Genomic DNA, 72,089 nt, shown 5'->3' with positions numbered 1-72,089 from the left:
ACTGCTATGACTGCTGACTGCAGTCAGGATACACCTCTGAACAAGTCCCTCTTTGGACTCTTGGAAGCGGAATAAAAAAGAAAGCCCTGCAAAGGGTGATGAAAACCACCCAACACATCATTGGTGCCCAACTTCCAGCCATCAAACATTTCTACCACACTAGATGTCTGCGTAGAGCACGCAACATCATCAGGGACACCTCACATCCCAGTCACAAACTGTTCCAGGAGGAGATACTGGAACATTTGCACCAGAACCAGCAGGCTCAGGGCCAGTTTCTTCTCCACTACCATTACCCTGCTGAACTAGCCACTAATTAGGCCACTAATGTTTTACTGCCTGTAATCATCCTGCAGTGCTATTCTGTACTGTATATTCTGTATTATCTTTACATAATTGTAGATTCATAGTATATACCGTGGGGTATCTCTACAGTCCCCTCCGAAACTATCGGAAGGGCGAGGCCAATTCATTTGTTTGTGCTATACACCAAAGGGTTTGAGATCAAAAGATGGATATGAGACGAGAGTTTAGGATTTCAGCTTTTATTTCCTGGTATTTACATCTAGAGGTGTTAAACAACATAAAACATAGAACCTTTTGTATCAGACCACCCAATGTAATATGAGCAAAAGTATAGGAACAGATGAGTCTTGAAGTAAAGTAAATAACATTTAATATTTGGTTAAATATCCCTTACTTGCAATAACTGCATCAAGCCTGTGACACACCGACATCACCAAACTGTTGGTTTCTTCTTTTGTGTTGCTTCTCCAGGTTTTTACTGCAGCCTCTTTCAGTTGATATTTGTTTCAGGGGGGCTTCTCCCTCAGTCTCCTCTTCAGGAGGTGAAATGCTGCTCAACTGGGTTAAGGTCTGGTGATTGACTTGAAGAGTCTAAAACCTTTCACTTTTTCCCCCTGATAAAGTCTTTTGAAGACAAAATGTTCATGTAAACTACTGAATTCATTCTGCTGCTACCATCATGAGTTACATCATCAATAAAGATTAGTGAGTATGTTCCAGAAGCAGCCATGCAAGCCCAAGCCATGACACTACCTCCACCATGCTTGACTGATGAGCTTGTATGTTTTTTGGATCATGAGGCAGATCTTTTCTTTCTGCACACTTTTGCCTTTCAGTCACTTCGGTAGAGGTTAATCTTGGTGCCAGATCTTCTGTGGCTCGTCTCTGTAGTTCTTTGCTAATTCCATTCTGTTCATCTGATTCTTACAGCTGATGAGTGGTTTGCATCTTGTGGCATGGCCCCTATATTTCTGCACTTGAAGTCTTCTTCGAATGGTGGATTGTGGTACCTTCACTCCTGCCCTGTGAAGGTTGTCAGTGATGTCACTAAGTTGTTTTCGGATTTTTCTTCACAGCTCTCATAATGTTTCTGTCATCAACTGCTGTTGTTTTCCTTGGCCGACCTGTTCAATGTCTGGTTGTTAGTACACCAGCGGTTTCTTTACAAATTGTTGTACTGGATATGCCCAATGCTTATGCAATGGCTCTGACCGAGTTTCCCTCTTTCTCAACTTCAAAATGGCTTGCTTTTCTCCCATAGACAGCTCTCTGGTCTTCATGTTGGTTTATCCTTTTTAACAACAAATGCAGTCTTTACAGGCAAAACCTATGTCTGAGTAGACATTCAGTGCTATTAATTCAATCAATTTAACAGGGCACACCTGGGCGACAAGAAACACCTATCAGTCACATGTTCCAATATTTTGATTACTTGAAAAAAATGGGTGGGTTCAAACAAAAGGTTCTATGTTTTATGCTGTTTAACACATCTAGATGACAATATCAATGAAATGAAAGCTGAAATTCTGATCTATTGTCTCATATTCATCTTTTGATCTCAAACCCAACTGTCTTCAATGCATAGTGAAAAGAGTAGATTTGGTCTTGCTGTTCCAAGTTTCCGAGGGGATTGTTTATTATCTGTATATACTTACATACTCATCCATGCATAATCTACTGTGTACATATCTCTTACATATATTTATGACTAATACTTGCATATTATATATATATATATATATATATATATATATATATATATATATATATATATATATATATATATATATATACCTATTAGAGTGTCTCTATTATAACAGTGCAATTTATCATACTGTTATTTACTCAATAGCTACTGCACATTTCCACTTCCCAAAGCCTTGTTATTTACTGTTTATATATATATATATATATATATATATATATATATATATATATATATATATTACACACACACACACACACACACACATATACACATACACACACACACACACATATTCTGGTAGATGCTAAACGGCATTTCATTGCTGAATACCTGTACTGTGCAATGACAGTAAAGTTCTTCCTTTCTTTCTTTCCATCATTCCATCCATCCATCCATCTATCTTACCTTCCTGATGAAGGCCCGACGAATAGTCTTGTCCTCCCAGTTGGCAAACTCCTCATTGTCATAATATGAAGGAGGCCCATCTCCACCATGATACCCGGGACTGCCCACGGCAGCTGCCAAAGTAAAGAGTGAGTAAAGAGTTGAACTTTAGTTCATTTTTGGACAGCTGTGTGACAACCTATCATGAAAACATTGCAGGTAAATTGACTGAAATGATGTTATCAAAAAACGTAAAACCGTTTATCATTAAGAGTATCTCCAGTAAGAGAGATTAAATACTCAGGTGCACAGTAATATCAACCACAAAACTGCTATGATGTCTAATGTGAGAGAATCAAAAAAAAGAAAAAACACAGAAAGCTGTAACATTAAATGAAACTGGGAAACACTTCCTAATTGCTGCAACACTGAATGTAAGTGATGATTGAAAAATCATAGGTTAGTGACTATCAATTACAAACTAGTCAAATACCATGCAAATGACATCAGAAATGAACGGAAATCCATTCTGGCTAAATAGTCTAGTAGCAATGTGTGAAGTGAAATTAAAAATAAATAAGTAAATAAATTTTTAAAAAGTATGACATGCAAAAGGTAGGCACCCTAAATAAGGATACTGGTTCATAGATCTACACGAAGGGATGTATTTACAATTCTTAGTAGCTAAATATGGAGTCTAAAACAGGATTGCATTCTTACTTCAGTGCTAGTGCTGATGCTAGCAGGCTAATAGGTTCAGCAGCACAAAGGAAAGTTGGAAAGTTTTGTAGCATACATTTAGGGGGGGGTTATTATTCAATCGTTTGGTCCATACATATTTGGACATTGATACAGTGGTTGTTACTTTAGCTGTCTACCACAGTATATTGGGACTGCATTAAAATAAAGAATATGAGCTCAAAGTGTGGACTTTCAGCATTAATTTGACGGTATTTACATCCCGACTGAGTGAACAGTGTAGGAATCACATCACTGTTTTATGTAGTCACCCCATTTAAGGGACCAAAATTAATATTACAACTGGCTGCTCAGGTGTTCCATGGCCAGATGTGTGCTATACCCTCATGATTTCACTTTCAAGTAAGTAGATAAAAGGTCTAGAGTTGATTTCAAGTGTGACATTTGCGTTTGAAATCTGTTGCTGTTAACTCTCAATATGAAATCCAAAGAGCTTCAATTAGGCTGAAAAATCAAAACAAACCCATCAGAGACATAACAAAAACATTAGGTGTGGCCAAATCAACTATTTGGTACATTCTTAAAAAGACAGAAGGCACTCAGCAACACCAAAAGGCCTAAAGATCACAGAAAACAACTGTGGTTGTTTATTCTTTAAATAATTCTATAACTACTAACCCTAAAGGTTCACATACTTTTGCCACTCATTGGTATGTAATATTGGATCATTTTCCTTAATAAATAAATGAACAGGTTTAATATTTTTGTCTCATTTGTTTAACTGGGTTCTCTTTATCTACTTTTAGGACTGATGATGATGTTGTCTGATGTCGTTTTAGGTCATATTTATGCAGATATATAGACAATTCTAAAGGGTTTACAAACTATCAAGCACCACTGTATTGTCACATAGAATATGTTTTAACACAAATGAGACCAAAACTGCCACACTGTACCACCCTGTAAAACATCAATGATATGCCAACAATACTGTAGAAGATACAAACTACATCTATGGTATATTTTTGCAGTACCTTTCTCCATGTTTCCACTATTGTATAAAATAAAGAATGAACGGAAAACCCTACATGTTACCCAAAACATCTGTATCTGAAAATTTCTTGTAGACCATTTTAGTACAACTTACTCACCATTGGGCCCTTCATCAAAAGCAGGCTGTCCTGGCCCTTGGTAGGGGCCCTGAGTGTATGGCCCTTGAGGATATGGCCCCTGTGGATATGGGCCTTGAGGGTATGGCATTTGTGGGAAGGGCACCTGAGGGTATGGTCCAGGAGCAAACCCTGGTGCCCCCTGGGGAAAACCTGGCTGGCCATACGGTCCTGGTGCTGGGTAAGAAAGTCCACCTGGAGCCTGGCTGTAGTTGGGTGGAGGCATCCCAAACGCATCAGGCTGAGTTGGGCCGTATACATTATTGTGAAGGGGTTTGTCCTCCCCCATTACAGGGTAGCCAGTCTTCTCTTGTGACATGTCTCCTTTCCTAACTCTGACCTTGCTGCAGGAAATGAACAACAAATAAAAGACAGTGTAAATAAGTTAAATGAGTATTGCAACGTCATAGTGTTTTAAGCTCTAACAGATGAACCCTCTGGAGTAAAGAATCAGCAGTGACCAAATTCTATCATTTCTATTGACATAAGGCCAGCTGGCTGTCTATAATAAACTTTTTCAACTATGGCATAAATCCCAAAGGTCCATTGGCAACTTTGGTCATTTAACTGTGCTTCCCGTGAATCCATAATTAAGGCAAACAAGTAAATAACCTATGATCTGCTACTGCTACCATTAATAAACATCAGAAAGAAGGAATACATTAGCAGGGAAGCTACTTGAGGGTATTAGGTTAAGTTATTTTAGGGGACATGTGCAATCTCCTCACAACAGTAATTTAAATAGGGATTTACACACAGCTTACAGGCAAAACCTGACTTTAGTTGTACAACCTTAAAGCTGTAGTATATAACCTTTTCTAGATTTTTAAAAGTATCATTAATAGAGGAAAAATTCTCTAAACCATTCTACTGTATGTCAGACTCCTGTGCAAAATATAATGCTGTTACTGAAACGTATTAATTCATATATGATATTTATATTGTCCACACAGCATAATCTAGAACGGCAGCAGAAGATGCACAGTGGGAGTAAGTAATCATAAAAAGCACTCACAAGCTGGTCCAGAAAAAGTTCTACATATTTAGAATTTTTTTTTTTTTTTTTTTTAAATAGTCGTATAATCCAGACAGCAAGTCTTTCCACACAATTTTATTAATATTAATGTGATCCCACCCACTACGACTGGTGCTTCCCCGAGGGTTTAGTGATATTAGGCAGGAATACTTCTACCTCTAACGAACTAGGAGCACGATTTTTTGTTTGCATAGAATCCATGAGAAAAACGTGGCTCCTAAATCCTCTCATTCCAGTAAACAGAAGACAAAGTCTTTCAGTTGTCATTTGCACAGTTGGAAAATTTGACAAAACGAGACACGGAAAACTGCACACTGAAATGGTAGCTCCATTGACAAATATTGGACATATATAATATATAATAATATGCAAGATCTACTAAACAAAATATGCACATTTAAATGCAATACCAAGTATATCCAGGGCAAAAAAATAAAGAATATTTTTTCAGGATGCAGAAAATCCACAGAAATACATACGAGATGCACAAAATATACACCCATATAAATATGGGTGGATAATGTACATACTAAATGTACAATGTACAAAGTGGTATGCAGAAAAGATGCAAATTATGTTGTCACTGACTGGTTAAGGGTCTGATGGCTTAGGGAAAGCAACTTTTTTAGTCTATTTGGGTGCCCCGGTAGTGCCTTGCAGATGAAAGCAATGGAAAGATCAAGCATGACTGCTGTCCTTGATGATCTTTTTGGCATACTCATGCACCGTTTCAAGTGAATGTCCTGCAGAGAGGGCAATTTCCTGCTGATGTTGTGCTCAGCTGATTTCATCACTCTCTGTAGGTCCCCGTGGTCACCCAAGGAACAGCTGCCATACCAGGCTGTGATGCAGCCACTGAGAATGTTCTCAATGGTGCAACGATGTGAGGAAGTACAGATGCTGCCGGGCTGTTCGCATCACTGTGTGAATGTGTGTGGACCATTTGAAGTCGTTGGAAATGTGGACGGCAAGGAATTTAAAACTGCCTCCTAAAAACCTCCTCAAACAATCCACTTCTGTTCTGTTGATGTGGATAAGGGCGTGCTCAACCACCTGTCTCTTCCTGTAGTCCACAATGATCTCACAATGTTTTACTGATGTTCAGGGAGAGGTTGTTGTCCGGGCAGCAAGAAGCCAGGGGTCTTTGACCTCTTTTCTGTATTCCATTTCATCAGCATCCGAGATAAGACCTACAATGGTGGTGCCCGTCTGCAAATTTAAGGATGCGATTTGAAGTGTGCTGTGCTACACAGTCATATATAAAAAAGGAGGACAGAAGGGGGCTGAGCATCCAGCCTTGCGGAGCTCCTGTACTGAGGGTGAGAGAGGAGGATGTGAGGCTGCCAATTTGGACCATCTGTGGCCTACCCGTCAGAAGGTTCAGGATCCAGGTGCACAGATGGCTGTCCAGACCCAGGTCCTGTAGCTTAGTGACAATCTTGGTGGGAATTTTGGTACAACAATAGAGGTTATTTCCATGTGGCTGTAACTTCTCAGGGACCAGCACAATGGTGGCCTTCTTAAAGCAAGTGGGGATCACATACAGACCGAGTGACATGCTGAGTACATCTGTATAACTCTGCTAAATGGTCAGCACATGATTTTAGGACACTGCCGTGAATGCCGTGAAGGAGAAGAAAATCTCGATAGAAAAATATCCTGTGAAACTGCAAGGGCACCGATTCCTTTTTAATCCATGGTGCCATGCTGTGACTTGTGTAAACATAGCCAGAGTACAGCAACTAAAGGTGAAAAAGACTGAATGGTTTCTCTATAGTCTGTGACATGCTGATATCTTCAAGTGCAATATTAGACTGCTGATAGGCTAGGCATTTTTGTGTCCTGACCACCAGCAAGTTGCCTCTAATGGCAAAGGAGGACAAAAGACACTTTAGGTACAAGTATTGCTTTCTTAGAAATTCGGGTTTTGAGACGAATGGAGAGGGGAAGAAAGGTAGCCATGGACACCGTGAACTCAGCGACTGAATGCAGTGTGACACTTTACTTGGGCCTTCGGTACAAACTGAAGGAAACTACATTTACAGTTAGGTTTCGAAAGAACACAAACTGTACTGCTTAGTCCCTTAGTCCTGTACTGCTGTGTTTGGGGAAAATCAATTTATCATGCATTTTCAGAAATAGTCACTTTCTTTGTTACATTATGTAAATGATGAAAAGCAGTATTAGGCGACACTGCTCCAATTCCACTGAACGCCAAATCCCATGTGGATTACTTCACTTTCATCCAGAACTGTGTACAGTGACTGGTTGTTTTCAGTCTCCTGCTTTCTAATCTCTCCATTCAAATTCACATGACGCACTGAAATTCCACTGTGATTCTCACATCCAAATAACAGACCAAATTTTAAACAAGAAAAAGTAGATCATTATATTTACGGCTTTATTTATTTAACACCAAATTAGTGTTAAGAGAGTCCTCAAACAGTAGAAATTAGATTTGGTTGATTATTTTTCATCAGCGTCAGACATCAAACAAATCAATTCCAGTTTTAGACCGTACCTTGTTGGGAATATGATTTATGACTTATGCAAAATGCTAATCTGACTTCATGTTTGCATACTTTTTCACATTCATGTCAGAAGTGAATCTTCTACAGAGTTCAACCTCGGCTAGACTTGTGTGGTCCAATGAATATAGTTTTCTCAGAAATCTTAAGTACTACCAGTGTCGTTTTCTTACTGCTTTGCTATGGATGCAAACATGCTAAATAAGGAACAGAAATGAGTTTTCGTTGCGGATAAACAAGGTTATCTGTGGTCGCCATCATGAGCCGACAGCCTTTTCAGAACGCTGACGGCGCAAGCTTTCTACACCGTTACCTCTCTTCCACCCTGTCACACACTCACATACACACACACAGAACTATGTGGATAAGGCCCTATCTGTACTCCTTCAGCTTGATATCAGCTCTGAGGAAAAACAGACCTCAGCTGTGTGACCGATTGGTGCTCAGATTTTTTTAATCATCTAATCATTCTATAACTGTCTAATGATAAGAAGATTCACTAATATGTTACTACAGAATCAATATTTTGCCACACCACAGTCAAGTCAACCTAGAAGAGTCGCTCACTGACTGACTGCTTATGCTGAAACATAACTGTCATACATAACTATCATAACATCTGTATAGTAGTTGGTGGTAAACACTGAAGCCTATGATTTCCCAACTGTAGAGAACACAGATGGAATAATGGATTTGCGAAAACGGAGATGTGCGGTTCCCTGGAATTGGCTCCAAAGTTGGAAGAACACAATTGTATAGGATGTCTTTGTATGCTGTAGCTTTAAAAGTTGTTCAAACCTGTTCCAGGATGACAATACCCCTGTGCACAGAGTGAGCTCCATGTTAGGGCTGCACGATTATGGCCAAAATTTTAATCACGATTATTTTGATCGATATTGAGATCTCGAACATTTATCACGATTTTAGGGATGACGTATTTTTATTGCACTCACACATTTAAATAAACAGACCGCTGCTTTCACCTCCATGTTGTGCTACATTCCTGCTAATGTACAAATCTTTGCATCAAGTTAGACTGATCCTTAAAGTGCATCATCTCGTAGAAGGAAAATATCAATAAAATTGTACCCAAAATATAGGATAAGTAAAAATAAAAATACCATCAACCAAATGAAAATATGCATCAAATATAACAATATTCAACCAAATGAAAACAATTCAGGCGAATGCAGAAAAGGCGATAACAGTGTTTACAGGAGGAGAGACGCAAGACAATTTCTTTGATAATAATTACAAAAATTTAGGAGCACCGTTGAAGTTTTTTATTTATTTATTTATTTATGTTTAGAGATGGTAACAATAATGTGCCACAATATAACACACAGGTAGGCATGAGAAAACTTGAGCTTGTCAGTTATGACAGAATTTAGGAACATAGTGTGCGCCATGACACATTAATTTACCTTGCGATAAACTAAATGTAATATTTTCAGTTAATTTTACAGACTGTATGCAAAAAAACAACCGTTAACCTGTTCCACCTTGTAAACAAATACAATAAACATCAATGTTCAGTGTTTGAAGTCTGCTCCTCTTAAATATATTTAAAGCTACACTATTAGACATTTTCCACTGTCATGGTTCTGGGCTGGAGTCAGTTCTCGAACCGCTCTGTGTATATTGTGTAGATATCTGAGTAATCTTATATAGGATGTGATTGGGTGAGTTCACTTACCCGTCAGATGCAAAGCGCTTTAGTTTAATGGTGTTCATTAGGGATGCTCTGATCAGGATTTTTACGACCGAAACCAATCCAAATACCAATCTCTTTTTTGTTTAAGCTTTAATCAGGAGGTCAGTCATAAACAGTGTGAGGGAAATTACTCATTTTTACTTTGTAATAGTTTTGTTCTTGTTCCGTTTCATTCTTATCAGAGGATAACGCCTAAGAAGGCCATGTCATGTCACGTCACTGAGATCAGCACAGAATGTTTATCTGCTTACAGAGACACAAACATGTTCTTCTGTTCAAGGTTCGTCTAAACATCTTCCAAGACCCTAAAACAAAGCCTGTTTGAACTGCCTCAAACTGCTTCTTATCGGTACACAGAATTATGTCATGCTCTGCGTTTCATATATATAGTAGTGGTTTAGTACAAGGGCTTCAGATCGCTCTCATTATTCTATCCTGTATTATCCATCTTTCTGTAATAAACCTTTTTACCTTCAGAGGACGAGGCTTCGAGTGTTGTCTAACTTCCACGACAATTTGGCGTCTCCTGGCTGGGCTGCGTGAGTCTTTATAGCTTTTCTGGACAACAAGCAAACCGGAGGACGTTCATGGAAAAGACTGAAGACTGTGTTGACACGAAAGCGGTTTGCCTTTGCTGTGCAGAGTGAAACACTGGTGCAGCCTTACCACTGACTGGTAGAAATCTTCAGGAATTTAGAATTAGAATTTTATGAAGTCATTGTGTATTGCTGTCTGTATGGAAGGGAGTCAATGATATAAGAAATGCGCGTATTACATTGAGAGAAGAATTACATGGAGCGATTTCTTATAAGACGTTCCAGGAACTTCGCCTCTGCGACGGCAGAGATATCGGTGTTTCTTAGATCACAGCTTCAAAACGAAGGCATATACTGATGGGTATATATATAGAGAGAGATAACGGTAAAAATATTTGCTAACGGAAAGAGTCCGGTTCAAGCAATGAATAAGTAAAGAGAGTACTTATTAAGAAGTACAAGAGGCGCAGTATTTTTACGGTGGATTATTATCAAATGGCAATTAATAATAAAATTTTTTTTTTTTTTTTAAGAACGGAAGAGAAAACTGTAAGTCCTACCAAATTGTTGTATGTGGACTCGCCCTCACAGGTAAACTCTTACATTCTTAAGGTTTGCTCTATTGAACCTATAGGTTATACGATTAATTGAATATCTAGAGATTTGGCACACATTTTTAACCTTTTCTGTCTGTGCACGAGAATGCATATTCACTTGATTTTCATAGCACGCTAAATTGATTAAAACTTTGAAAGTTATAGAAGTTGTAACAATAAAAATAAAATAAAATAAAATATTGGAAAAACATATAGCAAAGCACATCCTGTGACAGGGTGCTCGTATGTTGATCCTAATATCATGTTTATGCGTGTGAATTATGGGGAAGGATGTTTGAATCAATATGATGTATGGGATAAAGAATATGCTTTTCCAGAAAAAGGTAGTTTTAGCCTCGGACAGTTAGAACAACTGAAACATAATTTGGAGACAAAGGAGAGAGAGAGAGAGAGAGAGAGAGAGAGAGAGAGAGAGAGAGAGAGAGAGAGAGAGAGAGAGAGAGAGAGACCCCTAAAACAAAGAGCGAAGTGCAGTTTTTGGCTGACTGGAAGGCATTTGCCGAATGGCAGAGCAAGGCACATAAAAGAGAGAAAAAAATGTCAGGCGGGGCCCTCATCTGTTTCTCAGTGTGCTAAATTGCAGAAAGCCGATCCCGACCTGGACTCCGCCCCACCGCGACGCCCACAGCCAGTAAGGAGTGAGGAACCTGCAGTTTCAGAGGCACCTCCTCACGATGAAGTAGCCCAGCCTACGCCACTCTATCTGAACCTGTCAGAACTAAGCCAACAACCCCCACCGAACTATGCGCCAGCCGTACTATCTTCATCGGTGGCGTTACACACGAGATCCCAAGTGAAGGACCAACAACACTGCTGCCTGAGGGCTTCAGACCAACAAAATCAGACAGAGAAGGGACAGTGCACGCCGTGGTAAATGCCCCAATGCTAGAGGCCTCTAGTGGCGGGAGAAGGAGCCCCTATGCTAATTCACAGACCCTGGACTTTGGAAGACATCAGGGGCAGCATGACATGTCTGCCTTCTCTCCGCGAAGTAGGAGGACGAAAGTTTGGGAATGAACTTCAGATATTCTGCAGAGAATTCACACGCACCACTCATGATCTACGACGACTGCTCCTGGCGAACCTTGGACTGGGTCAAGGTTTCACGTGAATTCCCAGAGAATGATGCCCACCTGATCAATCCACAGTTGGATTATGAAGTCAACGCAAGGTACAGAGTACAAATCACGGCGCTCCAGCAGAGACTGACGAACACCTTTCCTGTGCGTCTGGACATGACAGCGATGTGTAAACAACAAGACTCAGAGACTATTTCACAGTACCTGTCCCGGCTCACTGAGATCCATGACGCAAACTCAGGCTTGAAGAAACCCGACGCGCTGGCAGATGGGCAGGCGGCCGTCACAGCATGGGAGGCACATCTCAGAAACAGAATTATGAAACCAGAAATTGCCGCTATAGTCAAACAACAATGTATCGCCTGGGACACCAGAAACCTCACACAAGTGGAAAGGTATGCAATCCACACGGAGAAGCTCCTACGAGAGGCAAAGGAAAGAAAGATGGAGAGGAGAGGAAGACCAAAAGCATGCAGACGAGGAAGACCCGGCCGCCAGGGCTATGGACCAGGATTAAACTTTTACAACTGTGGAAAAGTTGGACATTTTGCAGGAGACTCTCCAGAGCAGAAGCGAACTGACGGGCGGAGCTAAGGGAAGGGTGAGCGACCTGGGAACACAAGAGGTGACATTAGACACCCAAACTATCAGTTAGCTCACAAAGAACAGGAATATATGCACACACCTACAGTCAGTCAGACTGACAATTCACAAATGTCTGAACCAGTCATGACCCTTAACCTTCTAAAGTATAATGCCTCTCCTTTTACACAGTTACACAAAGTGTCACATTTTTGGTAGATTCAGGAGCAATGTATTCAGTAATAAAACCCTGCGAATTAAAAGAATCCCCAAAAATGAGTTCATGGTCACTGCACTCCATGGGTGTAACAGGACATTCAGTCCATCCATCCATCTTCTATACCGCTTATCCTTTTCAGGGTCACGGCGAACCTGGAGACTATCCCAGGGAGCATCAGCCACAAGCTGGGGTACATCCTGGACACGGTGCCCATCCATCACATCCAGCAGGGCACAATCACATACACATTCACACACCCGTTCATACACTACGGACACTTTGGAAATGCCAATCAGCCTACCATGCATATCTGTGGACTGGGGGAGGAAACCGGAGTACCCGGAGGAAACCCCCACAGTCTACTGGGCAGGGACTTAATGTGTGTTTCACACTTAAATTTGATGTCCTCCCCTCAGGGAGTAACAATACTCATCTTTGGGAACTCCATTTGCCATGCCGATCTACACCTGGCGGAAACATGCAAAGCAACTGACCGTGCCCAATGACCCAATTTTTTACAAATATTTGCATGACTTAGAAACATGACACAGTACATTCACTTCAAGCAGTCGTTTACATGCCATTACATCATCTGTGGACCAGGCATCTCATTTATATAAAGCTAAAGCATATATATATAAATGGGTAAGATATATAATGAACTTATGAGTGATCAGTCCTCACAGAACTACCATTCATACACAAGATAACAGCAACACTGTGTAATAACCAGTGCACAGAAGTTCTCATCCTTGTCCAATGACTGCGATTTATACCACAACACTGCGGAGTCCTTTTTTCTGATTAGTCAGAAGGTGTTGATAGATTTTCTATAACAGCACAGCTGTGACAGTAGTTCTGGCCACAAGACAAATCACGAGTTTATCTTGAAGTGCCTTGAAATGTGCAGCTTTATTCGATGCACCGATGTAATTCCGACTGAAACAAGAAGTCGGAACGGGACATATCGAGGGGCTTCTCCGTTTTTTTATTACAGCCAATAGTGTCTAGCTTACCTCACAGCCCGGGCTAAACCGTACTTGACAGTTAGTACCATGGATTTTTATAATATTGGGGGTGGGACACACATTGGACAGAAAATCTGATGAGAACCTGAAGTGATGTCCAGAATGATGTCATAGAAATTGTTGAACCGTACTGGTGGTAGAAAAAGACTAAGGTTTGAAAGCATGTATCTTCTAAATGCGAGGTTTGCCATAGGTTTGAAGCACACTAGCTTCCAGATAACCTTAAGACTAACATAGCCATACTAAAACTTCCACGATTCCACTTCCAAGCCATGAATTCATGGGGACGTCATTGTTTCTATAGTTACATGTCATAACACAGTGACTTGACAGATGACTCCATATGTTGAAATTGCTGATATGGTGAAGCTTTTTCAGAGTAGAAATCTATTGAGCAATTTGGGGAGGAGTCTTCAGTGCTGTGTAACAGTTAGCAGTAAAGCTGTCATCGTCAGGTTTCCCAGCACAGGAAGTTCTGTGGGTTCCTAAGAACATGACAAGCTGAATTTATTTATTTTTGGTCTTATTAATATTGAGGGGCAAAAAAGAGACTGCTTTGACGTAGGTGATAACCGGAATAACTGGTTGCGTGGACGTCTCACAACAATACATCTAACTAAAAATGAATCAAAAATGATGCTGCGTAATCCGTTAATAAATAAAATGGTTAGCATTGGCAAATAAAACACTCTGAGGTGTGCGGTTATAGGAAAGTAATCAATTTAGAGGTCTCACAGCATCACTGATTAATGTCCTGTCTTGTTTCCCTCCTCACACAGCAGTTATTTCAAATTATGGTCAATTTCTTCAATGTCACCAACATTTTAGCCTTTCACCCAATCACCATCCCACCCACAAACACACACACACACACACACATTAAGATAATTCACTCATTCCCACAAATACACTCTCTTGGAGAACCGCACTGATACACCAAGCATAACTTTAATGCTTTGAGGTCACATTAAGAAAATGAAGCAAGACAAACAGGTCTTGTTTTAGTTCCTGGCAGCGCAAATGAACTGGAGTATGATGCAGCAGAATGTGCCAGAACGTAGGGGATGATTTGATGAGCTGGCCCAAACAATGACGAGCGAGGTAGGTAGATGAAGGTGGTGTTGGGGAAAAACCCAGTATATATTGATCATTTATCAATGATCTCAATACTCATTGAGCAGGACTGGCCTCAACCGAAGCCATACATGACTAGACCTATCATACTGGAGTATTTAGCTGATAAATAAATCAGAAGTGTCTAATGACCAGGATTAATGATTGATCATTACTGGATGTCAGCAGTAAAGTAATTGATAGCTGTGTTGCACATTTATACCTTCAGGTAAGTGGACACAGAAGTACAGTAGGTTGGAGATGAAGCCATAATAAAGCGCACTAGAAGTTTGACCAGTGGAATTCAGTGTTTATTCAACACTCCGTTTCGAGCTTGTTTCATTTACAAACATATTGAGGTTAATGTCAGTAATGCCTGTCTGTTCATTATGGCGGTTGTTGTGGCGTTAGACTAAAGTCGCAGAGAAGAATATAATCTCCTAAAAGCTTGGCCTGCTGTCGTTAGGGTTTAAAACGAAGCCCCAAATAACCCTCTACTGCCTACACACGTGCACTACATATCGGTGTAAAGCAAGGGAGTCTATACGCCACTTTTTAGTGCACTACATATCTGACATGGTGCCATTTGGGATGCTACCTTAGCGCGCGCATTAACATCCTCCTCCTCATCCTCTACATCCAGCTGAGCGCGTGAGTAACGCAGAGGCTCGAGATGGCCGCGTGCCATCCCACCGTGACACGACGTTTAGCGTGCGGTAACAAACACCGCGTCAAACCCTCAGAAGTCCAACTCAAAACGGCTCGGTTTTGCTTTAGTGCGTGCTGTCTAAACACCACTGCGTAGCTGAAACCCCGACACTAACGGCGAACGTTATTTTATTGTTTTCTTCACGTGTCTGATAAATACAAACAAACAAAGAGACTTACCTTGTTTACTGTGACGCGCAGGAATGGTTTTATTGATAAAATGACAATAATACGGCTGCTGTGGAAGTCCGTGCGCGGCTAGGTTTGTACACTGGGGGTCTGTAGCTGATGTCTCCTCCCCTTCACTTACTCCTCCTCCTCCCTCAACTGTGGCGAAGCTAGAGCCTCTGACGTCATGCCGAGGGTCACGTGGCATTACAGCGCCTCTTCAGAGCGCTATATTAATATATGAAGACTGGGCGATACTGCAAAATTTGCTATCTATCCGATACCAAGTAGGTATCCCCGATACCGATACTTTTTTTTACTTTTAAAAACATGCACTTGAACTTACATGTACTTTCCTGTAGGGGAGAGCAGTGTGTCATGATTTATGAAGTGAATGCATCGTTAAATATGCTAAACTGTATACATTTTCATGACCGCTAAAAGTTTTTGGGATTTGTGCTCTCGACCCACCTCTAATTAGTCATGTGTATGTTAAAAACCAGAACAGATTTTAAGCACTTTTAAGCAACATTTTTTAAAAATATATATTATTTTTTTATTAAGTAAGTAAATATTATGTTTCTTAATATTTAATATTATATTAAATGTTAATATTTAATGTTTTTATCTAAATAAATAAAATCACTGGAAAAGAAAACACCTTTATGTGAGGATCAATCTTTTCGATGCAACATCAGTATCGCAAGTACCGTTACTTCAGGATCGATCCGCCCCACCCTATTTGTCCCCATCTCAGAACATTTAATGATTACTGCATCGTCGTGCACACTATTATCCCACATCTTTCCTTGTTAAATAAATAAATTAATATAAAGTTAATGATCAAGTGTTAACCCCTCCAACACACACACACACACACACACACACACAAACATTTGCTGTGACCCTCAGTCTCTCTCTTTTTTTTTTTTGCTGTATAAAGAATGAAAACACAACATGTTGTTATAGGAAAATAATCAGCAACTGAATGTCATGATACGAATTTGCCAACACTTACAAAAGAACAACATATCGATGATTACACATTTGGAAAAAATCTGTTTATCAGAGGCAGATTTAGTGATTTGGGGGCCCTAGGTAAAATATAGGAAAGGCCCTATTCAATTGCACACATTTACCCCGATTATCTACATACCTCTACTATAACTCGAACCATCACACTGACAAGCCTTTGCACTTTAAAGCATCTACACAATCGAGATGTTTACAAATTACATTTATTGCAAGAAGTTTACTTTTCCGTACAAGGTTCAATCTGACAGTGACATCTCACATCATCCTACATGCAGCAGATAGAGGTGTAGGTCTCCTTTCATATAAATGTATTTACATATTCAATCCAACAGTCTAAAGCTGCTGGCGACCCCTAAGCAGGCTGTTCAGCTCTGTTCTGTTGATGGGTCCATAGGCCTGAGAGTAGCTGCCCAGTCTGGCTTGAGGGTCTCCGGCACAAGAAACGTTTGAGTTGTTCTGGAAGACTTTCTTACTAAACCTGAGGGGAGGGTTTGTAGTCCGAGTCTGAGAGGGGGAGCGTGGGTTCTGCATAGCCAGACAATAAGAAATAAGAAAATGAAGAGCATGTTAGGCAAGCAGATATTCACTACTTACTCAGTACTATTCCTGAGATGTGATTTCATAAACATGTTTCTTCATCCTTTATCTATTCAGTAAGTCTCCTATTGAGCTTGCAGCCTTTCAAATATCATGTTTCTAATTTAAACCCAACATGCAAAAAAAAAAAAAAAAAAAAAGATGAAAAAAAGAAACCCCTTTCACATTACAGGGATAAATAATGAGTAGGATAACGAGATATAGACGTAACCAATAACTGAATCAATGAAAGTGTACGAAAGCCTGAGCCTAAAAGAATCACCCACTTTTATTACAAATGATAATACACCATATTGCCCCATACAGACTTGATCAAACTTTTACAAAGCACCAAAGGAGTCCAATAATCACAATAATACACAACATATTTATTTAGATAAGAATAAATCAGTTCAAATACCTAGACAATACACCTACATTTGTAGATTTCTATATTTCTAGTAAATACTGAAAGTGGTGTACTTCTAACATTACTGAACCTTGAGAGTCCCTTATTCATTCATCAACAAGGTGAAGATTACAGAATATACAAATCTGTACTGAACTTCATCAATCAGGACATGGTGATAAAAACAACTGAAAATACTCATATCCAGCGTTAAGGCAGTCATTAAGAAGTTTAAAAACAGCCATCCAGAGCTGTAATGAACCTGTGCAAGTGTATTTTGGCCTTACACACAGCGAGACAGACGGTTGAAGAGTCAAACATGTCTCCAAGTGCTAGAATGCCATTCTTTGGAGGCGAGTTATATGAGACAAAAATGGAGCTTTTTATGCAAGAAACACTCAACTTGGATTTGGTGTAAAAAATAAGTATGGTTATACAGAAAAGAACCAAATCGTGTAATAAATCTGTGATGTTTTTCCTCCAAAATCCCAGTGAATCATGTTAGGATTTATGACATCATGAAGTGAGAGTGATTTTAAATGAAAATCTGCCAAGTCCCTGCCAAGAAGCTATTATTGGGTCAAGGTTTTCTCAAGGATTTCTCTCAAATGAATCACAAATACCTTTTTTTTTTTAAAAAAAACCCGTACTTACCAAGGGTGCCAATAATTCCAGAGCCATATGTGAATATCCCAAAGTCATTAACGTACTAATTGAATAATACAACACCACCACAGTACACCTTTACACAGTACACTTTTCAGCGCTCTCCGAGGACTGGGAGTGTGTAGCAACAGCATCTAATTCAATCAAGAGTGAGACATAAATCAGTTTCAGGCAGCGTCATCTAATCCAATATACAGCACTGTTATGCATCACATGTGTGAAAGCTTAGAGGCATACAGCACTAGTAACAGGTGGCAGCGATGCCTTCCTCTGACGTGTCGCACATTTGTACGGAGTCTCGGCGTGTGAATGCTTTATTCATCTCTCTCAAGCGATCGCTCAACACTGGATCATTGTGTGCGATGTAACAGACCTCTATAATAACAATGCCAAAAAGCTAGCAGGCAAGCTTATCATCAATTCCTCACATCTGGGTTACTCCATTTTCTAGCATCCGACTTCATGGGTGAAATAGTGGACTATCAAAACAAGAATTTCAAGTCACAGAGAGAGTTTCTTCCCCTGTAAACCTGCTCAATAATAGACTAATTATAAGCTTCAAATGATAACTACTAGACCGTACTGTCAATACTATAGTGTTCATCCATCTTCTATACCGCTTAATCCTTTTCAGGGTCACAGGGAGCCTATCCCACCTGGAGCCTATCCCAGGGAGCATCGGGCACAAGGTGGGGTACACCCTGGACAGGGTGCCAGTCCATCGCAGGGCACAATCACATACACACTCACTCACCCATTCAAACACTATGGACGCTTTAGACACGCCAATCAGCCTACCATGCATGTCTTTGGACTGGGGGAGGAAACCAGAGTACCCAGAGGAAACCCCCGCAGCACGGGGAGAACATTCAAACTCCACACACACATGGCCCTGGCGGGACTCGAAACCCGGACCCTGGAGGTGTGAGGCGAACGTGCTAATCACTAAGCCACCGTGCTCCCCTATAGTGTTCATGTTAAATACTGTCATTTTTTTTCTTTACTATTTCTGCTTGTTAAAATGTATCCAATAAAACCCACCCTGCTCCTGTAGCTTCAGTAATACGAGTTATACCTTTTATGTTATTGTAAAATGCAGTGCAGCTCATAAAGTATGCATAGTATAGTATAATGTACAATGGATTTATGATATTGCATCTGTAGCTGACATAAAATGAAATACAACATAAGACACTGATTTTCAAAAGCGTGAAACAGGAAGCCACTCACCAGCCGTGCAGAGGTGACACACAGGCCTGACGTCAGGTCGGGTTCCTCTTTGCGAAACAGAGCGTTATTCTGTGGCTGTAAGAGAGCGAGGGAGAAGGAGCGGGTGCCTCCCATAGGGGCTGACTGACCACGCTGCTGACTCTGCTCTACACTCTGTACAGATCAAAACACACCTTTTTTTTTTTTTTTTTTAAATCCACAGCAGTCTAGAGCATGATGAAACAGTATTATTAATTCATGTGATATTTCTAAATTGATCCGCTCGAAGCAAAACAAAACCTAAAAAGGTATTGAATCAGAGAGCTTTAGGCTTCAGTTCTCACCTTGTTAGACGCCTGTACAGGAAAGATACTACCGCTGTCATTGTTCTGATACTGCTGCACCAGCTTTCTGCCAAATCGATTATGTTGATGCTGAGCAGTCACTGAAGGATTACAGGATGGTCTGACCACATCATCTGATGAATAAAATGTGCACTAATATTATATGTGCACTAATAACTGACTATGTCATTTGGGTACAAGTTGTACTGTAAAGCAGGACTCACTGGACACATGTGTGATTGGGTTGTAAGTTGTCTTGGTCATGCTGCCATTTGCAGCTGGACTGCTTCTCCCGACGGCTACTTGTGTGTGATTTTGTATGGAGACAGGCTTGGTAGTGACTGATACTGCTCCAGGTTGGTCTTTGTTGTGTTGCAACAATTTCTTTTCACCAACCCCTTCCCCGTCCTTTCTCTCCGCCTTCTTACACTCTTTATCATTTATATTTGCTTTATCCCGTTCATTTTCCCCAACATCTCTCCCAGGCTTTTCCTCAGCTTTCTGCTTCAGATGAGCTTTTCTTGCCATTTGGCGAGAGGCCCGTTTCTCCAGAATCATCTGTTCACATGAGATTCAGAGATTCACAAAGCGCCACAAAATGTTCCCTTTTTTTCTACTCCAACTACGACACAGTACTTGTATGTCATACAAACGTTATAATACATTTCACATCACTGCTTTCATGTAAAAATGTATAGAATGGATATGTAATTAAAACCTCATAGAGTTTGTTTCTGTATTGAGTCACAGAGAGCTGGACATCGTCATCCACAGCAAGAATAACTTCATAGTCCAGACTAGGTTCCCTGGATGGGTTATGAAACCTTTAGGGGAAAAGCAGGAAGATATTAATATTTATATGAAGTAGGAAGGTAAAAAATAATTTAGCGGTAAGCTTTTTAAGAACACTATTTTATCATTATCCTAGTCATAAAGTACTATTAAGCCTTAAGCCAAATTCACACATGTTCACAGGCTGTGGAAGTGAAGTTAAAAGATTTCATATACTTGGCCACATAAGAGTGCTGGAGTGCCTCCTCTGCAGTTAGTCGTTTATCAGGATTAAAGACAAGCAGGCGTTGTAGCAGATCAAGAGCATCAGGTGGCACTGAAGGCTGCATTATATCCCCTAATGGCACCTGTGGCCTAGACATTAAAAAAAAAGCATGTGTTCAGTGATCTTAGCTGCCTTGTGATGGGGCTGAGTCATAATAAAAAGGCTTTCCACTAGATTTTGGAGCGTGGATGTGGCGTTCGTGCTCATTCAGCTACAAGAGCATTAATGAGGTCGGGTACTGATGTTAGGTGAGGAGGTCTGGGTGTTCCAGTTCCTCCCAAAGGTATTCAGTGGGGGTTGAGGTCAGGGCTCTGTGCAGGACACTCGAGTTCCTCCAGTTCGACTTTCTCAAACCATGACTTCGTGGAGCGCGCTTTGTGTACAGGGGCATCGTCATGCTGGAACAGGTCCGGGCCACTTAGCTCCAGTGAAGGGAAATTATCATACGAAGACATCCTATACAACTGTGTGCTTCCAACTTTGTAGCAACAGTTTGGGGAAGAACCACATATGGGTGTGATGGTCAGGTGTCCACATATTGTTGGCCATAAAGTGTATAATGTATGTAATTATATATACCTGTTAATCTGTATGAAATCTGCAGAACAAAACTATCAAATGCCTAGTACCAGACATACAATCCACATCTGGTCTTTGTCTTTGGACACATACCTAAGCAGCATTCTCTGAATTACAGACGCTCCATACTCTGACCTGATGGCCACAATGTCTAAAATTGAAGAAATAAGACCAAATGAGTAACAACAAAACCTATTCATCCATACATCTCAGGCTTAGATGATCTCACAATTGCTCTATCCATTCATGCTTACATGTTTTAGAGCTGAACTGAATCGATTCCTCAGAGTTCTCCTATGTCGATTTCTAACAGTAACAATTGGGTCATAAAGTAACCTCACCTTCGGGCAAAGGATGTGGAATAGCACTCATAATTTTCTCTATCTGATTCATGGTAGAGGTTCCAGGAAAAAGCGGCTTGCCCAGCAACATCTCTCCCAGAATGCAGCCCACACTCCACATGTCCACGCCTTTGGTGTACCTATACGACAGAGAGCAGAGTATAAACCTAAAAGGATAAGGGGTAATCTGTAGAAAGTCTAATATGATGTTAAAAGAGTAAAAGGTGTGTGAATGGTACCTAGTGGAGCCAAGGAGAATTTCAGGAGCACGGTACCACCGTGTTGCCACATATTCTGTTAAGGCAGGATTCACAACATCCTCTTGGATCTGGGAGAGGGAGCGCGCCAAGCCGAAATCACACAGTTTGACAAAGCAGTCTGCATCGATTAGTATATTCGAGGGCTGTATGGCAGAGAGAAAGATGGTAGAAAATATAGTACTACAACTTATCAGATGTTTGGTAGCCCTGCATTAGAACCTACGTACAGTACGTGAGAACCTACCTTCTGGTCCCTGTGGATAACATTCCCTGAGTGTAAGTATTTGGTGGCTTTGAGAAGCTGGTACATGATGTAGCGCTTATGAATGTCCTTTAAAAGGTTGCCTTTCTTAATAACAGCATACAGGTCGGTATCTGGAGAGAAAAAGATGTGCTCCGCTTCAATAGTCCTACATGAACTCAAATAAAGTCATTTTTACATGTGAACAGACTCAACAGTCAGAGTGTTGTGAATGTATACGTATGTAAATGTATTTAATGTTTTAAATGTAACTGTAAGTGTCCTTTGGGGTTCACACACAGCTTTCCATTAGCAGAAGCTATTCATGGGTTTTATAGTTTACCCTTTTCAGGTGACAGTATTGCATTGACAGTACATGTATATTTACATTTATATAATCTGTGATGTACAGAAATCGGTGTAGATACAGATATCCATAACTGCAAATTTGTAAATTGTGTGTGAGTTATAAACAATTTGATCCTAATCAATCCTAATCCTTTGATCCCAGCAGCTAATTTGTCATCTTCTGTTTTCTTACATCTATGGTAAATTATCGATTATAGTTGCAAAATGATCCTTTCCACCTAGTTAATGTAAGTGATACCTCCCGGTTACTTAAGCGACCCATATCAGCTTAGAGTAAAGTCCAAAACTGGTCATAAAATCAAGCTAGGAGCCAAAAAAGCGTTTGAAGGAGCCAGCAGCAAATCAAACAAGTCTGGCAAACATCAGCATTATTAGTATACTTTCCATTTATTTTACAGCCTGCAAGCATATAAAGCCTTACCCATGTACTCAAACACCAAGTAAATATCTTTATCGTTCTGGGCTCGGATGACGTTGAGCAACTTGATGATATTGGGATGATCTCCAAACTCCTGCAGGACGGATAGAAAAGAAAGAAGGACCAAATTAGACATGCTAGTACTAACGATAGTGGCAGTAATGCTAGTCTAGTAATGCACAGCCAAGCATTTACTGCAAGATGGCCTAATTATTAAGTGCTTTGCAAAAAGCACGCACTTAATTTTTTTGCAAAAACGTGTGATCATGTTTGTGATAGCAGCCAAAGATGACAAGCACTCAGTTGTGAACGTGTGAATGTGCATAATGTCCAGGAGAAAAACCAACCATTTGCTGTTGGTAATATACTGTATCATCCAAACATATTATAACTAGTAAGGATTAAGGAGCAACCGCTGTGATTGTCCTTACCTGAAGAAACATGATTTCTCTGAATGTTCTCTACATTAAACAAGAAACAGGAAAATCAGGTTGAAAATCTGGGGCATAAAAATACAGTAATATAAAGCATGTCTATCATAACTAGTAATACAGTTATTAATAATATATAAAAGAATAAAACATGATGGATCATGCTGGTATAGGAAAAATAATCCATGACAGTGTGGCGTGATGCCTCAGAGTTGATTATTGTCCACTAACAGCACGTCCGGAAGCGTTTTAATCCACTTATACCACAGAAAATGACCAACACTAACTTTTTTTTCCCGTTAAAGAATGATGTACATTTGATCCATATATAGTTACGATATATTTCATGCTGTGATATGTCCAATACTGCCATTAAAGACTTATTTAATGCTAAATAAGCATCTCCTCACAGAAAACGTTAAAATATTAACAATTACATACATTTTTTAAAATCAATTTAGGTCACATATCCATATTACAAGTCATTATGGAAAATTTATCAACGCTTTATGACCAATCAGATTCGAGAATTCAACACCATGCATTATTGAAATGATTTCCAAAGATAATAATGTAAAGTGTACCTGAGCATCTGTTCTATTCCTAAAGGCATCAAAGATTTTTTTCACAGCCACTGTCTCGCCGGTCTTCCTGTCCACTGCTTTCCATACAATTCCATATGCCTGTCAGAGCAGAAGGAAATAATATAGACGTCGAATCAAAGTAGTGAAATAATCAGCATGAAGAGCCCTGTTGCCAACGATGCAAGCTCAAGTCATATAAACAAAAAACATTCCGATTACTGAGAAGTCAAGAGACGAGCTGAAGTAAACAAGCCTCGACTGAGTAATTATGACAATAGGCAAAGGTCACTGATATTTCTCATTTAAATTTTTCCGAACATTTCTGATTTCTTTTAAAGTACGCAGCGTCCTATTGACATGAGCACTCAGAGCACAGAATGGAGAGGATTCAAGTGCGAACTGAGATGCTAGGATTTTGAATTCGTCTCACAGTTGTTTCAAGCAATAATCTGTGGTTTTTCCTCTTAAATCTTAATCCACTGCATCCGTAGCGGAGACAACGAGCGCAGATAATAACAGACCGGGAAAAGAATAAAATCCATTTACTTAAAACTCACTTAGAAGTCAGTCAAATTCAAAAATACAAAATACAAACAATGGCCTTAATATGAGACAGGCATGAGCGGACGTCTCACCCAAACTGTCCTTATATGGTGTTATCTGACATTATAGACGGCGATAGAGTAAAATATAATTGCACTTCTCCTAAGACTTTGTGATACTTAGCTACATTGAGCTTCAGTGACTCAACTCAATCACTCAAAAAAGTACTCCCATCTCTGAAAGAGTAAAAAAAAAATAAAAATAATTTATTTGTTGTAACTGATTCGTTTATGTAAATTCAGTTATTATTGTGTCTTGTGGACTATATGTAAACATCTGTTGTGTGAAATAGGTTATTCAGGGCGGGACTGAATAAAACACTAAATGCAATTTTTATGATACCCTTATTATTATTATTATTATTATTATTATTATTATTATTATTATTATTAATAATAATAATAATATTTTATATTATTAACATTTTGCAGATTCTGCAAGGTGTATGTACACTTATGACCTCAATCTTATAATCTTAAGAAGCAAATCATGTAATAAAAATAATAAGAATAAGAATAACAATTATTATTATCATCATCATCATAAAGAAACTGAATGCAGTTTATTGTCAGATACAAGTATAATAAAATACTGTTTTGTGACTAGTAAGTATGCAGCTTACTAACATGGAAGTTTAATAACAACAACAACAACTTTCCATTTGAGTTATGTCACTGCATCATGATCTCTTCTTTCCACTCTTTATAAAAGAACATATCTAACATATAACAAACATTTCAGCAATAATTGTCATTTTATAAACAGTTCCCTAATATCATGCACAGCATAACAGGAGGAAATCTTTTTACATGCTTTAAACATGTTTTAGAATAAAAGTGGTGGCTCGTTACACATTGTGGAAATTGTGAAAAAGATGACTGTAATATATTTCTAGTTATACTATAGTAAGGTTTAAAGCAGAGGTTGCTATTCCCAGATCTGCTCATTATTAAACCCCCGGGCTAGGTGTGTTGAGGAAAAGGAAAATGTCACATTGTTCGAGGCAGGAATTAACCCTTGTGTAATGATCAATACTTAGCAACGGATGTACTGTTCATGGGTTATACTGACTTCGGGCAGATGAGAGAGAAAATAATACACTACAGTATAAGGCCAAATGTTTGTGGACACCTGAGGATCACACCGTATGGGGCCTTCCCCAAACTGGTGTCACAAAGTTTGACGCACACAACTGTATAGGACACCCCCACCCCACTCCAAGCACATCCAAACACAAAGGCTGCGTCCGAACCCGCATACGAAAAGCAGTACACCAGAGGGGTAGTACTGTATGTCCGAATTTAAGTTCGCAAGAAACAGTAGGCGAGAAATACCCGGATGGCGTACTGCTTCCGGTGAGAATTTGCAGTGTTCAACCGATGGACACTACGTGAGACAACAAACAATCCCATGATGCAACGGGACTGGGGCGGACGAGCTCAGAAAAAGAAAAAAAAAAAATGCGGAAGACAGCGTTGGCTCTTTTTAAGTATTAAACCTTGGTTAAACAGGACTTGTTTAACAATACCCAAATAAATGATTAACTTGTTTAAGATTTTTGTGTTTATGATGACGTCGAAGGTCACATGACAATGCTAACATGGCGGATGTAGGGATGTAGTATGTCTGGGATTGTATTTATACTTCACACGCATACTGATTAGTACGTACTGTCACAGTATTAGTGATCGTTCAGTAGGAACGAATCCTTAATATGACTCTGGAGCAACGAGTTGTCTCAGTGCTGCCACGGTTGGGCCCTTGAGGAAGGCCCTTAACCCTCTCTGCTCCAGGGGCGCTGTATCGTGGCTGACCCTGCGCTCTGACCCCAACCTCCTGACATGCTGGGGTATGCGAAGAAAAGAATTTCACTGTACTTTAATGTATACATGATCAATAAAAATAACGACTCATTATAGGTTCTGTTCACGTCTTGAGTCTTCAGGTCCAAGTCGTTCGTTCTCCCGGTGACCGCCCCATAGGCAACGCACCACGCAATACCGGATGCAGAACCGATTAGTTCACGTCTCAAGTCTTCGGGTTCGAGTCGTTCGTTCATCACGTCACAACTCCACTGCATTCAGCCTAAGGGGCAGTCACGGGATGATCGAACGACTCGAACCCGAAGACTCGAGACGTGAACATTTCTGTTTCCGGGAAACAGACGTAACAAAACGTGCCGTGACAAAAGAAAGACCGACTCGGATCAGGAGGTGAACTAACAGACCACATAGCCTAAAGACCCAGCAAAACTATTCATTAATGATTTCTGTTTCTCATAATACGGCCTCGGCTGCATTAGCCTATAGTTTATTTTTTATTCCAAATGTCATCAACGTTTGTGTAAGTACTAGATGTGTTCGGGAATTGAACCTGTAATATTTTCATTATATTCTGCTGAAATGAACGAAATGACTCGCACACACACACACACACACAAAAGATCCGTTCATTTTGCTGTACGAGATTCAAAGATCCGAGTCAGTAAAATGATCCGAACTTCCCATCACTACACAGTACGCGCTTTCAGACGCAGGATTCCGGACCGGAAGTCAGATTTCCAAACGGGTTTTCTCAGCCATTTAATACACTTGTCCTACATTCATGGATTCAACCAATACTCCTGATCATGTTCTAAATATCTTTCAGGTTATTTGTAGAAGTCAGAAATAATAATAATAATAATAATAATAATAATAATAATAATAATAATAATAAACGACCATTACACCTTTAAAGGACTTGTCATTGCTCACCCCTTTCCCGAGTCTCCTCTTGATTTCATACTTCACTGTGATGTGTTCTTCCACTTCCGTCAGGTTCATTCTGGAACTTTTTCTTCTTCTTGGCGTATGCTGTGAAAACTGCGCTTGTAGCAGGAAACAGCCTGTAATGACCGCTGTATGTCTTGCCTAAGCCGCCTCCTTGCCCCTGTGAATAAACACAGGATAACTAGTCTCGAGAGAGTTAGCTGTTAACTAGCTAGCTCTAGCTGCCTAACTAGCGCAGGTTGTAAGGACTTTACAAAGTTATTAATATCAGTTAATATAGTTTAAACTTCTAGCGACATGCCAGGTGACGACATTACTTTATTGACATGGTGCAGTTGGCGGACGGTGAAATAAAATAAAATAAAATGAAATCTCCTGCAGTTTGACTCTCCTTCAGCCGGAGCTCGAGGAGTTGCTCATGGCTTCGCTTTGTAGTCGTTGCCGTGGAGACGCGCGCAGCTGGGAAGGGACTGTTCCTTAAAGGAGCCGCAACACCCTCTCTCTCTTTCTCTCACTCTTGCTCTCTCTTTTTCACTCTCTCACTCTTTCTCTCTCTCTCTCTCTCTCTCTCTCTCTCTCTCTCTCTCTCTCTCTCTCTCTATATATATATATATATATATATATGGTTAAAAGTTTGTGCACCCCATGACTATCACATCTATATGTGGACCTTCTCCAAACTGTTGCCTCAAAAGTTGGAAGCAGAGTTTTGTCTACAGTAGGATGTCTTTGTGTGCTGTAGCGTTACCATTTCCCTTCACTGGAATTCAAAACTAGAAATTTACAGTCTACTGTGCACAAAGCGAACTCCATGAAGACATGGTTTGAGAAGGTTGGACTGGAAGAACTCGAGTGTCCTGAACAGAGCCCTCAAGCCCATTGAACACCTTTTGGATGAACTGGAACACCGACTGCACCCCAGACCTCCTCACCTAACATTACTAACGCTCATGTAGATGAATGAACACAAATCCCCACAGCCATGCTTTAAAATCCAGTGGAAAGCCTTCCCAGAAGAGTGGAGGTTATTATAACAGCAAAGGAGGAATAAATTTGGAATGAGATGTTCAAAAAGCTCACGAGTGTTACGGTCAGGTGTCCACATACTTTTGACTATATAGCGTATTGACAGCATCACCACCCGATATGGAATAACATCTCAGAACATGGATTTGATGAATGTAAATTTAATTTTAAAAGACGTCTATGCTTTAACAGTCGTACTTTAATAAATATATATTTGAATATAGTACAGTGAAACCAATTTCTCCAAAAAAAAAAAAACAACAACAACAATGAACAGGTGTATCATGATCCCATCATTTACAGAAATCCAAGGCAAAAAAAAAAAATCATTTGTTACCACAAAAACAAATCACATAGTACATTAGAGTTAAAACAATATTTCATTTATCTAGTATTTGAAACCCTCTTGTTTGATTTGTTATGTAAAACAGCTGAATGCTGAGTTGCTACTAACATATTAACAAATCTCAGAAAAAAAGTACTAAACGGTACCTTTCTCCATCACTGTGTTGGTGCCCCTTTACAGTACATCTTTTATTCCTGCAGTATTTATCTTTTTACATGGTCAACTGAATGTAGAGGACCTTTAAGAACTATTTAAAGAGCATAGTTACACCTTAAGGATGACTGTTATACCTTTAATTATTTTTATTTTTTTATAGTAATATAAAAGGTACACTTCTGGCACCTTTGCAGGTAATAGATACACACTAAAGATACAACAGATACACGGTACAGTTTAGTGCCCTTATTTTCTGATTTACGCTGAATTTCCTTCTGGTACTAATCGCTCTAGTACCTAATAAACTGACTGACACAGCAATTTAATTACATTCTGAGCTTCTGAACGGTGTTATAATTAGCGCAAACCAAAATGATTATTGTTTTACTGCAAAATGTAAAATTTTTTAAAAATCTGATCATTGCAAAAGGAAACCTGGACAGAAGGTAAGTATAATCTGATGAGTGATTGATAAAAATCTCCTGTGCATGTTTATTACATGACCACTAACCACTCAAAAACATATGAATATACAGGGCTTCTGTCAAGAGGGTGCAGGAAGCTAGAAGATATGGAACAGGGCTATAAAGAAATAGTCGTTTGTTAAATTTAACTATATACGTTAGAGGTATGAAACTAAGAGGTGGACAGTAATATCAATAGACAGAGATATTCCACACCACATCTTTATCACAGGGAGTCACTATAGTCCCAAACACCAGAGTTCTGTATCGAAGGACAGGATTCTGTTTAAGAGCAAAGGGAACTCGTTTACAGAGGAGCGGGCGGTTACAAAGCGAGTTCTGGTGGAAGAATGTCGTTTAGGACGAGTGTAAGAACCGGTTGAAGGCATTATAGGCAGCCTCCAGGTCAAAAAGCATCTGGCGGACTTGTGAATCATCCAGCTCATCAGAGGCAGACATGCTGCTCAGCGTGGTCAACCTGAAAGGAGAAAGAAAAATAGAAAAGAAAAAAAAAAAAAGATCTTGATTATTCTCATCTGTAAAAACAAAACAATTTAGAAACAATTCTGCATTCAGATTTCCAGGATGTAGGGCCTTATGGGAAGCTCCAGGTGTTAATTCAAGATGGCCGCCACCATAACATTACATCGTTGTTCATAGCGACGTTCTTTTTATCTTTATAGATTAAAGTGAGGCATAATATTCCATTGTCGATCAGCAGGTCTGTGTGGCATTACTGCAGAACTGGAAATTGTTTGAGGCAGATGTTTAACCTCGGCATGAAATCAGAACTGAATTTTTGTGGCTTTTAGTATAGATTTGTTCAGCTTAAGCTTATCTATAAGCTAGTGAGCTCCAAAATAATGACAAAATTGGCATACAGAAGAATATATGCATTCAAAATTTACAGTCTCTCTACCACCAATACGGATCAGCAATTCTGATGACATCATTCTGCACTCCAGCGTCTCATGAGATTTTCTGTCCAATCAAATGCTCTCTAGAGTCTGAAGTGTCCCGCCCCCACCATTATAAAAATCAGCTTGCCATTGTTGAGTGAGAGAAATCACATCAGCAAGCACGGGTCGTAAATGTGTGTTTGGCTAATGAACGTGTGTTTTATTCAGTTTTCTAAGTTGGTTAAGAAGGAAATGGCTTGAATTCGTTCACTTTGAAGAAGGAGGTATCTGTGCCATCTCACAGCTCTGTGACGGGCATTGAGACCGGCTTAGCCCGGGCTGGGAGGTAAGCTAAATGCTACTGGCTATTTAAAAAGGGGGAGGAGCCACTCTATATGTCTCGCCCTGACTTCCTGTTTCAGTAGAAATTACATCAACACGTCAAATAACACTGCGTGTTTCAAGGCACTTGACAGGAAGTGACTTTAAAGAAAAGATTTAGGGTGAGTTAGACTTCACCTCATAGCTCTAGTGCTAAAATAAAAGACTGATCATATACAATTGAGGTAAATGAAAAATTGAGTGTAAATGTGATTTTCAACAAACAATTTCTAAATACTGAGCTACAAGCAGGTGTGAAGTTAAAGGGGGGGGGACATTAAAAAGGCGACTTAGTTCCTCTTAGATTTCGCATAATATTAGCAGTAAAGGAAATGTACGTTTACCAAAGATTGACTTTGTCTTTAGCCTCTGAATCTGGTGGCATGTTGCTCACTCTGTTCATCGTCTCCATCAGTTCCCGAAGGTCTGGCTGGATCTATGAAATACACATCAATAAACAAAAACAGCCTTATCTGCCACTGCGACTGACTGTGTGTTTATGTTCTCTCATATAAACCTAAATCCATAACGAGCTGTGTTAAGTGTGAATACCTCATCCATGGCTCGAATCTCCAGCCTCAGTTTGTCCATGACGGTGATGAAGAGCTAGCAAAATAAAGGCAATAGGGTTAAATAAGTCAGAGCATTAGCACATATCCACACAGTCATTATCCAGCCAGTGATTTTCTACATGGGTAGAGTCGATCCCAGGGAACTTGGGGCACAAGGAGGGGGACACTCTGGACGGTGTACCAGCTCATCACAGGGCACAATCATACTTTGTCACACTACAGACAATCTGGACACGCCAATCAGCCTACAACGCATGTCTTTGGACTGGGGGAGGAAACTGGAATACCTTGAGGAGAACATGCAAACTTCAACGTTCAAACGCCCAACCCCGGAGGTGTGAGGCAAACGTGCTAACTGCTAAGCCACCGTACGCCCCCCTCACAATTACGTTAAGACTGACAACCTGTTAATATGATCAAGTAAATTGATTAGGGCAATTCTGAATCTTCTGTCCGAGCAGGACGGCCAGATCTTTGAAAAAAATTCATGAAACAGAAAAACAATCAGCAGGTTAATGTCATGTCTGAGTACGATCACTAAAGGAATCTGGACCGTTTTGCATCACAATGCATGCTGGGATGGAATGGGCATAGTATTTATATACAAGATAATATTTTGAAGCAGAATGCATCGAATATAAAGGTGAACATCAAGACTGATCCTGCCATGTAATAAATTACGCCTTGGCACAAAACAGTGTAGAAAAGAAAATAAGTTTAATGGGACCTCCTGAATTGCACTGGGTCTATGGCATTTATCCAAGCAGAGGTCAAATTCAAAGCTCTAATTAGAGACAGAGGAGAGAGAGAGAGCGAGAGAGAAAAAAAGATACCTACAGATACAATGTCCGCAATGCAGCGATTCAGGTTGCCCTTGTCATCCTTTATGGTAATTGGGCGGTCTTCTTTTATTCTCTCCATCGCCAGTGGACAGTCGAGCTGTAACGGCGAAGAAGGATATTAATCAGAAGCTCGTTAGTTCACAAATTTAACCATTAACCTTTTTTATCAGTGTGGATCTTTAAAAAAAAAAAAAAAAAATGTAATCAATGCTTTAGAATAAAATCCTATCCTATCATGACAGAAATGCAGAAATGAGGACTAAGAATCAATCAAACAACAGTCATCTGACAAAAACAGCACTCGTGAAACTGCAAGTAATTACCCTGTATTTCCTACAAAAGTCATCAATCGAACCAACATCTGAACCCTGGACCTGTTTGAAAGCAGCCTTGTACTGCACAAGCAATCTGGAGCAGGCGCCTGTGTATCTGAAAGAGTGTGACATTTTTAATGTTTAATAAAAATCTGCGCGGTGTGACATGATTCATGAATTAAAAACAAACAAAAACAATACATGACATACTCATTGGGAGTCACGCAGTCCTTAATATAGGCTTTCTCTAACGCTTGGAGTGTCTTTACCACAGCAAACAGCTCCGCCATGTTGTCATACCTATCAACACAGGACAAATCACACACACCCCATGCAGTCGGGTCATATTTTACAACGTTTTAGAACAACAAGTAAAAAATATACTACGTAGCGCTATTACTTACTTTTCCCGTTCCCGGGCATTTTTGTACAGCTTCACTTCCTACAGAAAGAGCAGATAAATCAGGTTACAGGTTCTAGCATGTAAATTATTTTAATGTCTCGTTTTATAGAGTGACTCTTACCTCATATAATTCAGGCTTATTGGCTGGAGCTGGTTGTAGTAAAATATGAAAAGAAAACGAAAATATAGGGTAAACATAACAAAATGAATGACAAGCGACCATTGTTGTGTACATTAGGTGTGTAAAGCATACAAATCTTCTATATGGTGTGTATATACATGCCCGGCTGTCTCTAGGTTGTGTGTGCACGAATGTGAAGGTGTGCGGTGTGATACATCGGATTTTCTTATGTGTTCTATTTTTCCTCATGTATTTTCTTTAAAGGCTTTGGAACAAAAGACGACAATGACGCCATCCACGAAAGCCAGTCATTTTATTCCGAAATGTCAAATATCCTGTGGTTGAAATATAGCGACGAGATGTCTTAACCTTAGCTGGTGCAAAATATCTTTTGACTTACCTCCTCCCATCCCTCCTGAAGCAGGTATTCCATGAAACATGGTGACAAGAACAAGTTCTTCTACACCTTTAGATAATTCATACAGAAACGTTATTATCTCTAGAGGAAACTGCTGTGTGTCTGCACTTCCTGTACTCATGATCTCTAAACCCAAGTCACATCTATCTGAGCTGAGGGTTTGTTTAACGCAAGGGTAATTATATAAGACAGGTATTCTCTTAGATATGAGATTTTACTATTTTTCTGTCAACAAGAGACTAATGCACCGCATCTGGATTGCGGAAACACAATAAACAATACAAGAGAAACACAACCCGGTTGCTTCATACACGACAAACAAACAAACAAACAAACAAACACGACACTGATATTTAGATGTTGGTATATATTTACATATTTCAAAATATTTTCTTAAAACCCGAGATGATATATGATGTAGATTATAAAAGCAGTATATCCGAGGACTGTGTTCAACTCTATTAGCTTAGCTTAGCTTAGCTTAGCTTAGCATAGCAATTAGCCAACAAGTTTAGCTTCTCATTGTTTCACTCATCTGGATCTCAGACTTAATATAATAATCTTAAATAACGTATTCAAAACTCGGACCATTGAATAGAAGAAAAAACCTCAACAAAACAAACCAAAACGAAACGAAACAAAGTAAAAGAAAATATAACTCACTTCACGCTGTGTTTACGTCAACAGTGTCAGTGTTCGTCGCTGAATCACTACGTCACATCCTGTCGCGTGAAGGGAAGGAAGTGTATCTGGTTGCCATGTATTTAGCATTTACATTCCCAGCATTAATTCCTTCTGTCACAGACTGGAGTCCAAAATTATTATATAAAAACATAATCAGTCCTAAATGTGGAAAGAGAACCCGTTCTCTGAATAGAGCTAACCTCCAAAGCAATCAGCTGCTGTTTGTTTAAAACAACAACAGCAACAACAACAACAACATTGTATTGCAGTGTGTTACAGAAACCGAAATAGAAACCACCACAGAAATGGTTTCCACTAAAAACACCATTACAAACCATGTGTTAACCATTAAAACCATCATCATTATTGGAACTTAATGGTATCCACTAGACATAAGATATACCACCATTATAAGATATACCATTAAGAAACAAAAAGTATTTTTACTTAAAAAACGTTTTGTTTTGTTTTGTTTTTTTACTTGGAAATGTAATTAAATTAGAGTACAAGTATTCAATTTGAATATTTTCCACCCCTGGCGCATATTCAATTAATTTTGTTATAGCCAAATAGACTGAAGAGGGCGCCAATACCACAAAATGGATGGTAATGTAAACAGAAAAGAAGAAGGAATTTTGGAGAACTTGGCAACCCGAAGACTTTCGAACAAATACTGGGCGGGAAAACTAGAGTGCACTATTACTAGCTTATTTATTTGGTCGGACCGACTACTGCTCTGTTTTTAGACAGATTAAGCTCGCTTATCTGCGCAGAAAATGAGTAACACTGCTCAGTGAGTAAATCTTTTTCTGTTGAAGGTTAACGGTGTAGAAAGGTTGCCACTGCTGGGTGGTGTGGGGTGAAGAAGAAACATGAAGAGCAGTAAGAGTAAGACATGTAAAGCTCTCTCCTCAGAGCAGGAGTGTGGAGTTTGGCTGGACGCTGATGAACTAAGGGCGAAGAAACAGAGAGTAAGTTTTAAATTTCCACACACTAACATTGATTTTACAGATCAGTATCACCCCACTGACATTCTTACTCTCTCACAAATCCTAATCTATCACACTGTCCTTTCCCTTGTTGCTATAGTGATACCATCAAGGCTGTATGTCTCTACCCTTTATTATGTACCTGTTACCTGGGAAAAAAGTTGTTAAATAAAATAATAGGTCTATCTATATATATATCTATCATTTATTTGAGGGCCAGTTATGTTCCTCGCGAAAAAAGAAACACAAAAAAACAATAGAAACCATCACTGAAATTCTAATGGTTTCCACTACAAATACAATTACAAACCATCAGCTAACCAGTAACATGCCATTTATTAAGGGCCAATTATGTACCTTGCATCCTTGCTAAAAAAAAAAAAATCACTGAAATTCTAATGGTTTCCAGTACAAATACCATTACAAACCATCAGCTAACCATTAAAGCCATTACCATTACTGGTCCGTAATGGTATCCACTAGACATAACATGCCACCAATTGAAGGCAACAAATTACCAGTAAAGACCCACAGGGACCATTACAGTTTCCATTGAAACCAATATAATTGCCATTAAGACCATTACAAATTCTATGAGGGTGAAAAAACGCATACAAAAGATGTAGGTTTGATGGTATTAGCTCAAGGAAAAGTACAGTTTGGTACCTTTTTATGTGTATATTTAGAGTATCTAAATACTATACATGTCTTCTATTAACCTCGTGTGTAATGTGTAGTGACCGCAAGTCATACAGTTAAAGGGATAGTTCAGCCCAAAATGAAAATTCTGTCATCGGTTACTCCTCCTCATGTCGTTCCAAACCCATAAGACTTTCGTTCATCTTGAGAACACAAATCAAGACGTTTTTTAATGAAACCTGGGAGATTTCCGTCCCTCCGTATACAGTCCGTGTAGCCAAAACTTTCAAGCTCCGGAAAGTTCATAAAGGCGTCGTAAAAGTAATCCACGTGACTCCAGTGGTTTAATCCCAATTTTTATGAAGCGATACGAATGCTCTGTGTGTGCAGAAAAAACCCTAAAATTAAGTCTTTAATTTTAAAAGCTGGGTTGCGAACCTGTGCACTAGTGTGAGAACATCAACAAAAAAATATCACGGACCTCCTGGCTGTGCTTCATGAATCAGCGGCGGTGTATATATATTTAATCACAGTATTTGCTGTGTACTCGATAATAAGTGCGCCTGGTGTAAAAATGCCGCACCTTTGGCGTGAAAATGTAAGCAATCTTTTGAAAAGGTTTTCTTTCTAACAGAAACTGGCACGACCGATATCTAAACTCCTGAATCCACTGGCTCGGTCCGGAGGCTACAGCGTGGCAGTGGCTCTGAATTTTACCCAAACCAAGATGGAAATGCCTGTGACGAAACAGAGCACCATCTCCTCATTCTTTCTTCCACAGAGTAAAAAGGGAAAAGGTACTGTAAGACATTATTTTTTTTTTTACCTGTTTATCTGAATGCTTATTTACAACAAAATTATTTCTTGCCCTTAGATGCAGATGACCGCAGCTCTTCATGGCCTTCAGGAACGTCTTCTACTCCCCTTCCTGGAGCACATACGGGGACTAAGCGGAAGCGTGAGCTGATATTTGAATTGGATTCAGAGCTAGACGACGTAAGCCAACATTCCTGTCTAATAGATTCACAGGAACGTGATGCAGATCTCGAGAGGGTGTCAGCTGAAGCCTGTAATAATGATGCTGAGAATAAAGAGCAGCAATTTTTACATTTGATTTGGGGATATCAGTCAGAGGAGGGTGAGCCAGCAGGAAAGAGGAGACCTCCTGAGAATATTCAAATCGAAAAGACACAGCAATATTCTCATGAGACCTTTCAGACGCTTAGGAGCGTTTGTGGAGAGAACGACAATGGTTCCTCAGCTTCTCCCTCTACTGAAGATGTGTATACTCAGGAGCTGTTAAAAGACCAAAGTGTAACAGAAGAGAACGCTTCGTTTTTAGCTCCGAGCTCAGCCACAGAGGTCCGAAACACACCGAGAGGTCTCGTAAGGTCCGCTAAAGAGCCAGAGCTATTCGAGCGGAGGCATCCGTGGTCACCTTTGAAGAGAGAGGATAAAGAAAATCGCAGACCCACATCACCGAGACACAGTGCCGCACTTTCACCTTTTAAGCAGCGCGTGTGCTCCAGCCCAGCAAAACGTTCTTCAGATTTGAATAGAAAACTTCATCGGACCCCTAAGAAGTCAATCGGGGCTGCTCAGGAGAACGACGAAGACTCATTCGGCATGTTGTTCACTCAGGACTCTGAAGGCTTTCGGGTGATCGCCCATCGCAGCAAACGCTCCCGATGCCCACTGAAGGACCAAACGAATTCCCGTGAGGGCAGAGAGTATGTGAGCATCCCGTCTGTAAGGCCTGTGGAAACGGAGGAGAACTCGGATCCGGACCCGGAGATGCTTTTCACGCAGGACTCTCAGGGAAATACAGTCATTAAACATTTAAATATGGTCTAGGATTTGGTCTAAAGCTTTACTTTTCAGGCATTTTGAAAGGATTTTCCGTAAACAAGTTGTTTTCCAGGTAGATATACTGTGTATGTGTTGGTGGTTGGGCCCCTGAACAACAGTCTTCTATACCACCGTTGTAAATTTTACTTTTGTTTACAGCAAATGTTTGTCATAAAGGTATCACTAGTGAGGTAGTGGTAAAGTATATATCCCCCAGATTCCCCCCCCCCCCCAAAACATCCATTTAAAAGAAAAAAAAAAGAATACGAGTAAAACTGATCGCTGTTGCAGAGTGCCATTCTTCACCTTTGGAAAATGTCATGAGATTCAAGATGCTTGTAAAATGATTCAATATAAGGGGGGAAATGAAAGAAGGATATCTGATCTTTTTTTGTTTGTGCCAAATTATATTATTTGTATGTTGGTTTATTGTATACTGTAAATGCTCTGCTGTTGATTTGCAACTATCTTATTTGACCACTAGATGGCACAAATGGTTTCTAAAAAAAAAAAAAAAAAAAGTGGATCAATTGAGTTTCATCCAAATGGAGTGCTTAATTCACTCTATCTGTATTTTAGAAGTGGCTAAGTGTACGGTGTTTAGTGATTTACTTGTCCCTCTTGAAGGAAACATGACTGTACTGTTTTCTTCGTGATAAAGAACAACCTTATCTCTCAATAAAAAGTGATTATTAAAGTGGGAAGGATTTCAATTAAACCATCAACATGAAATGTGATCATTTGTGCAATCACAAGTCAGATGTTAGAAACTGAACCGTTTTATCCTTGGGCAAACTGTTTTGAAGCGGAATCGCAACAGACTACTTGCTGTTCCGAGACATTTGTTGTGCTCTGGACGTCGCTGGGTTTGTCCAAATGTAATAAAACAAATGCTTTAGTGAACACAAAAGAAAAGTGCTGAGAAAACTTTCAGAGATCTGTTAGGTTTTATTTGTACGGCTAGTGTGAAAATATACGTTGTTCTTTCTCTGAACACTAGAGTTTATCAGAGTGGTGATTATACCATAACATACATAATATGTTTCAGATTAGTTGTTTATAACTAGTACACTTAGGTTGTGACATACGGTTGTGTACATTTCCCTTATTAAAGCTGAGCAGTAAAAGTTCTACAGGTTCGGTAATCCACGCCTAAAAGAACGCTACATTCATACTGGTGAAGACAAAATGATTTCCCTTAGTTTTTTCTTTTAAACAAACCTCTTGGGTGTGTTTATGTATTGTGATTGTAAATGACAGTCTGCTGTATACACTATCAGCTTATTATGAGGAAAACATGGGGGATCATCATTTGAAAATAATGATCATGGAGGATTTCAGATACAATACAAGACGAAGATGGAATGCCCCTATTAACAAAGAAAAACAATCTTTTTTTAAAAAAAAAATGATGTGGCTTTAAAATACTGTGTGCTACTAAGATTTCTTCCAATAGCCATATAGGACTTTCCAAAACTTTCCTGTTGAAATCAAGAGGTAATATAATTAACGTCACTTTGTGACCCTTAATACGAGTTGAAATCCCCAGACGGTTAGAGATCCTCTGTTGTGCTTTTATCCTCAACTGCTCAACTGTGTGTGCGGATTGTATACGTCGCTATGGATGAAAGTGTCGGCCAAAGAAATAAATGTAAACCTTCGAGGACTCTTAAACGCTGTACTTCACACAGGAAGACAGGGGGATAAACAATATGCAGACAATATCAACAAGAGAAAAATATCTGCGGTGAGCTGAGCTACTGGAGTTTACTCATATTCTATATATATATATATATATTATGTAGTGTTGGTTATTACATGGTTGGTATATGTTATTTCAGTGTATGACCATGATGGCACAGGTTAACATTATACATTATACAGCATACCGTTGTATGAAACACACTGTGCTGGCCGATGCCTAAAAATAAACAAAATACATGGTAGATTATACATAACAAAATCACTAAATTAAAAAAACAGATATATATATAAAAAAAAAAAGTCATCCTTGAGGCACACATTTGCACACAAAGTGCCAGTTTCTCAGTTTACATTCCGTCTTATTTCTTACCCTGGTCTCAATCTGAGTCGAAAAAAAGTCTTGAGATTTACTGCGCACCTATTAGGGTTTTGAAACGTGCCCAATTTTGTTTTAAACGTCTCATACGATAGATTTACATGCATCCGAGGTCGGAAAACACTTACGTGTGCTCGTAATTAAACTTGCAGCATTTACTTTTTCCTCCCAGTGTCACAAACGACTCGTTAAATGATTCGTTCTAAAGGATTCGTTCTAAACTCTTCCTTTCAGAGAGCATACTCTGATCTGATTGGTCAGACGTCCCAGTCTGTTGTGATCGGAGCGGGCAATGAAGATCAGAGGCGGGGCTTTTTGTTACAAACCTTCATAGGTTTGTGCAGGAAGTAACGTCTGGAATCAGAATCGGTTCCTTCTTTTGGGAGTCAATAACTCCGTTTGTCGTGCGCTTTGATTTGTGAAACTTTGCAGATGTTTTTACATTCACCAACAGCTCTAGAACACACTACATGAAAGGGAATATCGGAAAAACCATAATAGGTGCACTTTAAAATCTCACGCTTCTTATTAAAACGGAAAACGGGTTTAGAAATGCATGTAGCAGAGAAGCACAATGGAGAGGACTGATGCATGAAAGTGCCTTTCTAACAAATAGTTTTTCTTCATTATCACCATGGAGTGTATTTCTAGAATAATCTGAATAGATCTTGACTTTTAGTCTGGGAAGATGTCTTGAACTAGGTTAATCAAATTTATCATTACAAAATCTTGACAATGGTAAAAGGAAAAGGTTAAAAAAAAAAAAAAAAAAAAAACACACCACAGCTATTGTTTATTATTGTGGTTAAATCTGAACCTTTATCATGATTGTGTTTAAATTTCTAGCATGTAGACTAGATTGGTTTATTCTTACACTAAATAGCCTTTTTAATGCAGAATTGTCACTAACTATCATTCAAGTACAAGACGAATCTGGGTCTAAAAGGTTGTGTGCTAAGAGTACAGTGAGAGATACAGGTATTAGTAACCAGCAGAGATGTGGAAATGAAAATGAAGCTGTCAATCAGCCAGCCATCTCAGTCGGCTCTGTCACCAGCTTGGACCCGTCCCAAACGGTCTTAAACTGCTCCGGCACAGGAAACTCTCTCTGTTAATAGAGAAAGTAGAACCGGTATTTCATTCGAAAGCTGCGTGGCTGATTCACTCCAAACATGAAAAAGAAGCGGAAAAGTGAAACTGATTATTAAAAAGAGTTCACTCACATAATCATCATCTTCCTGAGGAACCAGAATGTTCATTTCTGAACTCTTGGCACTGATAATTTCACAGTTGAGAGACTCCTTACTCAGGTAGACCTGGCATCCCTCGGTCTTGTTGATGGAAATGGTGGGCACTTTTCCCAACACCTACATGAAAGACAATCATATTCTGTATTCAGATGTTGTTCTTAGCAATGCTACCAGATGACTTTGTGTACAGTGTATTCAGAAAGTATTCTTCTACTTTTTTCCTTATTTTGTTATGTTGCAATCTTACATAACCCTTTGTCCTCATCAAGCTGCACAATATAAACCATAATACAAGGCCTAGTCAGATTTTCACAGTTTTATTTATTAATTTTCTCATGAACAGAGTAGAAACTGGATGCCCCCTCCCTCCCTGAGAGCACAGCCAATTTAGATTTGTCCTGGCCGTGGATGGCTGCAACATCATCAGGATTTGAGCTTACGATCTGTGGATGATCGGGCGAACGCCTTTCTGTTGTGACACTCAGGAGCTGAGATTTTCACAATTTTTTCATAAACACACAAAAAAAATATATCTAAAATATATCAAACTGAATATATATATATATATATATATGTATATGTATATAAACTTTTGCTGTGACACTCAAAAGTGAGCTCAGGTGCAGTCAGTTCTCGCTAAGCCTTATAATGATTCTCCAACTTGAGTAAAGTTCACCTTTGGTGAATTCATTTGATTAGACGTGATTAATAAAGATACACCTCTGTCTATATAAAGCCTCGCAACTGTCAATGCATCTCAAAAAAGTAAAGCCAAGGGGTCAAAGGAAATGTCTGTAGCCCTTTCAAACAGGACCGTGTCAAATCACGTATCTGGCGAAGGGAACTGAAAAATCCGTACAGCTTTCAAGGCCATGAAGAACTCATTGGCTTCCTATTGGTCTCAAATCAAAGAAGCTCAAAAACAGTGAGACACTACTTAGTGCTGGCTGTCCAGCCAAACTGAGCAAACAGGAAGTCAGGAAGGTGACCAAGAACCTGACGGTCTCTCTGATAGGACTTTTCAGTTTTTCAGTAGAGATGGAAGAACCCGCAAGATTTCTACAGCACTCAACCAATCAGGTCCTTATGATTGAGTGGACAAATTTGAGCCACTCCTCAACTTTTAAAAAAAAAATAAAAGCACTTAGTGCCATGAGAAATAAGACTATGTGATCTGATTAGCCTGAATGGCAAACGTTACATGAGGAAGAAAAGATGTACCATTCATCATTTGGGGAAATTAATCCTCATGCTGAAGCATGGTGGTGGCAGCATCATGCTTTGGGAATGTTTGACTGAAAGGCATATATATGGATCCAGGGAAAGATGACTGAATCAGAGTGTACACAGACATCCTGGAAGCAAACCTGCTCAAGCACGCTCAGATCCTCAGATTGGGCTGAGGTGTCACCTCTCAATACGACAACGACCAGAAACACACAGCCAAGGCAACGCAACAAGAGTGACTTTACTCGAGCAGCCCAGCCAGAGCCGAGGACACAGAATGAACATCTCTGGAGAGATCTAAAATTCGTGGTATATCAACGCTCCCTATCCAACCTGACAGACCTTGAATGGTTTTGAATGGGAGAAGACTGTAATCGCTTCCAAGCATGCATCGACTGGATGTACAGCTTGAATACATACAAAAGAAATCTATTCAAATCTGTTTTTGAATTCCTGTCTCATTGTGGATTTTACAAAATGAGAAAAAAAATGAATGGGTCTTATGTGAATACTTTCTGAGTACTGAGTACTATATATTGAGCTGTAAAGACCTAGCTGAAGTGTCATACTTAAAAACTGGTGCTTATTCTGACCTGGAGCTGGATGTCTCTGGAGTTGATGATTTCAAAAATGCCAACCACATTCTCAAACACAAGGCCAAGCTTCTTGCAGTTGTCTACATGCGCAGAAATAAATGAAAGTTCAAAGACAAACAGTGTGAGACATCCGCGTCCACATTCAGGGAAATGGGGGGTATTGAATGGGAGTAACTGGAAAAGAGTCATGTAAAAGAGCTTCACTCACCCACTATGATGGAGTTGACTTTGCCTTTAATCTGAAGTGTGGAGTTGCTGCAGCTGAAGATATAGACCACCTGTTTCAGCTCTGTTTCCTCTATTACCAGATCATGCACCTGTTCCTGATGCTCCTGAAGACCAGACGCACACAAACACATCAGCTAATATGTTGACAGAAGAATTTGAAATAATCACTGGAAGCTCCAGGTGAGTACGTTGTTGACTAAATTAAATATCGATCACTAACACCATCTAGAAGTTTGAATTCTTTTGCAACCTCCACTTAACCAGTCCATCTTACGAATATTTCTGCCGAAAGGCAAACCGGACTTACCACCCTCCATTTCTTCCCCTCCAGCTCCAGGACAGGAGATCTTTTCTTAGCTGGTGTGGGAGTAGAAGAGCTGGGAGCTCTGCCTTTCGTAGGAGAAGCCTGGCTTGTCCCACCCTGAGAGCGAAGAGCAGGGTTCTTATGGGTCTTCTGCTCATCACACACATGCTTCAATCCTAAAAGACAACACAACTCCATCGAAGGACATTTTATTTTAATGCGTGCCAATCACGTGGCGCAAAAAAGAAAACATCAAGCAGATACAGGTCAAGAGCTTCAGGTCGTGTTCACGTCATACAACAGAATGAAAAAAGTGTGATCTCTCTTTGAGGACTTCAGAAACTGCTGATCTCATGGGATTTTCACACACAACAGCCTCTCTAGTGTTTACACAGGATGGTGTGAAAACGAACAAACAAACAAACAAAAAAACACCGAGAGAGAGACGGTCATGTGGGTGGAAACGCCTTGTTGATAAGAGAGGTCTGAGGAGAATGACCAGACTGGTTCGAGCTGCCGGGAATGATATAGTAACTCATATAATCACTCTTTACAACCGTGCTGAGCAGAAAAGCATCTCCGCATGCACAAGACATCACAGAGATCACATTAGTTCGTTATTCCGATATTTGATGTGAACATGACCCGGAGCTCTTAACCTGTATCTGCATGATATTTTGCATTGCACTGCTGCCACATGACTGGCTGATTACATCCTAATATATTATATATATTATTATATATAATGCTGTTATAGGAAAATCATCAACTTTTGGGTGGTAATGCTAATGCTTGCTATAACAGAATGCGCCATAATGTTTTATTCTTTATTTAGAATACAGAATATTATTGCATGATGTACATACAGTATACACACAGTACCGTGCGAAAGTTTTAGCCACCCTATTTTTTTTTTCGTACAAACTTTTGTTATAGATTTTTATTTAAGACTTCTACATTATGGAGTCAGTGCAAAGAAACATTTTAGATTCCCAAACATTAGTTTTCCAGCACAAAAGCAAATGTTACAGAAAAATGTTTGTACGTCAGTAAAGAAAGCGGCAGATTACGTGGTAAGAGACACTTTTCAGATTAAACACACAATGAAGGCTGCTGGGTTTTTCTGCAGAAATAAGAAGCGTGTGAGACAGTCAAAGTCTCCAGAAGAACCGTGTCTGGTTCTGCAAGATGCTCAATAACACTTACAGCTCATTTCCTTATAAAACTTCACTAATTCTACCTGAGACTACTATTTTTTTTTTTTAAAGCAAACGGTGATCACACCAAATATTGCCTTTGTTACATTTATTACTGTTTACTGCTCTTTACGGTATTTTTTAAAACGTAGAAACATTTCATTTCGTTACTTTTTCCTCCCAGTGTCACAAACGACTCGTTAAATGATTCGTTCTAAAGGATTCGTTCTAAACTCCTCCTTTCAGAGAGCATACTCTGATCTGATTGGTCAGATGTCCCAGTCTGTTGTGATCGGAGCGGGCAATGAACTTTTGCACCGTACCGTGTGTATATTGCAGCATCGCTGCGCTGTTGTAGTGAGCGCCAATTCACGTAACCGTGATTCTCTGTGCCATCCTCGTTTAATGTAAATGTCGTTCTGTTGGATTTAGTGTATTATGCTAGTGTATTGTGCTTATTTGTGTTTTTTCGGCATGTTCTTTTGTGCTCGCGGTTTCTAACTGCCTGGCCTGTTACTGTGCCGTAAGTGTGAGCTGCCACTAAAAGAGCGAGTTTTTTTTTTCCCCCAAAGCTTCCCTGGTCTAGCATCTTCATTGCTGATAGGACAATATGAATATCAGATACATAAATGTATAATGAACAGCAAGGCCAACTGACTTGTTTCAGTTTTTATTTCCTGGTATGCAGATGTGCTAAATTACGTAGAACGTAGCACATTTTGTATCAGACCACCCAATTTGTAGGCGAGCACAAATATTGGAACATGTGACTGACGGGTGTTTCTTGTTACCCTGTTACACAGATTGTTTAAACAATAAATAGCTCGTAATATGTACTCTTGGTTTTAGCTTTCAGATTCACCTGTGAAGACTGCATTTGAAGTTAAAAAGGACAAGCCAACATGAAGATCAGAGAGCTGTCTATGGGAGAAAAGGAAGCCATTTTGAAGATCTACCAGAGGCACTGCACAAACATTGGGCATAGCTTATACAACAATTTAAAATTTTTAAACCACTGGTGTACTCTGCAACAGGTATTGAATCAGTCGGCCGAGAAAAACAACAACAGCTGATGACAGAAACATTGTGAGAGCTGTGAAGAACAACCCCAAAACAACAGCCCAAATATACATTTAGATGTAAACCCCAGGAACTAAAAGCTGAAATCCTAAACTCTCATCTCATAGCCATCTTTTGATCTAAAACCCAAATGCCTTTGGTGTATAGCACAAACAAATGAATTGGCCTCGCCGTTCCAATAGTTTCAGAGCGGACTGTAAGTTGTATTACAAACACAGCCAGTTGTTTTGGCTCTTGAAGTTTAACTCATTTACACATGTCTTAATTATTTTGCACATTATACCAAGCAAATTGTTTGAGGGATAAAGTAGGATGAATGGCAGTGTACATTATTAAACCACATGTACACACTATTTGAAATGCAAGCATTCCGTTGCTGATAGATTTGTACATATACTCAAACTTAACACGTGAAAAAAGGTCTTCTCCTGCACACCTTTAGTAATGGCCTCTCCCTGGTTGAGCTGGGTGAACAGAGCTGAACGCTGAGCCGCACCGTTGTCAAGCTTTGGATCTTCGTCTGTGAACGGAGGTGGAGGAGGAGGAGGAGGAGGAGGAGGAGGGCAGGGAGTAGCAGGTTCAGCTGTGAACAGGGATGAAGGAGCTACAGGACCCTGTAAAAACACTGCAGCAGTTAGTTACTGAGAACTAGGGTTAGGGAATATCTTCAGAACTGGGTGTTTTCTGGATTTTTCTTTATTCTCTAGCTGTAACTTGTACACTAATCAATATGATGCCTACAGGCTCAGTAAAGCATTCTAAACATGTTGGGTTTGTGGCTGTAAAAACAGTGAAACACGTGATAAAAGGGAGTACGCTTTAGAAATCGCCCTGGCACAAAAGGTGCACCTGCTACATGTTGACAGTCCTGTAGGTGGCGTACAAGGCGACACTTTGGATCGTACCTCTGACCTAAATGTGAAACTCACACACCTGCCATGAGTAATATTATCATGAGTACTATGAATACTATTCATGAGTAATATCACTGCTATACTTACAGATGTTACTTTCAAATGTATTTATAAGTATTAGTAGTTCAATTTGCAGCCAATCTCGTATTCTTTCTAGATTAATAAAGTGATCTATCTATCTATCTATCTATCTATCTATCTATCTGTATGGGTCACAATGTCTAAATGACAAAAAAAAAAATCAAAAACTATTATGTCTCATAATAATGTATCATAATAGCTGAAATAATGGTCTAATAATAAATATGTTGTCAAGTAAATGTATTTTGGGTTCCCTTTATTTCTATTTGTATTATAACTACTATACTATAAAAGTTTTGTGTAATATTTTGGCATGAAACACTGTATTTAAAAAAAAAAAAAAAGTTTTGCTTTTTTTAAAAAATAAAAAATTAAGTAATACAAGGTTTAATTAATATGAACATTTTGGCTTATCCTTTGTATTTATGTATATTTCTTTTTGTCGAGGTTTTATTCTATTGGGGCCATCGTGTCATTTTTGAAGCTGTTTTTGCTGCGTTTTTGAGATGTTTGGGGACAAAAGACAACTTTCCAAACATGGATACACAAACATTCGTCTTCAGTAACCACTTTATCCTGAACAGGATGGTGGTGGACCCAGAGCCTATCACAGGAGCACTGGTTGCGAGGTGGGAATACGCCCTGGACAAGATACCAGCCCATCATATGACACCATACACACACGTATTCAAATACTTTTTCACAGGTAGGAGCAATTTAGAGTGAGCACCTATTGGCATATATGGAAGAAACTGGAGAACCAGGAGGAAACCCACAGGGACACGGGGGGAATGTGAAACTCCACACAGACAGTAACTCAAGTTTGGGATTTAACCCAGAACCCTGGAGCTGCAAGGCAACAATGCTATCCACTGCACCAACATGCCACCCTCTACTCAGTTATAATTTGTTGGATAGTAAATCTTCATTTTGTTTTTTAATGTATTAAATAAATCAGTAGCAGAAACAATGGTCCTATTTGTTCTGTTCAGACTAAGCAACTTTAAAATGGCCAGGGATTCAAAAGTCACATTTCCCCCCAAGATCTACCACTATATATATATATATATATATATATATATATATATATATATATATATATATATATATATATATATAAACACACACACACACACACACACAAGATCTAGAAAGTCTGGAACATTTAAAGACACTCATTTATGCTTAAGCCTTAATGTTTTGTAATAGAAGTAAAATAGACTCAAGGTTTTTACTCTTTACACAGTCCCTTGTTTTCTTCATTAATCTAATATAGTTAATGATCTTTGAAAAATAAACATAGAAAGTTTTTTAAAAACTCGGTGTGGAAAAAGATATACTGAAAAAAAAATTCACCGAAATTAACATAATTCAAATGTGTTCATTGGTTCCGTGTAAATAAACTGAGGTGCATTAACACAATGTGTTTTCGTACAATCTGATCATGTGTATTCAAAGCCCTGGAATAAAATCTAAATCTAACTCCACGCACTCACCAAAGCCCAGGATCAAACCCAGGCCACTGGTTGTGTGAGACAGCAGCGTTATCTGCTGCGCTATTACGCCACACTTGAACACTTTAATCACCTTAAATTTATACTATAGTAACTTCTTCCTGTCAGTGCCAACACTAGATTCCATCCATCCATTTTCCATACCGTTTATCCTACACAGGGTCCCGAGGAGCCTGGAGGCTATCCCAGGGGCACAAGGCGGGAGACCTACTGGATGGGGGGGTCAACCAAACGCAGGGTACAATCGCACACACACACACACACACACACTCTACAGACAATTTGGAAATGGCAAACAGCCTACAACGCATGTCTTTGGACCGGGGGAAGGAAACCGGAGTACCCGGAGGAAACACCCCGAAACACTGAGAACATGCAAACTCCGCGTACATAGGGCAGAGGCAAGAACCGAACCTCCAACCCATGAGGTGTGTGGCAAACATGCTAACAATAATACGTGAACTGATCATACTCACTCGACATAATTCTAGTACATTAGATACTTGTTTAAATTAAGTTTAGTATACGCAAAAAAAATATATATATATCCCAATTCGATGAGAAACTAAATATGTAACTATACATAAATATTTTCTCTTAAACCTGACCGACCACATATTCCCTTGTTTTCAGTATATGATAAATGACAACCTTGAAGACAAGGACCCTAAAAATATTCATCTGGAACATGATGAATTTTGCCTTTAATGTACAGACAGCAGATGAACGTGAGGCAGTTGCTTACCGTGTTCAATGAGGCACACTTAAGCCTTTTTTCTGTGTCAGCACAGCTGCCATTGACAGTTGCACACAATCCCCTCTTCAACGCATACACCACAACAACTGCTACACACACGTCTTTTCTCTCCAACATAAACAACCTCACACGCTGCTGTCACTCCACATGGTTGTGCTGATGTGCAGGTTCAGCATGGGTTCAGCGGCTGAACCTTAACCTATCACGCCTAAAGGTCAAAACTTAACAGTATCAAGGTTACAGTACAGGTGAAGGATTAAAGAGTTTATGTGAATGCACTGTAGCCTGCAAACATACAGTAATTGATTACATGAAAGTGTTGATAATAATACGAGAAGAGAGTTTAAATTACCCAAGGCGTATGCATGTGAACAGGTGGTGATCTAAACACACACTGGGCTTTTGTTGGAGATATTTCTTTGGTAAAAACCCTTTCAAAGAGACCCTGAGAGCCACCTGTCCGCAGCACACACTCCATCACACTCTAACCCTTCACAGCAAGAGGGACAGCTGACACACACACAGCTACTGCGCGTTCTCAGGTTTCCAACCACACACACACACACACACAGATAAACTTATTAACCCCCCAAAACACATGCACACCTCCTTCATATCTCATCACAGATGACAACCAGAGACAAACACTCAAAGACCCCGTTCAGACTCAGTATTAAAGCGCACTTATTATGGTTTTGAAATGCGCCTAATTTTGTTTTAAAGGTCTCATACAATAGATTTACATGCATCCAAGATCAAAAACACTTTAATGTGCTCATAATTTAAACTGCAGCATTACCTTTTCCCCCCCAGTGTCACAAACGACTCGTTCAATGATTCGTTCCAAACTCCTCCTTTCAGAGAGCATACTCTGCTCTGATTGGACAGATGTCCCAGTCTGTTGTGATTGGTCTACCGCTGGCAGCGTGTGTCGAAAAGGAAACGCCCACTAGCATAACGAGTTTCAGCTCCGTCTGTCAGCGAGCAGCCGATGAAGACTAGAGGCGGGGCTTTTTGTTACAAACCTACGTAGGTCAGTACAGGAAGTAAAGTCTGGAATCACTAACGACTCGATTCAGCTGTTCAGAATCGATTCCTTCATTTGAGAGTCGATAACTCCGTTGGTCGTGCGCTTTGATTTTTCAAACTTTGCAGACTTTTTACATTCACAAACAGCTCTATAACACACTACATAGAAGATAATACTTGAAGAACCATAATAGGTGCACTTTAACCTTCGTCTCGGGTGATCCGATCACACGTGGTCAGCTAAGACGGATAGTTGTTCATACACGGTATATTCATGTGCCTCGAATGCCTCTCCACTGGCCAATTGTGATCAGGTTGCGTCAGTAGCCTGTTCGCCGAATATGGAAAAAGCAACGTGATGTCACTTCAACAGCAGATCCAACAATGCTAGCCAATTACAAGACTCATTATACTTAGCTGTCAGATGCCAATTTCTAAACGTTTAGGCAATCATGGCAGCTCTGCTACCATTCGTGTGTGAGTGTGTGTGTGTGTGTGTGTGAATGGGTGAATGAGACACAGTGTTTGGATAAAAGCGCTATATGAGTGCGCCATTTACCATTTACCAATCAGAATATTACCTGAGTCTTCTAGCCTATTTTGTGCAGCGTTTGCTCAGCTAAGCACGTTTCACGTGTTTTCAACAATCACATGCGTACTCAACCACCCAACTGAAAAGAGGAAAGTGAAAACAGAAATAAATGTGAATTGCACTTAATGTGTAGCAGGAAAGCAGCTGCACACTGTCAGTGTTTGGGATTTATTTATTTATTTTTTTAAATCCCTCAATCCCTCACACACACACACACACACGCACACACGGTGATTAAATCAAATACAATCAAATGTCTCTTTATTGTAGATATACGTTTTCTGGAATGATATGTCCAGGCGATATCAGTTGTAAGCTGTAAGCTGTCTTTAGATTTATTTGCTCCGTGTTTTCTGATCATTTAAGACAGCATTTCAAATGAACACGCGTGAAAACCTAAACCGAGCCATAATCTGCTTAAAAGTTTCCTGCAGCCTTTTTAGGGCAAACTCTGAATGAACAGAGTAGCTAATAAAACCGGATCCAATGTAACTGGGAGGTAGAACGAGAATGGGAGGTGAAATGAAAACCCCTGGAGACAAGCATTACCAGATGTGGGCATCTTTTTTTGGGAGATATCCCTACAACCGGATGGTTATCACGGCCCAGATCAGCTCTATGCTCACTGAAGCAGTCGCTTCATGACTAAAAATGGAAAAAATGTCCTTTCCTGTATTTCAGGGTTTGAACTAATCCTCACTTGAAACACCCTGCTACAAGATAACAGCAAGATGAACACACTAATCATCTGACAGACTTTTTTTTTCAAGTTTGAAAGTGAAATCCCTACTCACAGTCTTGCTCCAGACGAGTCCAGTGGTGTAGTACTGTTTAATAAAGGCCTGCATTTCAGTCCAGATACTCAGGTAGGATCGAACCCACTCCACATGGCAAGGGTCACTACAGCCGGACCAAGAAATACGCAGATTACTCTTACAAAGTCGATTCAGGATTTAAGGCTTTTAGTACGCTACTTGGTTTCATTATTGTTTGTATTTTTCCCGCATTGATGGTCTGACACCGGTTTTATTACATTTTTGATTTTTTTTTTTTAATTATGATTTTGATTTTTATATTACTTCTTAACTTCAAGTTTCTTGGTTTTCTTAGTTTTTATTTTAGATATTTTGGGGTCTTTTTCATTTACACTCATGTCCATAAGTATCTGGACAGCGACACAATTTGTGTCATTTTGCGTCTGCACACCACCACAATGGATTTGACTGACGACAGTGGACTGAAAGCGGCCGCAGTGAAGGCCTGGCAAAGCATCTCAAGGCAGGAAACTCAGCATTTAGTGATGTCCATGAGTTCAAGATTTTAGGCAGCCACTGACCGCAAACGATTTGCATCCAAGTATTAAAAATAATCCTCATATATTTTATGATTGTTAGTTTGTCCAAATACTTTTGAGCCTTTGAAAATGAAGGGACTCTGTAAAAAAAAACAAAAAAAAAAACGGCTGTAATTCTTAAACGGTTAATGCGACGTTTTGGTTAACCCCCTTGAATTAAAGCTGAAAGGCTACACTTCAATCATTGCTTCATTTTAAATCCACTGTGGTGGTGCACAGAGACACACAAGAAAATTGTGTCGCTGTCCAAATACTTATGGACCTGACTGTAGTTTAGCTCAGACTGAAATTTATGGAGCTGTATCGGTGTCTAATATTTAAATGAGGAATCCATGAGTGCACACTGCAAGTTGTGTGACATGCAGGAAAATCATGAACAACTCATGTTTAACGGTTGAGTTTAAATATTAAGCACTAGGGCTCCTGAGTGGCACGACAGAAAAGCGTTGACGGTATCGTGAGATTGAATCCCGACGATGCTACAGCCATCCATGACTGGGGATCTCTAGTGCAAAATTATCTCTCTGGGTGGGAGGGATGGCGTTACTCTCTCCTTTTCAATCAGAGTGACACTAGCCAATCGTGGGCTTCTGTGAGCTCATATATGCGGAAGAGGGCAGACGTGTATTTTAATGTGAGATATGTAACACAGTGGGTTTGGAGTATACTGTAGTGTATTAAATTTTCCGTTGTGTTCCATCAATGGAAATGTGAATATGCAATTATGCACATAAGCCATGTACTTGAGTAAAATAATCTTGTGATTAGAGCTGACACTGGACAGAAGAGAAATTAGGGACATAACAGATGCAGCTCTCAGAAGATTGACGGAAGTAGGCTTGGTCAGTGTGATGTCAGGATCAGATCAGTATCAGTTAATGGCCAGGACTCAAAGCTCTGATACTGGTATCTTATCTACAATAGAAATAGATCATCGTTAGCAAAAAAACAGAACCTGAACCTGTATTCTTTTAACCAGAACCTGTATTGAGAGCATTGCACACTATGTTATTAGAAACCAGAGAGTTATATTTGAAAGGGGATTCAGAGTAGTGTCTCTATTTCTGCCAGACAACATTTTTCATTTCTGTTTTTTTAAAAACAGAATGCAATGATTTACAAATCTCATAAACCCGTACGTTATTCACAACAGAACCTAGAAAACATACCAAATGTTTAAACTGAGGAACTTTTGCAGCCTTTTGTTGCCCCTGTCCCAACTTTTTTGAGACGTGTTGCGGCCATCAAATTTAAAATGACCTGCTTTTTTTCCCTTAAAAACGGTACATTTCCTCAGATTAAACATTTGGTATGTTTTCTAGGTTCTATTTTGAATAACATATGGGTTTGTGAGATGCATTCTGTTTTTATTTACATTCTACACAGCGTCCCAATTTTTCTGGAACTGGGGTTGTACAAAAACCACTTCTGCTGTTTTTGCTAACTTTGCTAACATTTCTAGCGTCGTGCACATCCAGTTTCTCATTTCATATTAGCACATGTTTTCATTTCATATTACAAAACTGTTTTCTCTTCTTGTACCCTTACTTTTGATTAACTATAATAGTTACTATTACTCGTTTTCTATCTTGTTAGACGTAAAGTACAGATTTATTGCGACTCGTAAATATCTGAGCCAGTATTAGTAAATAATGTCATTAGTGACTGGATTACACTGTCTAAGAGTAGGTTTTATAAGCCAGTGCAAGACTTACGTGTCTTTGTAGTCTTTCAGGACTCTGTTGGTGTAGAACATCGCAGCATCGTTCATCTCCTTCACATAAGGCCCTGGTTTCTGATTCTAACAGATAAAGACAGTAAGGTAACGACTGTATTGTTATGTACAGTTCAAAGCTGTTAAAAGAACCAGTACTGTACATACTGAACACGAAAAAGAAATATCAGTAATGTCTTCCCCAGCTCAGACACAGAAGAGCATTTACAATGAGGCTTACATCGCTGGCACAGCTGCGCACTAGTGTAAACTATATCATGAGGACATAAGAAGTTTTGATTAGGTAATATACACATCTTTTGGGAAAGGAGTATAGCAGCAGGTGGACTTGACAGAGTCCAGATCACCACACGGCACAGCGAGTCAGAGACAAGGATTAGGTGAAATAAAAAGCCACGAACAAATATTTCAATCTACTCTAAATACTGATCAGTAGCCTTGTCACTGATAGCATGAACACTGAACATGGAAGTGGATGTGGAAATAATGCCTTCTTTTGTAATTTAGAAATGTAGGCCTTATAAGGGAAGAAAACTTATTATGAGCAATGACTAGATGACTATGACTAGACCATGACTGAACAGCCATTGTTATCATTCCAGCAAAAAATGCTTCAATAATCGTCCCCAAAATCTATGAAGTCAAACGTTACACCGCTCCAAGCTGCCCTTGGCATGTTCGGCACAGACGTTGAACCATATATTCCCATATTCCCTGAGCATAGCTTAATGAATATACCGTAAAACCGAGAGCGTATTGTGACATTTAATACTTGCAGTCTGCTTTTAACGCTTCAAGCGATCATCTATTGAGCATCGTCTCAGCTTCCTTCACCACTGGTCTTTGACCCCATGGTAAGGTATGACACGGTGCATGGCTGAATTTGCATCACCAGCCAGCTTGCTCGTCTTATCTAAATCAGTAAGACTCTAGCTTCCTAATAAGCTCGGATATGTGAGGAAAAGGATTTCACTGTACTATAATGTATATGTGACAAATGAAGGCCTCAAGAAGTCAGGCCTCAAGTTTAAAGATGCAATACTCAAGGTCTGGTCTCTAGCGATTATGGAGGTGAATTTCAGCAACAGTGGAAAAGTACTCCTTGAGCCCGCCCGCATTCTCATCCATGGACACAAAGCTCCGCCCCCAGAGTTCAATTACAGGTAGCATTAGCAAGGACTGTCATGACATCACTTTCAAGCAATGAGGCAGGATGTTTATTTATTAATACACAACTTCTTATTTAGATGTGGGCTATATCGAGTATTTGGGCCTCCTTTCAAGCAACTTTTGCATAATGTTGTCTTCCCTCATGGGTACTTACCAGTTTTCACCATAACTTTTTTTTTTCTGAACAGACTGAGATGGAGTGTAAACACAGACAAGCCCTCCGGCCCGGAGAGCAGTTTCTTCAGCCATATAATACACTGCTGAAGCTATGGCTTTAAAAAAAATGATAGTTCTATGCAGTATTTTGTGTTATGTGTACTGGTAAAACAAAAATTGACTATTACACCAAAATAAATGTCCACAACCACCCATTGTTCCAGGAGGCCAACGGAGCATAAATGATCCTGCATAGCAACAAATGACATGCATCATATATAAAATGATATCTAATAGGTTAAAATACATCTAACATAGATAAATGTGTATAATTCGATTATTATTATTATTAAACAAACTAGAGATGGCACTGGTCCGATTCCCCAAAAACGGTGGATCAGATAGCAGAGAAAACATATAGGAGATCAGGATCTGTAACAAATGGCAAAGACTGTAAATGCATTTGGAAAATAAATTTATTTTTGGAACTAGAAATGTTTAAATATAAAGAGACTTCCTCCATTTTTCTTTTTTTAAGATTGATTTGATTATGTTCATATTATATTAAAATGACTTATAATTAAAGTGTAAATGATTTTTTTGGATAAAAAGTTGAAGTGTGAAGTGCTTCAGTTAAAAAAAATAAATAAATTACGCTTGGTTGTTTTTAAAGAAAACAATATTGGATGGGTATGGGTATGGCGTGATACTCAAGAGTTCAGTATCAGTATTGGAAAAGAAAACGTGGTATCGTGCCACCTCTAAAACAAACAGAAGGTTATTAAGCTTACTGCTTGATATTTCTTTCTAGTTTTAAGCTTGAAATTGTCAGATAACGTTTAGTTATAGAAAGAAGAAAAAATTTCTACCAATAAAATAAGACCATATCTAATCCAGAACTTAGTAAAATGTCTAGAAATAGGCTTAATCAACTTATATTTGTTATAGAACAATCTTGCTAAGTCTGCTCAGTGGGTGGAAAGGATGGCAGTGGTGTCTACCCTGTCAATCAGAGTAAAACTAGCCAAATCGCGCTATCTGTGAGCTCATGTATATGCAAGAGGGAAGCTAGTGCTTTCCTCCTAGTGCATTCAGCTGTCCTATGACGTTGCACAGGCAGTGTGGTGATGTGGTGGCTGGCTTAATGCTTCAGAGTGAGAGCGGTTTTACAAGCGCGACCCACTTTTAAGAATGACACTGTTTTGTGAAACACCCCCCCACACACCTCCACGCTAGTAGCTTGTTGCACACACCCCCAACCCCTTTTCTTCACGCTCCTCAATCAGTAGCACGGTTAGGCTTGGATAGAGGATGCGAGGTGGTCCAGTCGTGGCTGAGGAACGGACGCAAACTCTCTTCAACCATGAGTCTGGCTCTGTACTTGTTCTTCAGGTTCACTAGCGCTGAAAAACCAGCCTCACAGAGATAGGTCGATGTGAATGTGTTTTTTTTTTCCTTCTCTGCCATGTCTCGGTATTCGGTTCGATTCAAGTTCTCGGTATTGGGCGTGCACGGATATCCGGAAACCCGCTCTGTCAACCCGTATACAATCGTTTAAAAGAAGAGATTTCCCACGACCCCCCACTTACTGCTTTACCGACCCCCAGGTTAAGAACCACTGCTTTAGTGAAAGCCAGGGGTGAATTAGGGGTGCAACAATTCCAGGGTTGTCCAGGGTCAGGATGGGGGTATTTAACTGTCAGCATACTGTATGTCAGCCTTTAACCCTTCCAGATTAGTATTTATCATGTACATAGATTCAGCTAATGAGTAGTAACTGAAAATTACTAAATTAGGAGGAAAATAGGGGGGAATAAATACAAACTAACATCAAAGACTTTACTCCTAGGTCAGGTTGATTAGGTTCGCTCTGATGCAACACTGTCTAAAATTCTGCTTGATTGGCTGAACTTCCACCTCTAAATCCAACTTTATTCTAACATAGTTGTGTATAGAAGTCACAGGGATTTTGTTTAACTGAATAACTGAGATGTTCGCTAAACATTACTCTTACAGCATAAGGAACACATTGACTCACCACTGCCACCCATCCCAGGGCAGGAATGCTCTCGCTGACAGCAGACAGGTGGTTAAACAGACGACTGCCACGGTTCTTCTCTCTGAAGGTCTGGATCTGCTCGATTTGCTCGGAGATGGGCCTGAGGAGGTCTGCCAGCTCTGTCTGATTAGAGAACACAAACACACACACACACACACACACATAACCAGCTCCTAAAACCTGCATGTGAAGAAATGTAGAAAAGAAAACAATGCACCATAACAGGCCCGAAATTAGGACACTGTTAAACAACATTATGGAGCATTACGCCTCCATTGCCAAAGCAAACACAGAACGATCCTGAATGAGCTTCATAGAGAGAGCGCACTTTTCCAGTGTATCGTCCAGACAGCGGCAGTTCCCTCGTAGCCAGCATTCCAACTGTGCATAGGGAGATCCCACTGGCCTTGTAAGGCCTTTTGCACAGCCTCAGTGTTTAGAGTCTACCTCAGCATAACAGAGAGAACAGGAACACACTGTTTCTTTTATAATATCCGTGCTATACTGTGTGTTGTGGCTTGTGTTTGTGCTGTTGCTAGATCTACCATCGTTACATATTTAGTTGATTTCATAATGCTGTCGTTTTGCGGGGAAATGAGCTGATCCTATTTTAACTAATAATATTGCACTCATTTTTAGTTCCATTGGCTGGGCTGAGTGTCAGATTTCAATTCTTCAGATGACAAAAAATCAGGATTTTTACAGTTTTTTGTGCGTGTGATTTATGCGGATGTGTGAATTAATATATTTCGATATGCATAAGCATGAATAAATGTGACACTGGTGCTCCCAAGAACAAATACTATACTATACTATACTAAACTATCTGTTGTTTTTGTGGAGGCGTATGCTGAGGATGCATAAAAGCATGCAGCAGGGCTTTTCCTCTAACAGCATGCACATGACTTTCATTTCTGCAGATAAAGACCGTCCATGTGGAGCATCCACATGGACATTAAGGCTGTTATTAAATTCCCATCTTTAGTACGTAATTAACAGTAAAAACAATTAAAATAGTTTCCAATACCAAGAGCTTCTCAGAGTATAAGCGTTGTAACTTCAAGAGACCAAACATAAAGAAAAACTCTAGTAAGGAGTAAACAATAATCCATAGCCCGAGTCAAGAGTCTGTTCCTGTTGCATCAGAGTGGACTTTCCCTCCGACCAGTTTCAGTAGAAGGGAAAGGGACTGAAGCAGTTTCCCTATCTCTACACTATGACTGGTTTAGTCCCTGAGGAATAAATTAAACAGGAACTTTTGCTTCCCCACATACCACAGCAACGCTCGATTCTGATTGGTCAGAAGGTGTTGATTATTTTGCAATAAGAATATGGCTTGGACAATATTTCTGAATAGATTACAGTAACACTCTTTCTAATACATCATTGTGTCTATAGTAACAATGTACACATCGCATGTTTTAAAAATGTGTTTAATTGTTGCTATGGCGACCATCTCTGTGTGGAGATTTAGCACCTTTGTAACAGTCAGAGTTAAAGCTGCATCTTTCTAACACAGGAAAATCTTTCTTAGGAACATGGCAGGCTATTATTTCTTTATTATTGACTTCAGAAGGGGGGGGGGGGGGGCTGGTGAGGGAAGGACTGTTTATAGCTGCTATAATGTAAGTGATAAGAGTAATAGGAACTAACGTGTTTTGTGGATATTCCCAAATATTAAATGCAACTATTAACAATATGAACAATATCACTCTTTAATAAAAACTTCCAAGTGGTTGTTGATTAATTTCCTATCACAGCATGCTTCATCATGTTTTATTCCTTATTTTCTGATTAAATCTCCACTGCAGATAGTGAAAAAAAAAAAAACAACCCCAAAACAACGTGAAACACAAATGCGATGACACGCCTTCCTTTTTTATTCCTCATAAACACTGCTCCGAGTTTATTTCTGGGTCAGAAAAAGATCCACAAGTCTGAAATGTGGAAACGGAGTTTTTTTTTTTTTTGAATGACGACATCGAGAATGACAATTGTTTTTTTTTTTTTTTTTGTTAAGATTTATAAGATTCACTTTTACACATTACAGGGTGCATCTTAAACAGCAGAAATGACCTTGATGTTAACTTAAAACTGAACTCCTTGACTGGGGGCCTGAGATCATATCAGTTTGGAAGTCTGTGAGGGAATTAGAAAGAGTAACAGCTGTGCTCGCTAAAATGTAGCCCATACAAACACTCTTCAGCATCCACTGACAGGCCCGTCACTTGACCAAGGCCACAGACCAACAGCGGCTCAAATATAGAACATGACCATAAAAAGCCACAGAATGCAACCGCAGCCCAACACACAAACACAGAGAGAGAGAGAGAGAGAGAGAGAGAGAGAGAGAGAGAAAGGCTTAGTGCTTTCCAGCAGACTGACAGTGTTACCATGATGTGAACACAAGACTGCATGTGGGTGAAGAGATACTATTTGAATTTATACACCAGGGACGTAAAAAAAATATAGGAGGACAGAAATATATCATGTGTGTGTGTGTGTGTGTGTACGCATACACTGCTTTGTGTATTCTAGGGATCACAGTTCACTCCGGACTCTTCAAATTCAGGTTTTGTGGGAATCAGGGTTTATATGATCTCTGTAGCTCCCCAGTTACTGGCTATTTGCGTTCCAAATTTAATAGCCTGCCACTAGCCGAAACATCACCACCCCGAATGCACTATTACTGAAAGGACACTGCGTGTGAGGCTATGACTGCACCTTTGAATCCTGCTAAATTAACTGGATGCTATTTAACCACAAGTAAGCTCCATTCAAATCGAACACAAATAGCTTTGATGAAACATTTGCTTGTTAGAACACTGTACCTGAGCCGGTTGCCATCTTTTCTGCTCATTCCACAATCTTCTAAGTCATTTTGATTTCTGTGTGCTATCTACTCCTCGTTTTTTGACCTCATCTTTTCAGGCACAAGGGGACCTTCTTCCAGCAGTACATATAGAAGGTAGTATATTAGTGCAGTCCCTAAAAGACACATTTTTGTTAAGATGTAGGTTTACCTGCCAAAGTGTTAAAATACCTGCAAAGGGTTTTTCAGTGTTAAGTTAAAGCCCTAGAGGGGATGTTATGAACCAACCATGCATGCTTTCATCTTCAGTAACCGCCTTATCCAGGTCAGGGTCGCGGTGGATCCAGAGTCTATTCCGAGATTACAGGGTAGTGTATTTACACACTAATTCACACCTAGGAACAATTTAGTGGTGACAAATCCACTTACCAGCATGTTTTTGGAGGAAGCATGGCCACGGGGAGAGAACATGCAAAACTCCTTGGAGCTGTGAGGCAGCAACGATACCCGCTGTGCCACAATAAACCCTTGCTTGCCCATAACATTCAAATTTAGCAATGGCTGTCGGAACACTTCAGAACACATTCAAACTTGAAAGCCAGTGTGTGTCTGGGAGTCTATATATACACACGCTCAAATTATATATATATATATATATATATATATATATATATATATATATATAGTTGTAAGTAACTCTTAATATGAAATGTTACTCTCATGGGTTCATTTGACTATGATTCTGTCATACAGAGAACGTTGACTAAGATTTATCCTTTTGAATATCTTTGTATGTAGCTTTAAGTCACCTACTGTGTGTGTAACTTTGTCTCAATATGGCATGCAGAGTTTCAGAATGAGCACTTGGGATAAAAGTTCTCATGAAGCTCGTCAAACAAGCTTTCACACGGAAGTCTTTTAAAAAGAACCAACATGATACTCACCATAACCCATCTCTCTGAACAATATTTTCTTGCTGCCGTGAGCCGTGATGCTACATCACATCTAAACAGCCCATTTGTTTATTAGATGCCTTAATTCCTGCGCCTCCTTTTTGTCCAATGGCCTGCATGCTCTGAGCTAATCAACTCCTGTTGGGCCCACGGAAAACACAAACCGAAGTCCGACAGAATGACATCAGACTGGCCGCCAGACTTCCCCTAGGGGCTGCCGTCTGAAGCATTGGGAATGTGTTGCATTGGCGTTTCATTTGAACAGAGAAAGTAATCCCTATGTGCACAGAGAGACCAGTGTCGCATGGATGACCACATAAGCTCCAAACCATATGGAGAAGAAGAGGAAGGGTTCTATATAGCAGGATAAACCAGGGCTAAACCGCACTCACAGGCATCGTAACCTCTAATATCCAGATCACTATCTGTATGGGTTTGAAGAATGGGTGTAATGTACATGCACAACTGATTACGTAAGGTTTGAGAGGCATTACAGATAAGTGTGCATGATAACTGCGGTCACAGTGAAAGGGACCAGGTAAAATAAATACTCGGGGTCAATTAGCAGCGAGTCCGTACAGGATTTCGAACAGGATTGTTTCAAAATTTGTGGAGTTTTTGTGCTTTTTTTTTTTGGTGGAAAACTACTTGAATTGGTGAAATGTTTTGCTTTCATAGCGATGTTTGTTGGTAAATTAGACCTTTTAGCTGTACTCATGTTCAACGCACGTGAATCGAAGAGGGTTTTGGTTGAATACGCGTCGTGATGACGTCGCATGACGCCTCTTAGCCCAAATCTGCGGTAATTTAGAAAAATCGCACGCTCCTCTGAATATTGCGGAGTTTGCTTGATGGTGCGATCGCAAAATTACGAAATCATGGAGGGACTGCCTTACTGAGCACGAATGAGTGAATGAATGCATGAGTACAGATGTTTTTATTTAGTTTTTATACACTCATTTACTCTTAGACACGCCTAGCTTATACCTACATTTACTGGCCCTTCTAATAGGTACACGTCTGTGTTGAGAATGGTCGACCTTATAAACCTTATAAATAGGCGTACCTTATAAACTGGCAACTGAGTGTAAATTTAAGTGTTAGTTTTAATCATTTAGTCATCTCAATTAACCGATGGATAGCTGCTGTAAGAGTGCACATTAAAGTTATTATTAGAAACCAGACACATATTTGTCTTTCACTGCTCACTTACTTTCTCCCTTATAACAGCTATTCACTACATTAAACTCCAAACCATGTGGGTTTTGTGTGGGATATGGCATAAGATTATATTTTAAACAGTTTCTCAGGTATTAGTTTCTCGGTTTTATTTAATTTCAGGATATCATTTTTGAATTTTAGTTTTTTTAGTTTCATGCACCTGTCTACTTTCAAGTGTGAGTCTGCTCCATGTGACAAAATGCTCTATATAAAACACTTACAACATACAAACCGGGTGTGATTTGACGGAGGGTGGGGGTTGGCGGTTGTAAAGGGTGGGATTTTTCCCCCCCTGGTCTATTTTTCATCCTATATTCCATTTATACCAAATAAAATACCTAAAATAATGACAGTTTGAAAATATAGCTAAGTAAACCGCTGCAACGTGATAATGCAAACAACAATAAAGTCAGCGCTCCCGCTCGTGTGACAACAGAGAGGACACCGCATCTAGGCTACGTGATGATCCTGGTTCCAGTTGCTGTGTATGATCACATGACCTACATTACCGGTCAAAAGTTTAGACGCACTCATTCTTTATTTTTATTTTTTCCCCCCACATTATAGAATAATAATAAAGTCATCAGAACTCTGGAGTAACACAAATGGAACTATGGGAATTATGTTATGTTATGAAATAATGGAGTATTTTAGCATCTTCGAAGTAGACGCTTTTTGCCTAGAATTTTCCAGAAATGTATTCTTGGCGTTTTCTCAACTGATTTCGTGAGGAATTTCCCTGAGATGCTTCATAAACAGTATTAAAGGAGTTCACTGGATACTTATCGGCTGCTTTTCGGAAAATATTTCGCTCCGAGACGTCCTTTAAAAAAAAATATTTATTTGTAAATAAAATGTTCGTTTTCTAATGAAAGAAAGGAATACGTTGCCAGGATGATATTTTTGTCCACAACACCGATATCAAACATTTAATCATACACCTTCAGATCAAAAGCTTTTTAACATCATGAGATTTATTTATTTATTTATTTATTTATTTATTTATTTATAAATGGCATCCCTTTATTGTATACTTTATGGAGTTACAGACACTTCCCACTTAAATTTTTGTGCCTGTTCTTGGGTTTTATAATATTTATATAACCAGCGACAGTTATTGAGTAGCCATGATGAGCCGGAAGGGGGGTTGGGGTCGCGGGGCCTTTTTGTTTTTTGTTTTTTTCTTCTTCTCAATGAAATATATGGGAAAGGGAAGGGTGGAGAGAAGAGAAAAGGTAAATGAATCACATGTAAATGAATCACATGAATATGAATCACATGAGAAACATTTCAGTCGAGTGTCCACAAACTTTTGACCGATAGTGTATGTATGTGTACGAGGGTGAAAATATTACGCTACTTGACTAATTAGATTCAAATATTCCCACAAATCCAGTGGTTAAGCTCAAGTTCTTGTTTTTATTAAAGATCATAATTATTCCATAAATGTTACTTTAACAGCTAGAAGAAATAGCATAGTCTATATAGTCTTCATAGTCTTCATAACCCATAGCCCACTCTGCTTTGTGATTTATTTTCATGAATAATAACGGTTCGGAAACATCCCCCCTCTGATTTTTTTTCCACAAATCGTACCCTGCATACAATGACACTTATCTTTAGGCTTACTGTACCTCTGCAGGCTCCTGGTGTGTGGTGGCCAGTTTGAGGAAAGCCTTCTGTTCCTGCAGGGCATTGTGTACCATATCAGCCTGTTGAATAAAAACACAAAACTCACATTTAAACACCTAAAAGTGACACCAGACATAAATTAAGAACTACAAACCACAAACTTATGTACTGTATAATCCGTAAGGCTGCGTTTAGTAGAGATGTTCTAAACCCAACGTAAACCTGTAAATCAAATGTTCATTCACACAGACTTGGAAAGCCTAGCTTACAGATTTACGCAATGTTAACTTTTATAAAACATTAACCACATTTCTGTATACATTCAAAGCTATGCGAGGTCTTCTTATGTGCTACACACAGGCACCCACCCACACCCACCCACCCACACACACACTGAGAGAGGTCCAAAGACGCATGTTTGGGAAAATGGAGTGGTGGAACCTAGAGGCCTGTTTCACCGTAAAAGGAGATGACTATACGGGATCAAAACAAACTCCCACCCAACATGATTTAGCACTGATCTGAGTAGAATTAGGAAATGTCACCTTTGTGGCAAAGGCACAGGAGCCATAGGAGACAAAACACAGTCTCTTACAATTTCAAGTTCAAAAGTGCCTGAACAGTTCCAGGTGTTTTAATGTTTATTGCTGGAATTCAGCAACTGCCTTCTATTATAGTAGTTTACAATCAATTCTTTTCTCAGTACAAGAATCTGTGGCTACATTCCTATTCACTGCAACACACAAAGAATACATTATGTAATGGATAATACAATGAAAAAAATGTAAGCACTAATGCAGCAAAGCATCTGCAAAGCCTGTCATAAGTTGATTCTTATAGAGTCAAGTTACAAGACTATATTAAAAGAGCTTCATAAGACAATCGTATAGCAGGACAAGTAATGGAACAACTGCAGAAGAAAAAAAGAAAGAAACCTAAACAGCAATACATATCTATCCATCCATCCACCTTCTATACCGCTTGTCCTACTGGGTCACGGGGAACCTGGAGCCTATCCCATTGAGCATGGGGTACAAGGCGGGGTACACCCTGGACAGGGTGCTAATCAATCACAGGGCACAATCACATACAAACGCACACACCCATTCATACACTACGGACACGCCAATCAGCCTACCATGCATGTCTTTGGACTGGGGGAGGAAACCGGAGAACCCGGAGGAAACCCCCGCAGCACGGGGAGAACATGCAAACTCCACACACGCAGGGCCACGGTGGGAATCGAACCCCTGAAGGTGTGAGGCGAACGTGCTAACCACTAAACCACCGCGCGCCCAAAATACATCTCAATAAAAAGTAAACAAAAAAAAAGACTGAAGACAACGACTTTCCTGGTTTGACAGCTATGGATGCTTTTTAATTCACTCCAATGTAGCGAATAGTAGCAGGACGGTTTACTATGTGTACCAGGTCCATTTATACCTGAAAACAGAACATTCCAAGTATCGCGATTCGTATTTAAAGCTGTACGGTTGATGCTAACGACAGAGGCAGTACAATAAAACTGTCAGCTTAGTGTTTCAGTTCCAGACCAGACCAGACTTCCTGGGCTTAAGTCGCTCAGTGGAAAAATGACAAGTAGAGCAGAGGTGTAGGAAAGGTGTTGAGTCCCCGGGCAAGCTTTTCAGTGTTATGTTCCATCAGGTCAAAGACACAGAACAATTTTGGAGGTGTTGATTTAGATCATTTGAGTCCGCTTTTGTATGATTTGTACATATTACAGCTCTTAATTTACACTATATGGGCAAAAGTATTAACATTTAATGACATTTGGTAGATGCCCTTCTCCAGAGTGACTTACATTTACCTCCTTTATACATCAGAGCAGTTGTGAGTTAAGGGCCTTGCTCAAAGGACTAACAGTGGCAGTCTGCCAGTGCTTGAACTCATGACCTTCCAAGCAGTAGCCCAACGTCTTAACCACTGAGTTACCACGGCCTGTAACTGTGTTCCAGGATGGCAATGCCTCTGTATACAAAACAAGCTCCATGAAGACGTGGCTTGCCAAGTTTGATCTGGAAGAACTCGAGTGTCCTGCACTCAAACCCACTGAACACCTTTGGGATGAACTGGAACACCGTCTGCACGCCAGACCTCCATACCCGACATCGGTGCCCGACCTCACTAACGCTCTAGCGTCTGAATGAACACAAATCCCCACATCCACGCGCCAAAATCTAGTTGAAAGCCTTGACCGAAGAGTGGAGCTTATTATAACAGCAAAGATGGGCTATATATGGAATATCCTGTACATACGTGTTTTGACACATCTCCTCCAATAGTCCGGCTGTTCTTCAAGTATTCAGACAGAGGGCCTCTCAGTAAATGGTCAAACGCCTCCATGCACTGGGATTCACCTTGATGTTGAAGAGAGCCCACAATTACTACACCAGATAAAGTAAAAAACATGCCACAGCAAACCCATTAGGGGCAAAAATACATTTAAATACATTGTTAAAAACACAGATTCAGCCTCGGTATTCTTCCGTTTTCTCACTCTGGTTTTGCTTGTGTGAGAAAGCGTTTCCCATGAAGGTACAAATTCCTGAATATCAAAATGTTGCCTGACAACCACAATTTAAACAATTAATTTTCAGTGAACCCGTCAGACTTTTTACTATTTGTTTTCCATGGCTCACTGGCTTTAAATGACACAGTCATATTTATAATGTAGTGACGCGATATTTAAAAGCAAGTAAAAGCACACTGTTTTGTGACTCTCCTCAGAATCAGTTTTATATACAGACACTAACTACAATATTTTGCAATTGAATGTACGCATGTACGCTCATTACGGTACCATTAAATGTGTTTATCTCGCCGTTGGACAGGCTCCCAGAGCAACCCTGAAGCTTGGCTGAAAACGTCTCGAGCCGAATCACAGCCTGTTCCAGTCGTTCAACTAGTGCTTCCATAGCGAGTGAAGCCTGTAAAAAGTCCAAACTGAAAAAGTTAGCTCGATTCACACAAACTGTGATAAAGTATCACTCGCACGCTAGGATAACTGCACCTGTAACATCATCAATTCATAACAGTTAAAAGGTACACACACACACACACACACACACACACACACACACAAAAATGCAAATAATACTACATGGCAACAAGAACTGTATAAATACATGTGTGTGATTTTATAAGGGAATGCTGGAGGTGGGGGGGGGGGGGGGGTCACTCATAAGTTGAATGCAAAAATATTACTAAGTCTATCTTTAAAGCATTACACAAGAAAAGAGTGAAGGGAAAGAGTTCACTGGCTATCTTCCACATAGCCACACCTTCAGCGCCCAGGAGGAATGTAACAGGCAACTCAATTACTCGTAAAAAAAAACAGGAGGCCAATACAAACAGAGCGCAGAACAACACTATCTCTGTGCTATGTCAATATGTGCCCCTGTATGACACGTTGATCTGTTTCACGGCATTTTCGCGAGCTTCATGGACACAAAATGTCCTTTTATTCTAAGCACTTAGTGAACCGTGTTAACTGCCAGAATCATCCAGGACAATATTTTTCTCTCTTGTAACTACATAGATGTCCTATAACGATCAGATACGTCAGATGTCCTATAATATCAGATACTGTGTATCACAATATGCTTCAAGATGAATAACTGTGCAGTTGGACATCAGAAAAGTTTTGGACACTAATACGATTTCCAGAATTATTCCTAAGGACATTCCAACATGTTGCAAGATCTTTGGTCATCTTTGGACTCCTTCCCATGAACACTGGCATTAATGAATCATGGATTCAAATTTGCGAACCTTAGTTTACTCCATGCAAAACTCTTGAACGTTATGCACTGGAAAAAAAATGTAAGCTGTCCATCGTTAACCCTTAACCCTCCTCACGTTGAGAAACTGACACAATTAAACCTAAAACCAATATTTTAATAAGAGCTGGAAATTGTTTTCACTTGTAGAAGAAGGTCGATTGTCCTAATGTGCTCTCTTGATTTGTACTGCATGGTTATTTATATGTGTATTGGCATAATATACGACACTAATCAAGTATAGAAGAGTATTTTGTTTATACGTTGACATCCTTTTTTTCTTTTCCTTTTTTAAAATTCATTTACTAATGAATTAACTCGTACATTTTTCATACTGAAACAACACAACATTGAGAAGGCTACAAAAGCGAGATGTGTGTGACCCCTTCTAAAGGATTAGAAGCTGGAGGATGAACAGAAGCGGTTCTCACGGTCTTAAAACAGATGCAGACGGTAAGGGACGAATAATTTAGTTTTATCTCTCAACATTGCTCCAAACCTTATCAGGATTACACAAATCTAGCCATTACAATGAATGCATTAGACTTATTTACTTACGAGTGTGGCAATGGCAATTAAACTAAAACGAAAATACAATAAGTACTGTCTGAGAAGCTGGAAGATACAGCACAATGTAACATTTGCATCTAAGCATTCAAATATTGGCTCCTTTGGCACCCTGTCCAGGGTGTACCCCACCTTGTGCCCGATGCTCCCTGGGATAGGCTCCAGGTTTCCGCGTGACCCTGAAAAGGATAAAGCGCTATAGAAGATGGATGGATGGATGGATTGTCACAGTTTATTTAAAATGTTATTTTATTTTATGGGAAACTATCCATCCATACCGCTTATCCTACACAGGGTTACGGGGGAGTCTGGAGGTTATCCCAGGGAACTCAGGACATAAGGTGGGAAACACCGTAGACAGGGTGCCAATCCACCACAGGACATAATCGCACAAACATTAACACACTTTGGACAATTTGGAAATACCAATCAACCTACAATGCATGTCTTTGGACTGGGGAGGAAACCGGAGTACCCAGAGGGAACGCTTGAGGCACGGGAAGAACACGCAAGCGCCCAACCCTGGAGGTGTGAGGCAAACGTGCTAACCACTACGCCACCATGCCCCTCTTTATGGGAAGCTCTTTTTATTTAAAACAATAAATAATAATAATAATAATAATAATAATAATAATAAAAAGACTAGCAGCAAAAATGTTTACAGGGTGATATAGAGACACATGCATTTGTGTACCAGACGCCAAAAAGAAGAACATGCTACTTTTTAGTCAGGAAAGAAATGTAATCATGTAACCCAATCAGGGTCAAGTCATGGAGAGATGACCTCATCTACCAAACCATTTGTGTGATTACAATCTATCCTGTGAAACTAAGACAGAAGTAAATGAATCTCTACCTGACCCCCTTATCTGCTGACTCCATGCACAGTCATGTCCATTTAAATACAATGAAACACATCAAATTTGTTTCCATAAACCTATAGTGTACGAGGTAGTGTCTGAAAGCTCTATGGCTTGAATAAGTAAGCAATATTATTACACACATTTAAATAACGTTTTCAGTTAAAGGGGTCCAAGAACCCCTGGTCTAAAATATTCAGCTCTCCAATCTGTCTCTTGCTCTCAGAGATTCGTCAGCAGTAATTAATAGTGACCCGGTGTGGAAATGCACATGTCATCTTGTAAATTCCCTGGAGAATTCTCTCTGACATGCCAAATGCCTGACCTAGGCCTCAGGGACTATTTCAGAGGTAGCAGAAACCCTCAGCCGAGCAATCACACAGCTCCAAGTTCAAGAACATGAGGCCACGTGCCTTAAAACTTATTACGGATTTCATTAGATCATTTCAAGTACACATCAGGATCCAAGCTGCTGTTCCTAAACATGCCACTGGAATATAGTTTGCAAGTTAAAGGAAAGGTTAATTATGCAGGATATAGATGAATTACATTTTAAAAAAATAAAAAATTCATAAGCTTATGACCATCGACATGTTTATGCAATCTGCAGGCTGAAATGACTCACATCTTAAACTTGGTTAAAGTAACAGCAATGTACTTCAGCAATGATACTTCAGTAATGTAGTGAACATGAAACGGAGTACGCAAAGTTTCCAGAGAAATAGTTTATTACACATTTTAAGTACATACCTTTTCTGACATTTTCTAAAACTGTTTATATACAAATTTGGTTTGTGAGACAAGCATGTGAAGATTTCAGCTTGTAGTCGATATGATGCTAACTGGACGTCATACGCTTCTATTAACTGCTAGCTATAGTAGCCTCATAGGAAGAACAACACGGAAACGAAAAACAAGACAAAACGAAACTGGAAACGAAATATTTCTTGTCCGAGTTAATGGAACTGTAAACTTTTTTATTTCGATTTTCCCACTTGACCACTCCTGTACCACACTGGACGTCCCAGCAGTCACTATTCAGAGATGTTGCTGTCCTGCTTCGGAAAATGTGCCTTCTGTTCATTCATCAAATATGAATACATCTCAAGAGGCATACAGAGACTGTCTAAAAGGCACTGCATGGTTCTATCCGTTTGGAGTCATATTAGCATTTCCTTTTCATTCATTCCTTCATATTTCAGCCTGCGACATTGTACATTTAGTACGTTTAGATTCATTTGTGAGGTTTTGCTTTACACAGTAGTTAATTCACAAACGAAATGACACACTATGCCTGATCATTTATCTAGGTAACAGTGACAGATAGAGCATTAGGAGGTGTCGTGTGAGGATTCTCACTGTATATACATACTATATACTATACACATCTAAGATCCGAGATACAAGCGCCATAGCAACCTTTTCATATATATATATATATATATATATATATATATATATATATATATACATACATATACATACATACATATATACATGTTCATATATATATATATATATATATATATATATATATATATATATATATATTACACATGTTCAATTTCCAAACCCCCTGCTGAAAAACAACAAATTATCACAGAAATTCTAATGGTTTCCACTACAAATACCATTACAAGCATCAGCTAACCATTAAAACCATTACCATTATTGGTCTTTAATGGTATCCACTAGCCATAACATGCCACCAATAGAAGGCAACAAATTACCAGTAGAGACCCACAGGGACCAATACAGTTTCAATTAAAAACCAATACAATTCTCATTATAACCATTAAAACCATTACAAATTCTATGAGGGGTTTCTATTGTTGTTGTTGTTGTTGTTTTTTGCAGCAGGGGTGGCAGGAAATTAAGGCACCTTAGTTGGTGCATATATTACTTTAAGTGAACATGTTTCTGTAAAATAGGTTTCTGAAATGATTGAAATGTTTCAAAAAACATCGGACAGAAATAATAAGGTACAACCAGGACATTAAGAAGTCCACCATCACAGCACAAACAGGGCACACTGTGAAGTGTATCCAATCATACCACACGTTCTTCACCTAACAGTCCGTAGCACAGTCATACCGACAATGGCAGGTCTTTAGGTTTAAAATAATAAAAATAATAATTATTATTATATATGCAAAATGTGAGCACAAACCGCTCCTGAATGCACATTATGACTGAACCCCTTTCTGTTGTCTTCCAGTCTATTCCAGACCATAATACCAAGAGAAACGCTCGTGCGCGTCTCGCGCCTCCCCTCTGCCCATCAAACTCTAGACCTCTTTTCAATATCAGTTCAGAAATTAATATTTTCTTTTAAAGGAAATTCCTTTACCTTTATTATTTTTTGTGTGTAAATCTCGACGCGTTCCTTTAAACCGGCTGTTCCCGAATCCCGTATTCGGCTCCTGTCCGAATCACACTGCAGCTCCCAGCCTCCCTGTGGCCCAGCTGCGTAGCGCGAGCGTAGCTCCTCACACTTCCGGGATCTCCTAATAAAGCGACATCAGTGATGGTGGCTCTGTCCAAATCCGCTCACTGCTGCACTGAACACTGCGTCCAGAGCACGCAGTGGTGGCATGATGATTAGGTTGTTATTGAATACAATAATATGTTGCTTAGTTTATGTTCATGAGAGTGTTATTAAAAGGCTCTACAAGACCCACATCCCTCATCAAAAGGAAATAACTTATCTGGGCTTTTGGTGAAGAAGGTTCACTGACCAGGATGACTGGACCAGAAACACCTCCAGCAAACAGGTAGCCAAGTTTGTTAGCAAAAACAGACACTGTGTGGCATTACTGTGGTTACATATTTAAGCCATAACTAACTTTATACTACTTTATGTGATGTAAAATATGCTGACAACTCCAGCAAGGCTAAATATGAACGTAACAGTGTGTATTCATAAGCATAAAGTTATATATATATATATATATATATATATATATATATATATATATATATATATATATATATATATATATAATTTTTGCACTGTGGTAGGACATATCCTGCTGAAAGAGGCAAATATTAGGGAATACCGTTGCCATGAAGGTGTGAACTTGGTCTGAAACAATGTTTCAGTAGGTGGTATGTGTCAAAGTAACATTCCCATGAATTCCAGCACCCAAGGTTTTCCAGCAGAGCATCACACTGCCTCCACTGGAAAAAGCTACAGAACATCCTCGACAGTACAACTGGTTTGATAATATGCAGGTGGAAAGTTAGTGGAACCACAACTAATCGTCCCTGGATAGGTGTGCCTTGCGAGATTTCACCACACGCTCTCATATTAACGATAAGCGAGGTAAGAG

The 72,089-nt window shown here is 39.6% G+C and overlaps 5 protein-coding genes across 9 annotated transcripts in view; 1 reads left to right on the top strand and 4 right to left on the bottom strand.

Moving 5' to 3' along the window:
* The window catches only part of grinaa (glutamate receptor, ionotropic, N-methyl D-aspartate-associated protein 1a (glutamate binding)), a 20,582-nt gene extending 4,834 nt beyond the window's left edge, over positions 1–15,748 (bottom strand). The window contains exons 1-3 of one of the 2 annotated variants that reach the window (XM_017454783.3): positions 15,608–15,748; positions 4,249–4,610; positions 2,420–2,532 (exon numbers count right to left, since the gene is read on the bottom strand). In XM_017454783.3, coding sequence (XP_017310272.1) covers positions 2,420–2,532; positions 4,249–4,585 — 450 coding nt within the window. In that variant the 5' untranslated portion in view covers positions 4,586–4,610; positions 15,608–15,748. Of the gene's footprint in view, positions 1–2,419; positions 2,533–4,248; positions 4,611–10,015; positions 10,225–15,607 lie in introns of those variants that run through there. The other variant, XM_053675318.1, reaches the window with a different exon arrangement.
* Positions 15,749–16,815: 1,067 nt separating this feature from the next.
* On the bottom strand, positions 16,816–27,960 carry mapk15 (mitogen-activated protein kinase 15). 3 transcript variants are annotated; one of them, XM_047150547.2, is made up of 16 exons: positions 27,806–27,960; positions 27,474–27,648; positions 24,115–24,213; positions 23,531–23,560; positions 23,103–23,193; positions 22,316–22,446; positions 22,051–22,214; positions 21,812–21,951; positions 21,564–21,621; positions 20,843–20,980; positions 20,553–20,658; positions 20,059–20,392; positions 19,835–19,968; positions 19,512–19,664; positions 18,270–18,415; positions 17,018–17,155 (listed from the first exon to the last, which is right to left on the bottom strand). In XM_047150547.2, the coding sequence occupies exons 2-15, from the start codon at positions 27,540–27,542 to the stop codon at positions 18,317–18,319; spliced, it is 1,746 nt and encodes a 581-aa protein (XP_047006503.1). In that variant the 5' UTR covers positions 27,543–27,648; positions 27,806–27,960; the 3' UTR covers positions 17,018–17,155; positions 18,270–18,316. The 3 variants fall into 3 exon arrangements, with proteins under 3 accessions (XP_017310270.1, XP_047006503.1, XP_053531416.1); XM_017454781.3 differs by lacking the exon at positions 18,270–18,415 and having other exon boundaries at positions 16,816–17,155; XM_053675441.1 differs by lacking the exons at positions 17,018–17,155; positions 18,270–18,415 and having other exon boundaries at positions 19,580–19,717.
* A 1,524-nt stretch (positions 27,961–29,484) lies between these two features.
* vps28 (VPS28 subunit of ESCRT-I) lies at positions 29,485–34,144 on the bottom strand. Its single transcript, NM_001200785.1, is given in 10 exon segments — positions 29,485–29,958; positions 31,105–31,196; positions 31,313–31,366; positions 32,170–32,271; positions 32,498–32,603; positions 32,699–32,788; positions 32,893–32,930; positions 33,013–33,041; positions 33,413–33,478; positions 34,094–34,144. Coding segments are annotated over 9 exon segments (672 nt in total). The 5' UTR covers positions 33,453–33,478; positions 34,094–34,144; the 3' UTR covers positions 29,485–29,837.
* A 629-nt stretch (positions 34,145–34,773) lies between these two features.
* Positions 34,774–38,265, top strand: LOC108257185 (aurora kinase A and ninein-interacting protein). Its single transcript, XM_017454711.3, has 3 exons — positions 34,774–35,085; positions 36,377–36,539; positions 36,617–38,265. The coding sequence occupies exons 1-3, from the start codon at positions 34,987–34,989 to the stop codon at positions 37,594–37,596; spliced, it is 1,242 nt and encodes a 413-aa protein (XP_017310200.1). The 5' UTR covers positions 34,774–34,986; the 3' UTR covers positions 37,597–38,265.
* A 253-nt stretch (positions 38,266–38,518) lies between these two features.
* Positions 38,519–71,254, bottom strand: cap2 (cyclase associated actin cytoskeleton regulatory protein 2). Of its 2 annotated transcripts, XM_017454708.3 has the most exons (13): positions 71,108–71,254; positions 66,352–66,478; positions 65,808–65,908; positions 63,533–63,610; positions 56,892–57,035; positions 53,508–53,593; positions 51,233–51,338; positions 45,988–46,165; positions 43,279–43,451; positions 42,952–43,075; positions 42,741–42,823; positions 40,894–41,037; positions 38,519–40,778 (listed from the first exon to the last, which is right to left on the bottom strand). In XM_017454708.3, the coding sequence occupies exons 2-13, from the start codon at positions 66,464–66,466 to the stop codon at positions 40,695–40,697; spliced, it is 1,416 nt and encodes a 471-aa protein (XP_017310197.1). In that variant the 5' UTR covers positions 66,467–66,478; positions 71,108–71,254; the 3' UTR covers positions 38,519–40,694. The 2 variants fall into 2 exon arrangements, with proteins under 2 accessions (XP_017310197.1, XP_047006333.1); XM_047150377.2 differs by lacking the exons at positions 63,533–63,610; positions 65,808–65,908; positions 66,352–66,478; positions 71,108–71,254 and adding an exon at positions 60,154–60,310.
* Between the last annotated feature and the right edge of the window lie 835 nt (positions 71,255–72,089).

This window comes from Ictalurus punctatus, chromosome 24 (assembly GCF_001660625.3).
Source record: "Ictalurus punctatus breed USDA103 chromosome 24, Coco_2.0, whole genome shotgun sequence".
Lineage (NCBI taxonomy): Eukaryota > Metazoa > Chordata > Actinopteri > Siluriformes > Ictaluridae > Ictalurus > Ictalurus punctatus.
The sequence above is the reverse complement of the archived record's forward strand: the minus strand, read 5'-3'. Positions and strand labels throughout refer to the sequence as shown.

Bases quoted from the DNA above. Each gene is read 5' to 3' on its own strand.
- mapk15 (XM_017454781.3), bottom strand. From the start codon at position 27,542: ATGAACCTGACGGAAGTGGAAGAACACATCACAGTGAAGTATGAAATC. The intron at 23,561-24,114 runs GTACACTTTACA...TGTTTAATGTAG, and splicing joins GGAATAGAACAGATGCTCAG to AGAACATTCAGAGAAATCAT. The intron at 17,156-19,511 runs GTGAGTGGCTTC...CTGGCTATGCAG, and splicing joins GTGTCACCTCTGCACGGCTG to AACCCACGCTCCCCCTCTCA.
- LOC108257185 (XM_017454711.3), top strand. From the start codon at position 34,987: ATGAAGAGCAGTAAGAGTAAGACATGTAAAGCTCTCTCCTCAGAGCAG. The intron at 35,086-36,376 runs GTAAGTTTTAAA...TCTTTCTAACAG, and splicing joins TAAGGGCGAAGAAACAGAGA to AAACTGGCACGACCGATATC. The intron at 36,540-36,616 runs GTACTGTAAGAC...TCTTGCCCTTAG, and splicing joins ACAGAGTAAAAAGGGAAAAG to ATGCAGATGACCGCAGCTCT.
- cap2 (XM_017454708.3), bottom strand. From the start codon at position 66,466: ATGGAAGCACTAGTTGAACGACTGGAACAGGCTGTGATTCGGCTCGAG. The intron at 57,036-63,532 runs GTACAGTAAGCC...TTCTCTAATCAG, and splicing joins CACACCAGGAGCCTGCAGAG to ACAGAGCTGGCAGACCTCCT. The intron at 43,076-43,278 runs GTAAGTCCGGTT...TCTGGTCTTCAG, and splicing joins AGGGGAAGAAATGGAGGGTG to GAGCATCAGGAACAGGTGCA.